Source organism: Amblyomma mixtum, chromosome 2 (assembly GCF_055824585.1).
Source record: "Amblyomma mixtum isolate Tamu chromosome 2, ASM5582458v1, whole genome shotgun sequence".
NCBI lineage: Eukaryota > Metazoa > Arthropoda > Arachnida > Ixodida > Ixodidae > Amblyomma > Amblyomma mixtum.
In genome coordinates this window covers 305,339,071-305,410,017 of record NC_143013.1, presented here as the reverse complement: position 1 = coordinate 305,410,017, position 70,947 = coordinate 305,339,071, and the positions used below count along the sequence as shown (strand labels likewise).

The following is a 70,947-nucleotide window of genomic DNA, read 5'->3' as shown; positions in this document are numbered from 1 at the left end:
CCGTGGGAATCGTAAATTAATGTGCCCCGCCGCGGTGGCTCAGTGGTTATGGTGCTCGGCTGCTGACCCGAAATACGCGGGTTCGATCCCGGCCGCGGCGGTTGAATTTCTTTGGAGGAGAAATTCTAGAGGCCCGTGTACTGTGCGATGTCAGTTCTCGTTAAAGAACCCCAGGTGGTTGAAATTTCTGGAGCCCTCCACTACGGCGTCGCTCATAGCCTTAGTCGCTTTGGGACGTTAAACTCCATAAACCAAACCAAACCGTAATTAATGTCTTCCTAAAGGAAAACCGCCTTACTGCGTAGCCTTTCCTTAGGAAGGTAGGCGTAACTCCGATGCACCAACAACTAACCATACTAAAAGTTGGTTAGGGTGGTTGGGCGATGGCATTTTGTGAGCATTTGTTGCAAGCAAAGCGTAATCACTGCGAGGCTGTTATTGCATGACGTAATCGACGAAGTGACGTCTGCGTTTAGTATTTTTCTACTTAGCGCTGGAGTAAGTAATTTGCTCCTGTTGATTACAGATTTGGGGAAGATTAAACGCCCATTTCGACACATGAGCAGTCTCAATATCTTCACATGATCCATGGCACTCGACCGCAACGGTGGCCTAGTGGTTTAGGGCATCCGTCTCGCAAGCGAATGTGCCCATTCATCGAATTGTCATGACACGAACTGTCATCCTATTCAAGTCGGTTTTACACAAATTTCACTTTGACGCCAGCTTTGACGTTCTCCTGCTAATTATGGGGGCCGATTTTTTTTGTTATTGTTGTAGCAACATCAAGTAAAAAAAAACAAGAAAAGAAAATGAGCTAAGAACTTCTTTGAATGTCAGTGTTCGTGCGACAAAAAAGCAAAACAGCCACTCTACTCAGGTGTGTCCGCCGAGATATGTAAGACAGATACTGCGCCATTTCCTTTCCTCAAAAATCAATTTACCAATTTACCAACTGTACTCATGTTTTTACAGACACGACGAGCCAATCAACACTGAAATTAGTTTCCCAAAGTAAAGACTACCCAGAAAGCTGCCAAACATGCGAATCACTTAAAACAGTCTATTTATAGAACAGCGACAACAAACTTCACCTCTTCAGATACATCGCCCTTAGTCCGCATATATACAATCTTAATTGCTGGTTGTAATTTAATAGTGTGTAAATTGGAGCACGTTCTAATGTTTGGGTACCGCTTGGGAGTGCGTCTGTGCGTGCGTCGGTGACCATAGGCACCCCGATAACTCTGGCTCCTTGTTGTGTGGCAAACTCGATGACATGCTAGCGTGAGGAAACTGCAGGATTTTCTCTTTTTTTTTTTCAATTCTTACTTACCGCGTCAGAGTTTACTTATCGCTGAAAAAAACATGAACCAAAACTCATCTCTTCGTTGACAGTTTGGTTTTGTTTTCGCCCCAATTGCCTTTTTTTTTCTCTCTCTCAGACACATTTGTCATAAGGTGCGTTCACACCATGCGCTTCTCAGTGGGAAGCCAGCCTCAGAGGCCGAGCGAAGCAGAGGCTTCAACTGTGATCCGCCCTGACTCGACGCTTACAGTACAAGAAGCACCCAACACCAGCTATATAGCTTCCGCCAGCCTTGGACATATAGCTGCAAAGTTGCCGACACGGCGATGCGTCATTGCACCCTCCAAAAGTTTCGAGCTTCCGTCTTCTCATATTTTTCATTCTTATTTTCTCTCACTATCGTGGAATCTGCCCCTTGGCGCCTTTGGCGGTGCGCAGTGTATACGTCTCCTCTTCCGGTCTCCCCTGCCGTCTTTCTTCCCTTCTTGTTTCTGCAACGCAAGCAGCGGGAGTCGGTTGCGAGAGAAGAGCTCCCCGACTGGAAATGCCTCCGCGTCGGGGCCCCAGGCGCCGACCAGGCGCCACACGCATGCCGACGCGCGATCGATGTTGTTGCTATAGGATCCTGCCCCCGACAGTTGCCTTCACGACCCCCCTTTTTTTGACACTTTTCTCTCCTTTTGTCGCAAGTTAGGCACGCCTCCACCGCGTTTTCTGAAAGAATGATTTAAATCGTCGGCTTCTTTCTCTCTAGGCCCCTCCATGTTGCATTAGAAGAAAAATAAAAAAAAACGAAATCCCAGCTACTAGTGTCTACCTTTGGTGTCAGGAAACACTACATTCGTATTTTCTTTCTTTCTTTCTTTCTTTCTTTCTTTCTTTCTTTCTTTCTTTCTTTCTTTCTTTCTTTCTTTCTTTCTTCCTTTCTTCCTTTCTTCCTTTCTTTCTTTCTTTCTTTCTTTCTTTCTTTCTTTCTTTACTTCTTTCTTTCTTTACTTCTTTCTCTCTCTCTTTCTTTATTTCTTTCTTTCTTTACTTCTTTCTCTCTCTCTTTCTTTATTTCTTTCCTTCTTTACTTCTTTCTTTACTTCTTTCCTTCTGTCTTTCTTTCTGTCTGTCTGTCTTTCTTTCTCTCTGTCTTTACTTCCTTCCTTCTTTCCTTCCTTCCGTCTTTCCTTCCTTCCTTTATTCTTTCTTTCTTTCTTTTTCTTTACTTCTTTCTTTCTCAGTCTTTCTTTATGTCTTTCTTTCTTTCTGTCTGTCTTTCTTTCTCTTTCTCTCTTTTTTTCTCTTTCTCTCTTCCTTTCTTTCTGTCTTTCTTTCTCTCCTTCCTTCCTTCCTTCCTTCCTTCCTTCCTTCCTTCCTTCCTTCCTTCCTTCCTTCCTTCCTTCTTTCTTTCTTTCTTTCTTTCTTTCTGCGCACTGTATGAGCACGAGTCCATATAGCAGCCAGTAAGCAGCAGCAAGTCGACGCAGTGGTTGAAAATGCGCGCACGCTAACCAAATGCGACAATTTTATGATTGGGTGAAGGGCAGCAAAAGGAGGCACGTGGAGGCGGAAAACATCAAAGGTGTGGCCGACTTGTCGCGCAAATGGTCTACCTTAACCTCATTTCATCCCCGTTTTCAGTCTTCTTTTCTCTCTTTCCAGCAGCTGTTTTCGTCCTTGCTGGCTTCAGCCTTTCACCTTTGCCTTTGCTCATTTTTATTGTTATTTTCAAAGCCCATACTTACGGTGTGGTTTTTTTTTTGTTTCCATTGAACACATAGAGTTTTTCATTTTTTTTTTACGTCCTGATGTCTTTCCCCATTCATTCGTCGTGCTCATGGATCTGTCCTCGTTTCACATTCGCCTGCGCACCTGTCATGTGCTCATTCCATTTTGTTCCTGATCAGCTTCTTATTGGTCCCGCATTCATTTACCATTTCATCAACAAGCAATCAGCAGCCTTTCTCTCTGACCGTGTGCTTTTGCCCTTCAGTTCTTGGTGTTATATTTCGTAGTCCGCCTTTTCTTGTTTCTTTAACCGCGCTTTGTTCTAGGGATTGTTGAGATTTGCCGCCTTAGCGGGTAACATGTCTCATACAGTTGCTGGCCTGCTGGCGTTCCAAGCCCTCTATAAAGCTTTCATTACCTCTAAGAACTAGCGGCAACCTCAGTTCCCGCTAGTGTATAAGCATGCCATTTGGTGTCGCGATAGGTTTTCGTTCCTTAATTATTTTGCTGCGCTACATCTATCCAACCCTCACCTACTGTCTGCAAAAAGAATCCCTCGAACTTTCATGCCCGAAAGAATGGGGACTAATGCAGATGTTCCAAAGAAAATTCTCGCTTCGGCAGTAGCAGAAATCCCCCCCCCCCCCCCCCCCCCCCGGATCGTCACAAAGCAGCCCTTTGTGAGTAATACAAATAGAACAAATACAAACATCGGTGATAAAGCCTGCGGTGACGGCACTAGCAAGCAATCGAACTTCATTAGAGATTATGCACTTCCAGCCTTCTCATGCTTAGCTCTACTTCTCGCTACGGGTTTCGGCTACGAAACTCAGCGCCTCGAGTGTCGATTAACCTAGGCGTATTCTCTGAGCGCAAGAGGTTGAAACCGTTCACTTCCTAGAACTCTTCGCACCGAGGTTAAAAAGCAAGAAAGAAGACAGAAATGACAGGAGGCACGTGCTGGTCATTCGTATCGGCCCGAAGCGCCGCCTCCCTCGCAGAGGACCTGTTTTGTTCCCTCAGTCACATCACGCCAAGAGAGATCTTGCCAACGTGACCGCGCTCGGCAGGAGAGATAAAGCCGTGCTGGGACTGAGTGCAGGAAAAACTGCGAGCGTGCTTGGGACATTTCTCTTTCGCAAAAAAAGAAAAAAAAACGGACGGAGCAAAAGATACGTCTTTTGAATGCAGCTGCAGTTAGCGAATTCGATCGGGTAAGTCGTTTTCCATACATCACACTGTCGGAGACCCTCTCTTTCGAGGAACTAAAATAAATAAATACGTGTCAGTTTAGTAATAAAAGAAAGGATGAACGCAAATGACAAGGGCGTTAAAAAAAAGAAGGCACAGGCGCAACACTGTTTGTTTTTATATTTTGTTTCGTTTTTCCTTCGCTGTGTTGTGACCATGTAGTATCAACTAGCTCATCAGGTCACTCTTGTAAATGTCGGTTCCGATTCTGCTGCGATAGATATCAGCATCGCCTTGCTTTAGTGTCTAAAGCACGGCGTTAAAAGTTATGGGACCGAGCGTGTATGCATGTATACGTGTGTACTCACGTACTACGTGCCTGCGTGCATGTTTGTACTGGGGGGTATGCGTTGTCGCTTCCGCCGAGTCAGTGCGAATGCGCTGCAACTATGCGGCTCTCCAGTTTGACGTAAGCGTAGCTGTCATCGACCGCGCTCCGAGCTTCGGTGGTGGAATGAGAGAAGCAACCCGCGGATATTTTGCGTCTTAGCGCCCGTTTCTCGACCGGGTCGAACAACAGCGAAGGGCTGCGGTGCCGATAAAGCAACGCACTTTCGTGCCGCCTTCACTCTTTGAGTAAGCCGTCTATTGTCTTATGTGTACCCTCTCGGCAGCCGTTTTTTTTTTTCTAAATAAAATACTTTGACTTAGACATATTTAAAAGTATCTGGTTTGAGATATGTGTATTTTACAGATAATAATATTGAACCGAACATTAGCATGTAACACCTTTGGATTACGGAGTTTTAGGCCTAAGGCGACGCCATGTGTATGTACACACAGCTCCAATATGAAACGGAGCACATTATCGGCATTTAATTAAGCCATGATTACTGCGTAAGTGTGAAATGCCTACTTTTTTTTTTGTCCTATATAGCTTTCCTAAAAACAACTAACACTCAAAAGAGAGATTCAACTTTGGTGCAAAAGCAACAATTCAGAATTACATATTGTTTGCATACTGACTGTTGCCTTTCATATTGCAGCTACGGAGGAAACGCATCGAATGAAGGGACGCACCGGATGTCTAGTATCTTCTCCCCTTCCTCCAGATCCGCTCCGGTTACATGTGTACTGCGTGTCTACGTCTTGCGCTAACTACTCCGTAAATTAGAATTTTGTGTGGTGCTTGTTCGTCATACGTAGAGGAGATGAGCAGCGCGAACAGGCGACGGTGAATAGAGATAGACGGGGTAGACGGACGCCGAAACAATGCCAACAATTGATGACTTCGAGGGAAACCCGGCATTTATATTTCGGCTTATAACCCCCATGAAAGGTGGAGATAACCACCAAAATCGTATAATCGTATTATTCCGTAGCGGAATAAGATATCCGTACTCGGGATTCGACTGGTAGTGGCTGTGACCCAGTTCACTGCAACTACCGATGATGAACAGAAGGGCCCTTTTGTCCATCATCGGTTGTGCGATCTGCCGGTGACTGAGAAATGCCCACATTGCAGTGATCCGCTGGACTTTATTGTCACTTCACTTTCAGCGGACTTTTTCAGCATGTGACACCTGTTGTGGACGTGCGCAAGACGGCTTCATTTCAAGCATGCGTCCCCAAGGGGGCTGGTCATCTCTGAAACTGCGCATCTCATTTTGGTAAACGGATACTGGAATTCTCTTCGGGCGTTTCGGCGAAGCCTAACCACACACTTTCCTAAAACTGTATGCCCTGCCCATCCTCCTTTTTCAATTCATACGCGATGGCATAACCTCCAGCGCATCCAGCGTTTCGCTCTAGTGGCCCAGGTATAATGAATAAAAAGAGCATCCAGTATTAAATGAATTTTTTCAAAGATCCCATTCCTTCATTTTTTTTTTTTATGGCTGGGGAAAGGGGTGGGGGGCGTACAAAAGTGATGTCCTTGCGGCGTCTTCAGCTGGCTTAAAAGTTGCGGGACGTGGAAACCTGACAATGCATTTCCTGCGCTTTCGTTCAGAAGTTTCGGACGACTGTTCGATAAATGCCTATATACAGCTGAAAACTCGGCTCCGCTCCTTCGCCGATCCTTATTAGCCATTCAGACGCCCGCTTGCGTGATGCACTAGTGACTGTGGAGATCACAACAAACAATTCTTCATCGCACTGGACATTAACGATCACCCGCAAACTTTTAGTTTAGTTCTTTTTTTCTTTTTCGGGCAGATCGTGCTTCCCAAAAAGCGCTCCATGCACACTTGGCGACCGGCTGCAGACCGTACCACGCGCACCGTCGCCTCCATTGATCGTCACAACACCAGCACGCCTGATTGTTATCGACTCGCTCGAACGCGGTACACCCTGCGCACGCGAGGCGTCCTGCAGGGACCGTGCTTTATTGATCCCAACGAAGCTAACAAGTCAGGAGAGCGGCTTTGGAGACGCATACCCTTCCCTCTACCTTCATCATTTACGTGCCAAGACCGGAAGCGCGCATTAACTGTGCTCGGGCGTTTCAACTCCATTTCACCAGGTCGATCGGCATGGGCATGCACTTGAGTAGAAAGGAAATGAATTTAAGAGAATGTCTTGTATAACTCGCTTGCTGTGTGTCATTCCGAGAGACGAAAGGTAACGCGTTATGTGGGATTGAAAACTAAGCGAAGATTTGTATGCCGTTACTTCTCTGAGAATACATTAACCGCCAGTTCCAGATGTTCGATATTCCAATACGTCGTAAACCGCAGCTCACATGTGCGCAAGTCTTTTCGTCTTTCAAATTATTTAGTAGTGCATCGCGCGCCGCAGTGCTCTCGCCGCACCCTCTAGAGCGACAAGAGGGGGGCGCTGTCATCGCCAGCTATAGACCACAACTGTGGCCTAAGCCCAGGTCGCAACTTTTCTCGTACCGGCCAACTCGGTACTCAAGTAGGGACGCTTCTCAACGCTCTCAAGTGGGAACTCTGAAATGCCACATAGACTCGTCATGCTTTTTGGACTTAAAAGAAGAAACAGAAAAGATCCAAAAAGCTATAACATCCAAAAACAATGCAGTTAAAAAGATTGAAAAAATCTATACAAGAAATAGAACAGATGGAACAGAATTTCAGGTTAAATAAGATTGAAATTCTTCGCACAAAATGTGAATACGATGTAGCCCTGATGAAGAAAATCGAAAATGAAATTTGTCACAGGTTCCAGGCTTTCCATAGCAACTTTCAACCTGCAGTCCCAGCTGCATAGCTCGATGCGTTGCTGCATGCCCTGCTCAAAGATCCTCTGTGGTTAAGCTGGCTTGACGTGCTTCGATCGAAAACTCACAGCTCTGCTCATCGCGAGGCACCCTGGCGGTCCAACTGACGAACACGGGTGAGCCTAACTGCCCAAAGCTGCCAGCAATCACTCCAAATGCTTTAAAGCGCTCGAGCCGACCGTAAAGAACGCGGCAATTACTGTAACGAACAAAAAAAAAATCACTGAAGCTTTTCTCTGATTAGCGGACCAGCCTTGCCACTGTCTGGCAGCTCGAATGAAGAAATGAACGAATTAGCTCATTCCAAGGCGTGCGCGGCTCGTGTAATTGGATTGGACGAGCTCCTCCGCGCTGACAGGCTTCATTAAATCAGGGAGGAAGGCGCGGGAATAATAAAGGGAAAGAAAAAAGAGGAGGCCGGCTGCGCGGAAACCGACTCATCTCCTTGGGACACAAGAAAGGCAGGCGGTAGAAACCGATAGGGGGCGTAAGATTCGCATCAAAGAGTACGGGCTTTAATTTCGACTCACCCCCAGCGACACGAGAAGACCGCGAGGAGGCGAGGCGGAGAAGATATATACGACAGACGCGCGACCAGAAATAAAGAGGAGAATAAAAGGTGGGGAGAGGGGGCAAGGGAGGAATCTTGCCTCAAGCCAGATGCTGTGCATTGATGCGGTCCTGAGAAGGCGGCGGAAGAGGGAAAAACAGTTAAATAATAATCGTGCCGTATGCAGCAAAGGCTGTGTAGGGTATTCACAAAGCCAATCCACTAAGGACGACACTGACGTCTCTGTGAAGACCACTGCGCCCTTTTTGTTTGTACTGTCGGTCAAAATGACGTTAGCTTCATCGCGAGGCTGTTTGTCTTGCCCCTTTTCCCCGCGTCGGTCAGGGACCGTCCTCTTAATGAAATCCCATTCCTTGTGTGGCAGCTGACGCCCTATTGTTTCCGTGGCCTCTTCGTGGTATTGCAGGCCCCGAGGCGAGATAGAAAGAAAATAATAGCTGCGTCAGATTTGTCTCCATTCCTTTCTATTTATTTTCTTTTGCCGCCGTGTCCTTAGCCATAAATAAACTGCCCGTATACCAAATGAAAACCAGCGTAGAGAAGTGGAGAGAGCAGAGTTTCAAATTTATTCTGACTACTCTCATCACGTTTAGTTCTGCGCTCGGTTTAATAAGCTGAAAAAAATAGTCGGACATGAATGCAACCAAGAAGTACTCAGTTTCATTATACCGGATCCAGACCATTAATGTTGTTTTGTTTAGACTTGACATCGTTATCGCAACGATATGTTCCAAACCTAATAAAGAGCGACCAGCATATTCATTCTCATGAGTACAGCCTTGAGAATTCGTTTTGAAACACGTTCAGAAAGATTAGCTGCCCGGCAGGCAGGGTATACCTATACTCAATAAGCCTAGTCAGTAAGCCAATTAATCATGTGAAGATTTCGTGCGTAGATATAGCAATATTTGTAAGACCCTTACGTGTGCTTACAAACATACACCATGCAAGCATCATTTACAGATGTTTCGTACTATAGGAATCCCATGCCATGGATAAGGAGGAATCGTCATTTGAGAACACAAAAAGCTTACATGCCATCATCTCGGCACAGGCAGTCTTTGTCAAAAGTATACAGCCCAAGGAGTCTGCTTCTGAGCCCTGCAGCGCGGCTCCTATTGCATACTCATGGACCCTAATCTCCCATAGGCGGGATGAACTTAAGTCCTCAAGCCTCCCAAGATTAGGACCATCAGATGTGCTGAAGAGCCCCGCTACGCGGGCTTGGAAGTAATCCCCTTGGGCTGTGTACTTTTAACAAAGGCTGTACGCTAGGCAGTGTGACGAACAGTAAGATTCGTACTTTTCCGTATTTATTTTCTTATACACAAGTCTGACCCAGGCACAATATCTATTTTGTGCTTGTGTGGCTTCTCTTCTGCCGTAGGGCGTCCCGTTGCACTGCATGCCTCACTTCAGAAGCATTTGTGCGGTCAAATACAAAAGAAACAGAAATGGCGCTATTAAAAATTGGCGGGGGCTTCGCTTTGGTTAAGCCTGGTAGGCTGCGAAAGCAAAAGCGCAGCGCCTCCAACAGAAGGAACGCAGTGCGCCGCGTCTACTGGTCACGCGTGGCTACCCGCCGCCGCTGAGCGACGACTCGACTTGGTAGCCCATCTCTCACCCTGGTATTACGTCACGCTATGACGTCACTAGGCATGGCATGACGTCGGAGGTCATTCTAAATGTCACGCGTGGCTACCGGCCGCCGGTGCGCGACGACAAGACTTGGTAGCCCATCTCTCACCCTGGTATGACGTCAGAGGTCATTCTAAAGGTCAAACGTGGCTACCGGCCACCGCTACGCGAAAGGCCGTTCATGAGCGTAGTATTGCTTTCGAAATAAAATGGTTGATGGTTTTATGGGGTTTAACGTCCCAAAGCAACTCGAGCTGTACGAGGGACGCTGTAGTGGAGGGCTTCGGATAATTCCGACCACCTGGGGTTCTTTAACGTGCACTGACATCGCACAGCACACAGGGCCTACAGCATATCGAAATTCTACCGCCGCGGCCGGGTTCGAACCCGCATCTTTCGGGTCAGCAGCCGACCACCATAACCACTGAGCCACCGCGGCGGGCCATTCTCTAAAATTGGCAACAACGTAAACAGAAAGAAGTTGATTGATAAGTTCAGTAATAACCTTGTGGCTTTTCATGCTTATGCATGCGACGACCACTCTTCGAAAGCGAGTAATAAGCGTGCCACGTTTTCAGCTTCGGCAGCATATATTTTATTTTCTTGGCGTTCTCTTTTGTTCTGTGCAGTGACTGCTGAACTGAAACACGTCACTTATTTTCTATATAAAAAAAAAATCTTCACACCACAGTATCCAGCCAAATAAGCTAGCATATTTAGGTACGACCAAAGGTATAAACCATTTGTTCGGATACCTGATTTTCTTTTTTTCTTTCCGCACTAAACAGTCTGACCTATGATACGACAGCCGAGCACTGAGTCTGCTCGCTACAGCTATCGGCCGTGACGCCACAGGCGACGGCCACCAGTGATAACGAAGAATAAGAGTTTAGAAAAAGGTGTTATTAAATGCGGCTTCTGTTTCCCATACAGATACGACCAGTCGCCAGCAAAAGTTACAGCATGCGTGTCGCGACCTCTGGCTCTTCATCATCATCATCATCAGCCTGACTACCCCCCCCCCCCCCCCCTGCAGGACATAGGCCTCTCTCATATCTCCCCAATTAACCCTGTCCTTCGCCAGTTGTGGCCACGGTATACCCGCAAATTTCTTAATCTCATCCGCCCACCTAACTTTCTGCCGCCCCTTGCTACGCTTGCCTTCTCTTGGAATCCACTCCGTTACCTTTAATGACCAGCGGTTATCTTGCCTTCACATTACATGCCCTGCCCAAGCCCATTTCTTCCTCTTGATTTCGACTAGGATGTCATTAACCCGCGTTTTTTCTCTCACCCACACCGCCCGCTTCCGATCTCTTAACGTTACACCTATCATTTTTCTTTCCATAGCTCGCTGCGTTGTACTTAACTGGAGCTGAACAGTCTTTTTAGCTTCCACGTTTCTGCCCCATAGGTGAGTACTGGTAAGATACACCTGTTGTATACTTTTCTCTTGAGGGATATTGGTAAACGGCCATTCATGATTTGAGGAACCTGCCATATTCGCTCCACCCCATTCTTATTCTTCTAGTTATTTCCCTCTCATGATCTGGATCAGCTGTCACTACCTGCCCTAAATATACATATTCTCTTACTACTTCCAGCACCGCGCCATCAATTGCGAACTGCTGTTCTGTTGCTAGAATGTTGAATATTACTTTGGTTTTCTGCATGTTAATTTTTAGCCCCACCGTTCTGCTCTGCCTGTCTAATTCATTGATCATGCTTTGCAGTTCATATCCTGAGTGACTTAGCAAGGCGATGTCATCAGCTAATCGCAGATTACTTAGGTATTCTCCAGTAACTCTTATCCCCAGCTGTTTCCATTTCAGGCCCCGCAATACCTCCTGTAAACAGGCAGTGAATAGCATAGGCGAGATCGTGTCTCCCTGCCGGACACCTTTCCTTATTGGAATTTTATTGCTGACTTTACGAAGAACTAACGGTAGCTGTGCAGTCGTTATAAATATCTTCCAAAATTTTCACATAACACTCTTCTACGTCCTGATTCCGCAATGCCTGGCTGGTATTGGTACCTGAATGAAGAATGTACGACCCTTAAAACTTGAGAGCATTTCTGATGACTCTGATTGGCTTGAGCGACTGTGGCGAGAAGATTACACAGAACCGCACACCTTAAAGGGCAACTGCATCATTTTTTTTTAGAATTCGGCGATATTCCAGGACTCAAATCTTTGTGTAGGCAGCAGGAAAAGCATGCCAACTGCTTTTCGCCAGCTTTTAATATAGTAATGCAATCGGCGGTTAAGTTTTAGGCGAAGTAAAATGCTGCGGTAGTCCGGCCGGGCAACAATCACCGCCTTGTTTTCAGTACGCCTCTGAGCGCAAGGACGCCATAACCAAATTCGCCTTATAGTTAACCCAGCTCTTTTCACGCACGGCTGGCTCGCTTTATCGATCAGAAAAGTTGCTCCCCTGGCAACCATCGGTGGGGTGCATACACGAATAGTTGCGTGCAGCGGATTGCGAGCCCCGCTTGTTTTGTTTATTTCTCTTTGTTTGTGTGACGGGCCTCAGCTGCTGCTCCGTCTCGCCCGACGGGGCGTCACGCGTCCGAGCATGTTCTGGCGCAGCGCTCGTGTCGGAGGCGCAGCGTTGCGAGGAATACACGCCGGTTATTATGTGACGGGCGGCCTCCTTCGGCGAAAATGCGCCGTGTCGCGCACGCTGGGACGGGTGCTGAATTTTACGCGGTCAAGCACAGATTGGGTAAAGGGTGACGCGCCCGGAAAGGGGTCCCCGTCACGTGACCTGCGCCTGAGACACGTGCATGTACACGCTACCCACGCGCTGCCCACATGCCGACGAGGAGCAACTGCTTGGACTTTCTGCCGCATCAGATGTCAAGGTTGCATGCGCTTTGGTTTTCTGTTTGCCCGGGCTATTTAATTCGCGGGGAAACGGCGTAAGCGGGTTTGGGCGAAGGACACAGGCAATGGCTCGCAGTAATCCCCCCCCCCCCCCCCCCCCAGTATCCGCCTTTTCCCTTAAGCGTATCGAGCCGCAAAATTTCCGGTGACAATGTACTGAGAACTAAAATGTTAATAAACTCAACTCAACTCAACTCAACTCATGCAGTTGATGTTCTTTGATCGAGTACCGAAAACAACTGCAGACCATTGAGCATCCAGTAGTCCATGTGAGTCGGTTCGGGAAAAGCCGCAATTTGTTTTTATTATTAGGGCACGCTAAGATTCCAGATAAAGTGAATTTTCTTCCCCCAAGTGTAGTTCAAAGTCCACCCTCGAAGCGTTTTGTGAACGCTTTGGCTCACTACCTAACGAGAAAAGAGCTCCATTTGGATCATTTGTATTTTCCCGCTCTTTATTGTCCTGGTGACGTCATCCGTGACGTCGTCGTGGAAACATTAATAGGCGACATTTGGGTGTCAACTGAGGTGGAGCTATTTTGCTCGGCTTAATGATGCTGATTCAGCTAGACGCCTCAACTGTTGGATAAGCCAACATACGCTAAGGCGGCGAAGATGGCATACGGTCTATTCTTACGTCAAGTGAATAGTTCACACGATCGCCGACGGCGTCATTTACGGTTGTTATACAAATGAAAGATCCAGAATAGGGCCAAGAAGTGACCCAATGTTGCCGTATATAGCCTATGCTAATATGTACTTACACCCACCATTCAAACCAATTTTGTTGTCCTTTTGAGTCCAATTTTGAGCCCACAACAGTCGAGGTTAAAAGACGCATTTAAGACGCAAACAGGCGTGTGTCCTCCGTATTTGTGGTCGGCTTTGGAAAGCTTTTTCGTTCTTCTGTTCCATTGTTCGTACAGTCGTGGACAGAAGTAAAGCGTTAACGCATTCTTTTACACCGTGGAAATTAGGGAGTGTTTTGTAGAACATGTATGTACGTGCCAGTGTTACGGTTGCGCTTCTGCGCATAGTGTTTGTTGATTTCTTCTGAGACAGACGTGAATTTAGCACAGAAAAGAGGGCTGCAATCGCTTCTGCCCACACCATTACGTTTCTTGACACAGCCATCAACTAACGACTGTGGACATAGCTAAGGGCTTCATTATTTAGCAAACAAAGGGACAAGAGTTCAGTGAAGCGAAGCAATACACAAGGCAATTTCAGTGTTTTAATCGTTTAAAAAAAAGAAAAGAAAGAAACAGCGTGGACGACTGAAGAGAGTGCAAAGTGTGAACTTGATACGCGGCATGTGTTCAACCTATTTAGTTTGGTGGCCGTCATAGCGGTTTTTATAGATACATTTACCAGCATACTCAAGCGTAAAGATGCTTATTCAAGCCTTAGGGATAGGGTGCCCCGATACTTGCGCCTCCTGGCCCATCGAAGCACCGTACTTGAGGATGTCAGGCGGTACCGCTCATAATCACTGCGGCATACGCGGACGATAAGTCTGCATTCAGGTGTAGCAAAGAACGCGGCCGAAGTTGGAATCCAGAGCTCATATTCCTCTGTGGTGTTCGTTAAGTCGATAAACCAGAGGCCAATTACTTTGAAGCGGCTGATATAGCCCATTCTGCTTAAACAATCACTTGTCACTCTTGAATTGTGAGAACGCGCAAGAGCTGACACGGAAAGATGAACTTACGCGATCGTTCCGAATCAGACCGACGCACAACTCACAGCTTAATTACCACCACAAGCAGCCGCTCACGCGCATGCGCAAGTGCATTGGTGGCTTATTCATCACACAAGCAAGCGTGCCTTAGCTCACCGAAACCACGGTCTGTTTACCCGATGGCGCTGGCGAAAGCAGTGCTGCGGCTGCATCGGTCAGCTCAGACGATTAGATAGACGCTGGGATTTTGTACGCTGTACGCATGTATGGTACTAGTCAATTCTGCGAAGCTGTCTGCCAGTTGCTCCGTTTTTTTCTCCGATGGATCCACATCCGCGAAATATGTGGTAAGTCACGGTCACGCTGCTTGCTAGCCGCGCGTTCTCGGCGCCTGCACGGGCGCGCGTGAGGAGCATGATGAAGTTTTGCTTCTGGGCAAGCTGAACGTACGTACGTACGTCGCCAGCGTGCTTTCGTTTTACGGCCCGCCGTGGGATACAGAAACTCTGGCCAGAGTAATGTGTAGGGGATGTCCCCAGATGATTTCGGGATTTGCCAGGGATACCCGCGTGTCCTGTCAAGATATCGCACAGATGTCCTTGGAACGTCAGTGTTGTCACTGGGACGTCACCAGCGTGCTTTCGCGGTGAGTTCTCTCTTTTCTGTATTTGAAGCCTATTGTGAAGTTAACGACAATTTTCAGCCCGTTGTCAACAAAGGCATGTACTGAGATTCATGCACGTACAGTCTTTGTCAAAAGTTTAGAGCCCAGGGGGTTTGCTTCTTAGCCTTGTAGTGGGACTCCTGAAGCATTCTCGGAAGTCCTACCCATTGCAGGAGGCAGAACCAGAATTCTTCTTACCCAGAGGGAATTTGGAGCGCTGGAGTTGCATCACGAACCACACAGTGAGGCTCAGAAGCAAACCCCCTGGGCTCCAAACTTTTGAGAAAGGCTGTACATTTGCAAGTCCGAGACCATGAGTTCAGGAAAATGGTGCTGTTCTTTGAGTCAAACGCGATGCATTTGCAAGCACTTATTTGTTTCACTCTCTTCTTATATATCGAGTGTCATCTTATGTTGCCATCCGACTGGTCACATGTGACGCTTACGTCACCTTTCACAGGTGTACTTATATCTCTCCCTTTCAACAATGAATTTCCCCACCTGACTGTTTCCCCACCTCTCTTGTTTTAACAATGCCCTCAAGAAATCGTGTTTCCATATGATTGGTCACAGGTTTTCAGTCCAGGCAGACAGACTCACCGCTTCTGGTTATCCCATCAATCTTCTCGACTCTGTAGCTGAGGGGATGTTAAAAAAGTTGAAATTGAGGCTTCAGAGATTGCGTAGCTATGTACGACATGCGTTAGCATTCCATCCATCGCCATTTAAAAAAAAAAAAAGAAGACGAGTTTCTTGTGTCATCGTAGATTTTATTGTCTTGTTTTCCCGTGTTTAATCGTTCGATCCCGGCCGCGGCGGCTAAAATTTCTTTGGAGGAGAAATTCTAGAGGCCCGTGTGCTGTGCGATGTCAGTGCACGTTAAAGAACCCCAGGTGGTCGAAATTTCCGGAGCCCTCCACTACGGCGTCTCTCATAGCCTTAGTCGCTTTGGGACGTTAAACCCCACAAAACCAAACCAACCAACCGTGTTTAATCAGATGTGGCTAATTGTAGCTAAACAGAGGCGCTCTGAATAAAACTGTCAGTTGTTAGTCAGCGCTGCGTCTCGTCCCTTATTCCCTCGTGTTTGTGCTAGTGCGCTGCTTTTTCCTAGTTTGATGCCATTCGTCACCGATGACCCTGCGGGGACCGTACTTCACAGAAGCTCCCTCCCCATCGACAACTACGCGTTTACCTCAACAGTGTACAGATGCGAACAGAGCCATTCGCTGACAGTTTTGATATGAGACTAGAACCAGAACTTAACTGGAACTTCCGCCATATTAGCACTGACGCTTGGTCCCGTCAACATCACGTGAAACTATCTTAACAAATCGGTCACCGTCGAGTTTAAAATACAGACCACTTTGAAGAGGTGGTCGTGACTGTTCAGCCTGCACGCACTATACTACTTTTTTAATTTAGAATGTCCAAACATGGTGATAGTAAACACTGCATTTAACCATGCAGTGAACAGAGAATAAATATACTTCACTTTTTTGTCCTACTGAGCCTGTTTGCCTGTCGAACTGTTTCTTTCTGCGTGGATAGTGCGATTACTGCAAGCCGTCTTTTCGGTTGTGAGATGCTGTGACAACAACAACGCCCAGAAAACCACAACTATAAGTCTGACGAAGTTGCTCGGACGGAATTTCGGTTTGTAACAACCGCGACAGCCAACCAGGAAAAGTCGTCGACTTTCCACAAACGTTTCTCAAATTCAATGAAAGCCCTATAGAAAGGACTATTCTGTGACCCTTCGATTAATGTTAGGAAATATTTATTTATTTATTTATTTATTTATTTATTCAAAATACCTTACAGGGCCCAGAAGGGCATTGAGTAAGGGGGGCAAAAACAATGGATTAAGCAAGTAGTAAGAATAAATTAAAAACAACGCGTGATACAATGCAAAAATTAAACACAATTATAAATATACAGGGCAAAACGTACTAAAAGACATACATCACCGCGAGCAACAAAAATTAAATTAGTAGCAAGAATGCATCGCATGTGCCCAATACACATCAAAAGAAAAAGCAGTAGCCATAAAAAAAAACATACAAATGGTTGAAATTGCACAAGAAACCAAAACTTTGTAAAATACCAACGAGAAGAAAAGGGAACCAAGGACACAGAACAACCTGAAACAAGACACTATGTCGTTAAAGAAAATGTTTGTGCAGTTGGTCTTGAAATGATTGGTGGTTGCCGATAGATGCGATACAGTTGGGAAGATCATTCCAAAGAATAATGGCACGTGGAAGTGCTGATGAATTGAATGCTAAGGTTCTTCCGTAAATGCGTTTAATGCTATACTGATTATGTAGGCGGCGTGAAATGCGTGAAGGCTATTCGAGGGGCAAGGGAGATGGCCTGGTGCTATGACGATATTTATGAAGTAAGCATAAAAGAGCGATGGAGCGACGAATATGTAATGGTTCGAGGGAGATATCAAGTTTAATCTTAGTGATACTGGACTGGGGGTGGTACTTTTGTGTGATGAAACGAGCGGCTCTATTTTGTACGGATTCAAGCATGTTGATCAGGTAATTTTGATAAGGGGACCACATAGGTGAGGCAAATTCTAGTTGAGGACGCACGATTGTTAAGTAAGCGACTTTTCTCACGTTATTAGGGGCGTTTCGCAAGTTCCGGCGCAGGTACCCGAGTGATCTTGAAGCTTTGGCACAGATGGATTGAATGTGTGTGGCCCATGAAAGATTATCCGTGAGGTGAATACCTAGATACTTATAAGATGATGCCCGAGACACTGCGGTACCTTCAATGGAGTACGAGAAATTAGAATTAGTACGCTTGCGGGTGAAAGAGATGACCTTGCATTTCGATGAGTTGAGCATCATTTGCCATTTACTACACCAATTTGAAATTAAGTTCAGGTCAGTTTGGAGGGCAAGGTGATCATGCATAGAATTAATGGGCCGGTAAATGATGCAGTCGTCAGCAAAGAGTCGTATAGAAGAAGATATGTCTGTTGGCAAGTCGTTAATGTATATTAGAAACAATAAGGGGCCAAGAACACTGCCTTGGGGAACGCCAGACTCGCAATAAATCGAATAAATCGACTCGCAAAGGATTTTGCATTAGCTCATCTTGCTTCATCTTTGTTTTCTAGATGTTTAACAAGACAGCTTACGCTGATCTCATTCACGATTTTTATTCCACGGGGCCTTTTCATATCGACCGCGCGGCTGCGGTTCATTTCACTCATTCCATTCAGTTGCGGCGCATTACACAATCCATCCCACTGATTTCTTTACACTTCGCGGCACTGCACATTACTAAGATACGTTTTGCTTCACGCTTCCATTCAGCTGCACGCAGCTGTGCTGCAGAGCATGGCAGTAGCATCGCCTGCACTTTGCCGTTTGCATAACTGTTCCTTTCAGACAGCCTTCGAGCTAGGATGTTCTCGAATACCCTATCCAGCGCCGAGAATGAACACGCCCGCACGTTGTAACGCGACGGACACGTCATCTCAATGTCCTTCTCTTCTACGCGACAGGCGCTGGGCTCCCCAGTAGCCCATGTCGGTCGCGAGTAGTCCGGGTAGCAAAGGCAGGTGCATCAGCGGAGAAATCAAAAGGGCGAATTTTAAGGCAGAGGGTGGAAAAGGGCGGCAACCCCTCCCCTATGCGAGAAAATGTTCTATAAAAAGGCTGCATTCAGCCCCGTTTTTATCGAAGACACAAGGTTAAAGGGATTGTGAAAAGGGCTTTCAATAAAGTGGCGGTATGCTGGAATGTTAAAGGGCGCCGATGAATATCCTCCAGCAAGAATTTTATTCATTAGAAGCTCAGTTATCTGCAGTCAAAATCTGCATTTCAGTGTTTTCACGCCTTCTGTCGTTACTTTTTGCAAATTAAAGGTCGGACTTCCTCCGCCGGCCCCACACACCACTCTACCCATGGAGGAAAAAAAAACTGAGGAGGGAGCGGCCGGCGACAACCTTGAAGCCTAGTCTTAACAAGTAAAGATATAGTAAAAAGAAGAGAGTGTGTGTCCCCCCGTGATCACACCACGTGATAGCGTGCGGTAAAATCTAGCCCCGCTGCGCGCGCGCATGCGCAGATTAGCGCGGCAGACTGACTGTAGATCAACCTCTTTGCTGTAGACGCCCGCGCCGCGGGTCGCACATACGCGCTCACTAAAACATACCAGAATCAAAACATAAAGGACAGACTCGGAGAGCGAAAAACTGAGGGAGAAAACGGCTTCGTAAACACACTGCTTGCGAACGCTGGCCCGTGACGTCACGCTCCCTCCTTAGTTTTTTTTCCTCCATGACTTTACCACACACAAGGAGGATATATCAAACTTGCTGGAGTGGAGGGGGCGCTTGTCAAGTGAAGCCGGCCGCCGCCATCTTGCCAGTGGCAGAAAGCGCGCTTGACGCCGGCTCGCGCTGCTGCTTTGGCGCGCTGTTTGAGTGCAAGCTGACGCGACGGGCATGCAAACACCAACGGTTTGATAATGGTTGCCTCTTGCGTTGCCTACGGATGTGCAAACAGGCTGAAGGGTGCAGACAGGTGCAAACAGGTGCAAACAGGCTGAACAAGTGCTCAAGCTGCCACAATTCAAGGGTGCCAGCGCAACATCAAAGTTATTAGAATTTTCGATCACTTGTTCGACATCATGAACTCCAGGAACCCATTAGCAAGGTCTTATAAGGCACCTCTTCGTAATCAGAATGAATCCTGCTGGAAGCGCCGCCGCGGTGGATCAGCGGTTATGGTGCTCGGCTGCTGACCCGAAAGACGCGGGTTCGATCCCGGCCGCGGCGGCTGGAATTTCTTTGGAGGAGAAATTCTAGAGGCCCGTGTACTGTGCGATGTCAGTGCACGTTAAAGAACCCCAGGTGGTCGAAATTTCCGGAGCCCTTCACTACGGCGTCTCTCATAGCCTCAGTCGCTTTGGGACGTTAAACCCCATAAACCAACCATCCTGCTGGAAGCAATTCTTTTTGGAGACCCGGGCGTACATAAACGGGCTGAGAGATCCGGCAGGACGTCCAGTTACAGAAGGACTAAAAAAACTGGATTTGTTGGCTTTTTGATATGCGTGGCAAGCACCGAAAGAATGTTCGACGAGCTTGTCGGCCAGGATCAGCTGAAATACTTGCTGACCCACAAACTCAGTCAAGATCACGCCGAGAACTTCTTCGGGTCCATACGTGGACGAGGGGGACATAACAACAATCCAACAGCTGCGCAGTTCATGGCTGCATACAAGCGTCTGTTGGTTCAGACGGAAGTGACGTCTTCCAATTCTGGAAACTGCTCCCAAGACATCGTGTCCATCTTGAATTCAACCACTACTGTAGCCATGGTGGATGCAAAAAGCACGGTCACTGACATGCGCAGGTCATCAGTCCTGCAGCCCGATAACCACGACTACACACATCGCATTGACTGGCCCGAAAGTCTTTCTGCTTTTGTCGGTGCCGTGGTGCCATATATAGCAGGCTTCATTGTGCGAAAAGTTAGTGCAACGACAACATGCGATCAGTGCATCACAGCCCTGCACTCTGATGCGCTTGCGCCTTTAATTAAGCAGAAGAGCCGGGGTGGACTTGTTTCGCCGTCGCAAGACGTCATTGGCCTGTGTGAAGCAGTTGAGAAGGGGCTGCGACGGCTGCAGGCTGAATGTGATGCCATTACAACGGTGCTGGCAAGGGCAAAACACCTTATCTTGGAAGTCCTGGGTGTGTCCTCAGAGAAAAAGTGGTTCCAGAAACTGGAGGAGCACATCCTTGACTTCGATCCGCTTTGACAATCATATCTACAATTTGTGCAAAAAAATCGCTGAAGAGTACGTGAAAGTGAGGATACACCACATGACAAAGGAACGAAATCGGGAATTGATCAAGAATAAAGTCAGACCAGTTCTGTCAAGGGTGATTATCTGCAATCACCAGTAGGTTGCCTCTCACCATTATTTTTACTGTGCGTCTGATTATTAAGCTTTTTTTCCTTAATATTTGTTCAGGTTAACTGCTTTCTACATGTCAGTTGGCTGCTGATGGATGAAAAATAAACGTTTACAACCCCAACCGCTTGCTTTCATTGTTTTGTAAACGCGAGCAATTTCATAGGCAGCGCGAAGAAGCACGAGCGCGGTTGCGCACTGCTGCTTTTTGCCACTGGCAAGATGGCCGCCAAGGCTTCACTCTCCCGCATAGGCGCGTATAGGCGGCTTCCACTCCAGCAAGTTTTATATATCCTCCTTGACCACACACTCGGAACTACCGCCGGGCCCCGGCTGCCGACACGCGCGGGAATTCCTCATGGGGCGGAGCTTCCTAACCCGCCGGAGCGAAGCGGCTGATTGGCCGCGGCCATGGTAGCCACGTGACGTCTGAAAGAATGTAACCAATAGCCATCTCTTAACCGACATACGCAGAAGCGTGAAACGGAGCAGGGAGCGAGTAAGGAAAGGTCGCCGTAAAGGGCTCGCCGAATTCTAAGCGTGATTGTGGGTTCCAGCTGTGTGTAGAAGTCTCTGGTATTCGTCACAACACAGTGTAGCGATTGAGTGAGTTTATGTGCTCTCCTAAGAGGGCGTTTCAGGGCCCCTTTAAGAAACGCATTGTGAAACTCAAAAAAAGATGTGGGGATGAGATGCATGCGTTCAAGGGGTTCAAGTTGTTCGCACATTACACTGCTGAATCTATTACCTTCCGTGAAATGGTCGTCGCTGAGACGATTCAGTTTCATCCGCACGAGAAACCTTTAATATTCGTACCAAGGGTAGCTAATTATAACTCTCGGTGTCTCCTCCTAGGTGATCACACGCGTAACTAGGCGGGGCAATCAGATGCGGCAAATATATTAGTTGCTCTGTACAAGTCATTTCCAATCTTCAACATGCACCGGGAAATGCACAGCAGCGCGCAAATTTTTTTCAAGTTATGTGCACAGGATGAGGATGAGCCGCTGGTGGCGCATTTGCCAAGCGCACTTCGGAGGGTAGCCGGAAGTGGCAAACTTTCGGGAATACAAATTCGCTCTGCAGTGAAGCTTCCATTCCAGGACCACCACACAGACGATCGAAAGTGTGGCCCATTGTTGAAGTTTTTCTTGATCCATAAAAAAGAAGGTAATCACGAGACGAAATTATAAGCCGAATAATTTTCATGTCGGTCGTTTGTTTTATATAGTAAATTTATTTTGTTCAATGTCTCTTCTGCTGCCCGGCTGCTCAGCAGTCGGGTTTCTATCCGTCCCCTTCCCTTCTATCACCACCTGGCTCGACTGTGGCTTGGCGCTGAAGGGGAATAAGAATAGAGAGTGTTAGTCCCACCGTACGGCAAACACAGTAACTGCGGCAACTGCTACCGTACAGTACTGCAAACATGGTTAGGCAAGCCTGGCAACGGTAGCCGCTAAGGTAAGGTAAGGGAAGGTAATGGCTGATAGAGTCAGAACAGCCCTAGTCTTCAATCAACCAAAGGATCAGGCAGGATTTTGTAAAGGATACTCGACAATAGACCATATTCACGCTATCAATCAGGTGATAGAGAAATGCGCAGAATATAACCAACCCCTGCATATAGCCTTCATTGATTACGAAAAAGCATTTGACACAGTGGAAACTTCAGCTGTCATGCAGGCATTGCGGAACCAGGGCGTAGAAGAGTGTTATGAGAAAATATTGGAAGATATTTATAACGACTGCACAGCTACCATAGTCCTCCATAAAGTCAGCGACAAAATTCCAATAAGGAAAGATGTCAGGCAGGGAGACGCGATCTCGCCAATGCTATTCACCGCCTGTTTACAGGAGATATTCCGGGGCCTGAAATAGGAACAGTTGGGGATGAGAGTTAATGGAGAATACCTGAGTAATTTGCGATTCGCTGATGACATTGCCTTGCTAAGTCATCAGGACATGAACTGCAAAGCATGGTCAATGAGTTATACATGCAGAGCAGAACGGTGGGGTTAAAAATTAACATGCAAAAAACCAAAGTAACGTTCAACAGTCTAGCAAGGGAACAGCAGCTCGCAAATGGTAGCCAGGTGCTGGAAGTAGTGAGAGAATATGTCTATTTAGGGCAAATAGTGACAGCTGATCCGTATCATGGGAGGGAAATAACTAGAAGAATAAGAATGGAGTGAACCGCATATGGCAGGTTCTCTCAGATCATGAATGGTAGCTTACCAACATCCCTGAAGAGAAAAGTATACAACAGCTGTATCTTAGGGGCAGAAACGTGGAGGCTAACAAAGAGGGTTCAGCTTAAGTTAAGGACAACGCTGCGAGCTATGGAAAGAACAATGATAGGTGTACCATTAAGAGATCGAAAGAGGGCGGAGTAGGTGAGAGAACAAACGCGGATTAATGACATCCTAGCCGAAATCAAGAGGAAGGAATGGGCTTGGGCAGGGCATATAGTGCGAAGGCAAGATAACCGGTGGTCCCTAAGGGTAACGGAGAGGATTCCAAGAGAAGGCATACGTAGCAGGGGGCGGCAGAAAGTGGCGCAACTGGCAAAGGACAGGGTTAATTGGAGAGACATGGGGGAGGCCTTTGCCCTGCAGTGGAAGCAGTCAGGCTGATGATGATGATGATAGCAACGGTAGCAACGGCATCGCGTTGCCATATTTGCCGTACGGCGGTCCGGTTACGTCTACTGTCTAATATTGTAGAATTATAGTCCAGGCGGTCGAAATGCTCGGCCCGTAAATTTTGGCCCAATAAATGTCTTGTACTACTGCTACAGTTTACTGTTATGATTGGTCAGCGGATTGTTACAGGAACTATAGTGCCTAGAATACTGTATATTCTAGGCACTATACAGGAACCTACAGGCCATCGCCCATTGTCGTTGCCAATTAGGCAAATTAAATGAAAAATTCGGTCAAATATTCGATTTATCAATTTATTTTTTCGTAATCCTCAGGTCTCCATCCTTCTCATAAAGAAGAATTATAGCGAAATATGCCGTGCAAATTTAAAAAAAAAATAACGTTTTTTTTTAAGGTGTGGTCGGAGAAGACTGAGCGAATCGCGCTTCTGATAGTCCCAGCGCGTCGCGAGTTCTGCTTGTTTCTATACAACGGAGCAGAAAAGCCTTTACAACGGTCTGCTCTTTGTCACGGAGGAATTCTGTTCGGCAGTCCTGAATGTGGACAGAATTTCACACGCTAATTTAAGTTCTGTCCGACATTTTTCTTTATAGTGCTGATCGGCATCGCCACGACCGTGTAATAACTTCTTTTGTTACGGCATCGCCGCATATGATGCGGACTTTTTAATTCTCATCGATTCAGACAGTCACCCGACCCCCCTGTAGGATAAAGCACAACTTATCGCTTAGTGAAACCTCTGTACAAAATTTGAGCGCGGTCCCCTTATTCTTCTCTCTGTCCTTTTATTCCGCTACGCAGCTCAGGTGCTTCGGAATTCGATGGCAAATGCCGTGGCTAGCAACATCTTTCCCTTTAATAAAGAATCGCTAATAGAAAATTTCCGATTTATACGCAACGCTGGGTACATCTCCAAAACATTGTGGTGAGCCACTTCTTGTATGAAATCATTTTCAGTGGGCAAGAAAGTGCGCAGTTAGAATAACTAAGAACAATCAAAATGTGAAAGGACATTGGAAGTATTCATTGCAACAGAATCTGCAAGTGATATCTGGCTTTGTTCGATGCGGAGTTGCAAAATCAGTCGAAATAAATAGCCATAAGATTAGACATGCGCGGTTCTTAGTCACTGGTAGTTGTTATGCAGCACGTGGCTAAATGAATTCGTTGGAATATCCATACGATACTTAGGTGTTTTGCACGTGTCAAGAATTCATTACAACGGATTACTGAGCGCAGAAAAGTAAGTTTCGGTTTCGATGACGTCATTGGTCAAACCTCAGCAACGCCGCATCTCGTGCGAGGCTATGCTCGTGCATTCTCGCTGCAAGTGCTTTGGTAATGGCGGGCATGGTATAGTGGAGTGGGTGACGATGGGAGAACTAAGTGATGGTTGCAAAGCTGTCGTTCCACCGGGCTCAACATGCTGTCATGATGCGTGGTCATCCAGTAGCGGACACCATTTACAAGTAGCAACCAGGTCGCCATGGCAGACGCTGAGGCCGAGAACAAAGTAAAAAGTGCCATTGAAGTCTGCGTCACAGCACAAGCTATGATTGATATTAATGCCGAGCATCTCAATGGTCTTCGAACGCTGTGTGCGCCCAGCGCAGAATTAACGCAGCATGAAATACGAGCTCTCGAAGTAAGTACAACTCTGTTGCTTTTTTTCTCTGTCTCAGGCGTTGTCCAGAAAGGTATCGCGAGCCGGCTATCTGAGGACACCCAAGTTTCCATTGACTCCCAGTCGGCCAGCAAAAAGCCGGAAAAATCGCTAGTTTAGTTTCTTTGCACCGAAGATCTCTGAAGTTGCTCGTGCCGGTTAATCTCCGCTTGAGAGCAGTTACTTTTTAACTTTCAGGAATCTAGGACGCATTGTTTTCTCGCTCTAGGATAAGTGTGTCACTCACTTTGTTGCTTTTTTGTTGTTGTGAGCAGTATGCCGGGCGTGTTTTCGCTCTGATTCTGTGTATTTTGTGTTCATGCTAATTCACCTCAATGGGAATCACGTTCAGTTCTAGCTGTCACGCCAGAACATGTTGCTGTTTGTACAGTTTCAGATTTAGCTCTCGGTACTTCGCGAAATCTTGCCATTCTGAGAAGTCATCTCTGGGAGAATCAGCACCAGCGGCATTTGTTTGTTCAGCCTAAGCAGCTTGTCAGCGCTGACGTACTGGAAGTTCCTTGCAGCTGTGATATTTCTGTGGGGCTAATGTTTTAAGTGCGTGCGTCGAGGAATGCATTATTGTGGAAACTGGCATGCCTTGTGATGCTCCTGTAACACCTTCCTGTGTGCGAGGCGAAGCTAATTGTAGCTAGCTGCCTGGTGTGCTGTTGCGTTTTTAATAGTAGTTTGAGAGATCAGTCACGGTTACATCTGTAGAGCTAATTCCCTTCGAGATGTGCATCAGTGCATTTTATTCAGATTTAAGGAGGGTGCGCCTTTGATTCGGTGAGATGTTACCCGAAGAACGGTAGTTTATCAGCCGGTACAGAAGCTCGAAATATGTTTGTACATAGTACCGCGCATGTATTAGACAGATATGGCAGTAGCACTGCTCAAGGGTTTCTGGTGATCTTATGGAAAGCATGCAGCCATTTACTGCTGTGTGTTATTTGGAAACAAGATTTCTTCTTTATTACTCTAGTGGCAGTGCATCTTGCGAGTTCTTTATACTTGTTCCCACCCAAGATTTATGTATTAGTTTTTCTTGTGATAAAGTGAAGTAATGAATTTTAGTTAAGACTATGAGCTACTACAAGCATCGTTGTAAACCATTGGTGCAATAAGTAACCTTCACGCCCCTCTGCCATTGGTGTAATGAGACTCTGCCATTGGTGTAATGAGACGTTACTGTCTGTTTGTCTGGGAAGTTTATAGCTAGGCTTGGTTGAGTCAGTGCTAGCTGTGTGTTCGGGAGGAAAATATGCTTTCAACACATATTTCATCATGCGAAAGTTTTTGCTGTGTGGTAGTTTAAGTGAATTACAAGTGCCTGCATGCAGGTCTTGGCATATGTTTAGCCAATATGGGGAGCTAACAGCTCGGCATTTCATTTGCAGAGTAAAAGATGTGCACTGCTCTGCTGACTTTAGTCTTCACTGTGTGCTGTTTTTCCACATCTGATTCCCGTTACTCCTCTTTGCCCAGACAAAACTTATCAAGCTATTCAGCCGTCAAGTGCTGGCAAAAAGGAAGTGTGGCGAATGTGAAAATGCATCCGAACTCAAGAACTACCCGAAACTGGTCCTGTGGCTCAAAGTTGTTGGACTTACACCGAACTCCATTGACGTATGTGTGTTTTGAATGCTCACGTCGTTAAATCATTTGATACTGTGCTCTTGGATATATTTGAATGTAGTTAATTATCAGTTTAGTGCATGTAACTGCTCTGATTGTATCTGTAATCGAAATAGTCTGCACACAAGGCAGTTCTGGCAGTTTTTCCCAGCCAACTTGCGCCTAATTTGTGTCGAAATAAGGTGCTTCACATGCATTGGTGTTTTTCCATTTGATGATTGCTGACATCTGCTCATGAACACACTTCGTCACATTAAACAACATTTTTTCGCAGCTTTCAAAGCAAGTTTTTGGTTCAGTCATTTGCATCAAAACTAGACTATTGGGTGATTTCTGGAATAGGCATCTATCCCATGACTCAACTTGGCTAATGGTAATGCTTATAATCATTAACTAGTAATGCTTGGAGGTGAAAACGCTTTTGCGTGCAGGGTTCTACTTTTCACATATGTTGTCTTTAACCCCCTAGCAGACTTGGACGAACCAGGCTCGTCATATGCTGACTGTCATTTCTGGCTCATGATGAGTCGAGCTTGTCGCGTGTTTTACATGACAGTGCAAGGCTCAGATTGTGCAGAAAATTCGCCGTCATCAGTGGCGGCATGAGCAGAAACTCCAGATTGGTCGAAAAGGTGGCTACATCATTTGTGGAGTGGTGGATTTGAAAAGTGATTAAAACGCTAGAAAAATGCTCATTAAAAGGTCGCAGCATGACTCAAACATCATTAAGACACGTAAGGATATAAAGTAATTGCTCTGAAAAGAAAATTGGTGTAATTAGCCAAGAATCGAGCCCCTGACCCTTAGGTTGCAAGTCAAACACGTTACTGCTAGGACACACAGGCACGTTATACAACCTTGTTAAAACAAGGTTTTATGTGCATGTGACAGTGTGTCGGGTGGTCTTCCCCGTTTGCACTGTTTTTTAGCCTGAGATCATGCACCAACCAGCCCAAATTTCCACCCTTTTGGAGGAAACAGTGTCTGTGACTGCTGGAGCAAGAGGAACTGCTTACAGGACCTATCAACGCTGTCGTGTCTTAACCTTAAAGGTGGAGCTTAAGTGTTCCCCAAACTTTTCTGGCACTCTTTTGTAATTTAAGGCCAGTAGGGCTTGTGTAAAGTATTTTTTGGTTTGCTGACAGATGGCAGCATGGGTACTAAATCACCATTTTTGTACCATTCTCGAAAAAAATGTCCATTAGGAAGTTAAAAATAAATCGGAGCAAGTACTTTCATTTCATCTTTCCAAATGGCAACCAACTGTGTTGAAGTTTATACATGAAAACACAGAGTTCAGCATTCTAACTTTACTCATTGTCTTAGAGGTTTTGCTTTTAAGCCTTCAATATATTACAGCGCCTGGCGGTGAGAAAGGAGGGGAAGAAAACTGGTGCTGTGTAGCAAAGCATCATGTCTGTTTTTCCTTGTCTCACTTTAAGAGGAGCAAACTTTTTAAAGTTCGATTCCTGGCCTACAGGACAAACAGCTTTGCTTTACCGATATGTCACCCGCAGACTGTTATGTAACCATAGCAAGTGTGCTACTTCATGCCACATGCTGCATTTGTAATTGATTCTTGTTTTGAAAGATGCCACTCTACACTGTAATAACTTTTCCTGAAAATAAAGTGAAAGCTAGAAGGGTGGAGGATGTTCAACAGTGTCACTCCGCCATATTGTTTGGCTGTAGGGCGGTGCTGCTGGCTATCTGGCGTGTTGCTCGCTGCCCGGTTGCTTCGCTCCATTGCAGGTGTAGCTGGCATCATGTACGAAAACTTCTTGTAACAGGGCTTGAATGAGAAAGTGTGTTGTAATCAAAGGAACTGTTTATTCTGTGATTATCTGGCTTTGAAAATTGGCAGTTGTATTAAAAATATACTTAAGTAGCTAGTATTACCAACATACTATGTTTAAGAGAAAAATTAACTGCAACAGGGGACTGTCATTGCTATGTAGGAAGAGATGGCGTTCTGGCTCTGTAGTTTTTGCTCCATTGCTAAGAAAAGTTGTTGTGAAGTGTAGGCTGTCTTTCATGACTGTGTTAGAGTGTACCTTCAGGGTATCTTCCTTCTTATCTCACTTTGCGTAGGGGCTGTCCAACAAGTTCACTACATTTGATGACATGCTTGAGAAGCCTGAGCAAGAGATCAAAGCCTACCTTAGTGCTGTCAATGCCCGGGAAGAAGAGAAGAGGCGCTTCCTTATTGCCATGCGCAATCTCAAGACCTACACTGGTGAGCAGCACCTCCTTTGTCCACATTGATACGAGGTTACCACTCGCGACACGTCAGGAGACAGGCACAGCTAGATATGGGGTCATTGAAAAAAGTGGTGCTACGGTAAGTTCTGTAGGCATGGGAGAACAGATGTTAGTGGTTCTTGCTGCAGGACTAGAAACTGCTTCTCCTAAGGGGCTGTCAAATCTGCGATAAGGGTACAGAAAGAGGACATGTTTAACTTGGCGAAAGGCTGAGAGGCCAGACTTAGGGACATGCTGAACCAGCAGCATGTGGAATAGAAACCTGATGCACTGAACAAGTGGCTCTTGAATGGGTATCTTGGACCCTTTTGGGGCCCTTGAGAAATTTTCCAAATATTGAAATGGAAAGCCCTCTATGTTCATTGATGGGGCGACTTATCTTAAGCCTAGATGGTGCATTTTAGTGCACTAGTTGTCTGAGGCTGGTTTTGTGGCAGGCTGCTCACCTGTCCACCGTGTTAGGTGGCAGCCCATTTAAAAGACCTTAAAAGACCGTGCAGATACATCACCCCTCTGAAAATTCTCAGATTTAATTACTAATGTATGGCTGTATAGTGTAACAATCTGCGATAAGGGAGCTGTAGAACTGTCAGTCCCAAAATAAAGTGGACAAAGGAAAGGTGGAGGTGAGGCATGCATGAATTTCAGTGCTCAGGGAACACAAAAATGCACTTCAAAAACCGACAAGTTCCCTCGAAAACAGTTTGAGAACCCTTGCTGCAGCGCTGTCGCTTATATCGAATTGTGTGTATTCTTGCATGGTGATTGACTTTCTGCTGTCATACAGAGCGGCAGCTTCAGGGTGTGGTGCCCAACGCCGATGCCGACCTGCACTGGGACTCGTGGGACCGGGGTGGCGCATCTCAGCTGCCTCGGCGCCCGCACACGTCGGTGCCCTCCGAGGAGCTCTGCTCTTCCCTTGGCGGCACACATCTGGCTCCCTCTGGGGGTGCCCTGCGACCTCCGACGACGCCCCCCGCGTCCCGGAAAAGGGCGGGGGGCAGCCCCAGTGGGAGCTTGGCAGCTCTGCCGGATGCCTTGCCGCCCCTGACCAAGAGCCGCTCGCATGAGGCGCACCTGGAGAACAGGCTCGACCTGGGAACAGATAACAACAGTGCAGCGTTGCAGCAGCCCCCAACGTTACCGTAAGTGTCCCCATTTTACGTTCGGTAACCTGCATATTGTAGGGTGCAAATGCTAGTCAATAATGTCCTAGCTGGAATCAAGAGGAAGAAATGAACATAGGCAGGGCACGTATAGAACACATAACTGGTTATTCTTTAGGGCAAGGGTTTTTAAAGGGACACTAAAGGGGAGTAGTGAGTCAGGCTAGATCGATAGGTTAGTGTCACATGACAGCAGATTGTCATTTTATCAAAAACAAAGCTTTAGTAAGCTAGAAAATTTTGTAACAGCATAGGAGACGTGGCTGCATCACTTGCGGGTTCATACATCCGCAGAAGGTAACATATTTATAAGGTTTCTTGACAAACGCTATTTCAGCATCAATGAGCAGTTACCGTCGAAACGTGAGGAAAACAGTGTGGCAGGCGTAGCCAAGAATGCGAAGAGTCTCTCAATTAAAACAGCGCAAAACAGACAACGTAGAGTGAGGCTAGACGCAAACGCAAGTGCTGAATCTTACGCCTCACATTTTGTATGCTCAGGCTGTGTTTAGCCACACAAGTTCAGAACCCCTTGGTTTCAGCTGCATTAACGCTCTGTTGTGCTTTCTAGGCAGCTGGTGAAGCTGTTTTGTTCTCACTTCGGCCTTCGAATTGGCTACTTTGGGTAGGCTATGGTTGTTAATGAAATTGCCAAATTACACGTCTTTGTTAAGCTGCACATGTATCGCACATGTATTCGATGTATTGTAGTGGGTTGTAAGGAAACAAAGTTTTTTTTCTTTCCTTGTTATGCCAGTGTCTGTGCTCAGCCACGAAAGGTGTAAATTTGAGATATTTTACTATATTCATAGTGATGGACTGGCATGCACCATTTAATTTTGGTTTACTTGAATTGCATTTCTTTTTTGCCTTGGAACGAGCCGTTTCGTTTTATGTAGTTGCACATATGTGAAAGAAATAAAGTCAGCTGCATTCTTTTACTTTCGGTCACATGCTGTCCATGGATGAATGGTATGTGCATAGCAGTCAAAACTTACCACCAGTGTTGGTTGCTTGGTGCTGGTTACTTAGTGTAGTTTTTGTTTTGTTGCTAAACTTGTCATTAAAAGGGTTGAGCTGTGAACAAAGTTACTTGTGGTTAGCTGTGCTATTTTAAATCAGTACTACTTCATGGGATGCAGGTATGCTACAGTAAGATCTGGACTCAGCACTGGCAGGGGTGGAAAGTGGAAAATGTGTTCAAGCATTTAAAACATTTCTTGGGGCAGACTATGCAAAGCATGATTGCATATTTCAGACTAGATGTTAAATCAACAATGTTCATGAAAAAAATTTGCAAAAACTAGTAATACATCATCCAGCATAGGTATCCAGGTTTTAGTGCTATTGCTAGAATTTACAAATGCTTGCTGACAGCAATGCAGCTGTAAGAGTAATCATCAGCTTTTTTGGCTGGGCTGTAGCTCTGCTACAATAAAGCAGAGTTTTGTTAATTTGAATTCACTTAATTGGAACATCTGGTTTATTTGAACTAATGATCTGGTCATATTTATTCAAAATTATGGGCTCCCGTTAATTTGACCTCCGCCTAATTCAAACAAATTTTCAATCCACTTTTAGTTCTAATTACTGAGAGTTAACAATGTCGGAATAAAGCTGAAGCATCTATCAGGTAGAACAGACCAGGTTACGTCTTGTGTACTGCGAGTGAGGGGCTGGCTCACCACACACTGTGGTATGAAATGTCTTCGGCTGCAGAAATGATGGCGGGTTGCGGAGGCGTCTTGCCACGGAGCCTGGCCTGGAGCTGGCCAACTGTTCGCCACTTTCGCCAAGCCGGTCGCCGCCAGTTGTTTCTCCTGACCAGCAGGGGGATGGCTGCTTTGTGGACGAACCGGCCACCCAGCGTGAGTCCCTGCTTTCCTGTTCCGTCCTGCCAGCACATTAAAGTTTTGCAGGGAACTTGAAAGGATGCTCAGGACAACTCTGTCCACTTATCCACTTTTTTGCTTTAGCTAAAAATCGTCGATGGTATAGCTGTTTGTGGCCATGTTGTTTGCTCAGCTGCAAAAGACTCATTTATTGCCGAGAAAGGTGGATTTAAAAATGGAATGTTATTTTCCCGCCACTCAGTACAAGATCGTTGTGATGTTATACCCGTGCCACACGGACAGATTTAATGCCATTAAGTGCTTACTGCCTTAAGTTTTAATGGCATTCGTGCGGTGCCACACGCATAAATTTAATGGCATTAGCCTTACTGCCATTCGCGACCTACTGAGTTCGCCACAACTCATTCGCCCGTGCAATGTGTACTCTCGTTCCCATTCCACACGCAGAAAAGCATGCAGCTTTGTCAGTTACAACTGCCTAGCCCACTATAAAATGGTTAATTCTTAACTTTCAGCCAGGTGAGGCACCTAAACCTCATTTTCAATGCGAAGAGCGCCATTTTAACCAGCCTTATTGACTGGTACTCTCGACTTATGTGCTGACATGCGAGTTTATGGCTACTTTTTCGACTTGTAAAGCAGGAACAGCCGTATTTTCTGGAAAATCGTTTTTACATTACATTTGAACATCATTCCTGATATATTCTGCTCATTAGGAATGTTTATATTAAGATGAAACTTTTGACTACCTTGCAAGCGTTATTGTCATTGTCACTTTGGATAATGGCATTAGATGTGGACGTGTAGCACCAACTCCGAAAATAATGGCATTAACAAACTTAAGGCCTTAAGCATTTACTGCCATTTCTTGTGCGCGTGTGGCACGGGTATTAGTCACAAAAAGGACTCCTTGTTGATGGTTTGGAAGTGAATGGCAGTACGGCCTTGCCTCAGAAGTCCGTAACTAAAAAAGTATTGATGCCATTGAAATTGGCTAGTGAAAATGGCCAGTAGCGATGATACCTGTATTTCAGTTTTTGATCTTTTGTAGTTTGTAGCAGCTTAATTTTCAGCGAAATTAGCCTCTTGGTGATTCGAATACTGTAATCTGTTGATACAAACTCTAATTTGTCTTCGATGTCCATTGTTCACTAAGGGCATTAGTGTGGACAGTCCCTATTTTTTGTGCCTGTGCAGAAGGGGTGTTAGAGCTTGTGTGGCTTTCCTTGTTTCGGCTTTAGGATGCACTAACAACCCACACATGTATCTGACATTGTTCTATGTTTGTGTGATTTGCAGTCTTTTGGCACATCCCTATTAAACCAAAAGCTACAGTGGCAAAATGGTGTAGAGATGTGAAAGATGAGCTGGTTTGGTTGGTAGTTTGCGAGCACTGCGTCAAGTCTGCCCTCATCTGCTGTCCTTTTATTTTTTAAATTTTTTGCCCTGTTTGCTGTCTATTCTGTGGGCGTTATTGATAGCGTATAGCTGTTCATTTTGAGACCTTTCGGCCAACTGTTAAGACTTGGGACTACATTGTTGGCCTAAACATGTATTGGTCATTAATTTGACACTGTGTCCGTGGCCAACTAGCCACATATCAAAGTCATTTGAGAGCACCAGATAGTCTACTGGTCAGTGAAATGTGGCTTAAATCTGCATACATGCAACAAGTACCATATTTCAGTGATTAAGTTTCAGTCGGTTATAGGTCATGTTGATTGCACTTAACTTCAGTTATTTACTCAGGTAATTTAGTCAGTTCAATTATTCAGTCGATCAGGTATTTCAGTCAGTTATTTGATAATGTTGATTCAGTTAATGATGCAAGGGGGGAATTTTCGCCTCTGTTATCACATGTTACATTTGAACTCATGTCACACTTAAGTAAATATAATCAGTAGTTGTCACTGAGAGCACTTCCTGTGAGTCTCTAGTGCACCTTTGAGAGCGCATGTTGTTCCTTTTTGGATGTGTAGCATTTGGCAGTTGATATCCGTGTCTCTGTTTTCAGCTGTTGTTCCCAGGTCTCCGAGAATGCATGGAATGGCCCACGCTATTCATCACAGGTGCGTACCATCAGCGTTTGATCCCCTGTCATTGCATTTGCGGCGTTGTGCCTGTACGCAACAAAGTACTGAAATATAGTAGAGCTTGAAGGCAACGCTCACTTCCGACCCAAGAGCATTTGCCCCCCTAGAAATGCCTTTTCTTTTTTCCTTTCCTAACTTCAGTTGTTGACTGATTTTTTGGTGCTGGAAGGGATGGGGGGGGGGGGGGGGGGGGGAAGTGTGGCGTTTTATGTGGTTCCTGGATATCCTGGGTTTTAGCAGTTTAAAAATTGGTCATACCCCGGACCAGGACGAATTTTTCTTTAACTACGAAGTTTCTGAGAAAGCTGTATAGCTTTCCTTTGTAGCCGTATGGCTGCGCTCGGGTGGATGTCAATGAGTAATTACTCCCTTATTACAAATCTACTCCACCTTTTGGGATTCCCCTAAACATTTGACCAACCCAATATAAAGGAATCGATTTTAGGGCTGTACTGCTCAAAATATAATTGCCAACTCTTCCAGTCTTTCGTGCCCTGTGCCTACCCTGATCTGTGCTGCAGTGCATGGCATAGAAACGGTGGTTGCCTTACAACCTGCTCTGTATTGCCCGTGCAGGTTTACATCTAGTGTCAAAGTCACCACCTGCCAGCAGTGCTACAAGGCCATGTTTATTGGCTACAAGTGCAAGGAGTGCAAGTAAGTGAATTGAGAGGTGTTGTAATGCTTGGGATGGGAGTAGGCGATGCCCGTCAACCTGCAGGCAGGTCGAGAGAGGATTTTCCTCTCACAAAGTGCGTGGTCACCAGAATATGGGAGCTGCACCAGTTGATTTTACAGCAGCACCCACATTTTTGCACTCATGTTGAGTGGATTGTGATGTACAGGTGGAAACGGAAGTAAACGGAGCACATTATGGTCTTCTAAGTCATTTCGCTAGTTGCCTGTTGGCTATCAGGAAATGCGGTACATGGATGCTGGTAGTGATGACTGGTATGACTTCTCATGGATGCATGAAATCTCTTGATTTGTGCTAGGAGAGACATGATTGCTCATAGACTGGACTAGTCTGCTCCTTTTACTCATGTCTGCACGTGTATGTCCCGTCATAAGAATGTACTAGATTAAAACGTCTATAATTCAAAATTCATGTAGTATTTTTAATTCCCCTTGTTTCATAGTTTTTCTCTTGTTTTGAAAGTTATAATGAAAAGTTGTTCTGGATGATTGGCCATCCAAAGAGTGTATGTTGGCCAAACGGGGCATTGCCTGAGCGTTCGGCTCATGGAGCATGATAACCTTTCTTCAGACACCATTCATTCAAGCATCGTAGAACACTGTGCAGAGTGCACTAAGAAGAATAAAAAACGTGCAAAGCTTTTTTCAAAGCTACCACTGTTTTGTACCAGCGTCGTGATCAGCGCATTCGAGAGATTATGGAGGCCTGTTTTATCGAAGGAAAAAAGATGTCTGTGTTAGCACTCCTTCCATCACGTATGAAAAAGAGATAGGATTTTTAGACGCCTCATGATGTGTCACCTGTTGATCTGTGGCACAAGTGTACTTCGGTTTTTATTGCACATTGGAGTTGATAGTTCCCTCCATGCTATGTATGCACTGCGTGCCTTTCGCACCCACGCTGTTTATTTGTGTGTATATATTGCGTTCCTGCACAATAAAATTTAGTTGCGAGACAGCGCTTGTTTTGTCCCCCTTCCAGTGTCCTTCATCCCTCTGCGCTGAATTTTCTGCCCAAATGAACTACATCCAACTCGCCCAGCTCGCCATTCTTCGGCTTACAGACTCCCAGAAAAATGGCCAAATTCATAATAATGGCTGCCTATAGAGTGAGACAATTTCCAATAAGCAATTACTGTCTTATTAGTCCCAAAATATGGTGGGTGAAATGAGTGGCTAAAAGGAAAGGTAGGAGTTGAGGCATGCATGTATCTAGATGCACACGAGACCCAAAAGCACTCCAATGAGCCGAAGAATTCCACAGAACCAAGTTTGAGAACCCTTGGATCATGAGCAATTGTAGTGTTATGTAATATTTAGCTGTGAGTATATGCCTGCCTCTGCTCTCACATTCGTGCAGTGTTTTATGCTAGACCGTGTTTATACATTGACCTCTGGTAACCCCAGTCTGGCTCTGTGTGATTAAACGCAGTGAGAAAGTTTTGTGCTCATCAACCTTTGTGGTACAGGGGGATTGCTTACCGTGATGGGCCCTTTTTGGTGTGCAGATTCCGATGCCATCGTGACTGCATGGAGAAAGTGCCTCCCTCGTGCGGATTGCCAAACGAACTGGTGGACGTCTTTGCAGAGCACATTCAGAAAGGAGGTAAGCTAAAGGGGCCCAGAAACACAATCTTAGTTGACTGTTTTGCCTGTTGATCGCATAAAGTGAGTTATAATGGTGCTATTAGCGTCGGGAATACCGCATATATTTCATTTTTTAATATCTTAATGTCCTCCCAAAAATAAATTCATGGCTCTGATGGTGTCCCTACACAGTGGCGGGTTTTAGCAGCGGATATGACATCACCTGGCGCGAGCTGATGATTGGACAAACAGTAAATATACTGCAAATTGTGTGAATACATAGACACATTTTGTCACCTGTCGGTGTTTTATATTAGATTAACAAAAACAACTTGTTTGTCTTAGATAAAAGCCATGCAAAGCAAGTAACATAAAAATACACCACCAGGGGCTCTGGCATGAAAACGACGCTGCCAGTCTCGGCAAGAACGAGTTACAGAGAGCAGGCAACCATGGAGTGCAAACTTCCGCGACGTGCTCTGGCAGGCTGTTTTGATTGGTTGCGCCAGGTGCTGTCATTGGGAGAGCGAAATAGGAGTGGGAAGCCCCGCCAAAATCGAGTTGAGGGCAGCGTTTTGTTTGCTTGTATTTTGAAATTTCTTCATTGAATAACTCCCGTTCCTGTGCGTCGATTCCTGTAATTCTTTTTAAGTCAGCATCTGTGTGACATAAAGAACCCACCTGAAGTATTGCTTATCCCCCCAAGCAGTGTTTCACAGCCCCTTTAAACTCCTCTTTATTAATTGTCTTTTTGGCTTTGGCTGGTGCATTGGTTATTGCTTTGGTCGTCGCTTAGGTGTCACTTTGGTTGTTGCTTTGGCTGTTGCTTTGGCTGTGGCTTTGGCTTCGTGTGATTTTTTAGTATGAGGAACTTTTGCCTATGTGACAGCTATATGATTCTAAATAGCTTACTAGTTTTGGCTGATCTAACCATCACAGTATTGTGTCAGCAATGTGCGCCTGTGTGAGTGGCTTGCTTGGCTACATTCTCTTTGCTTCTTGTTTTTCGCCAAGCTTAGCATTGATCAGATGGAAGTCACTTGTAGTGAAAGGGTCTATTGTGACACATTTATGCCTCAAGAAAGCAGAAAGCAGGCCTCTGTTTAACCTTCCACTATGTTGCCGCATTGCACGTGGAATCTTGCAAGTCGAGAGATGTTTAGGCTTTGTCTGTTTGGTAGCTGTTAGTGGCACTCCTTGGGCACATGTGGTACTGGCCCACGTCTACATTCTTAACGAAACAATTACCCCCAGCTGTCGCTGCCACACACACTTAACAGCATAATTACCGTATTTACTCAATTTTAATGCACACCTTTTTTCCAAAAAAAATCATAAAAAAAAAATTGACGGACGGTTACTATAGTCAGTCGTGCAAAATTTGAGCACGGCCCTTCATGTATTTTAGTTTTGCGGTATGCTGAGGAAAAGAATTTCAGACAGACATGTTTCTATGCATGTTGTCAGCTTCGGGGATCTTCCCGTGGCAGCCACCTTCTGGCTGTCCATTCCTCCGCTCTCGCTGTGGCAGGTGGCATTTCGCTCTGCTACTACATGCCACGGTTGTCAGGTGGTTTGCTACGCCAACAACACCGATGACTGTGACATAGAATGCAGGAACGGGCAGCTAAGAGCTGCGCTCTAAAATGACATGCATGTTGGAATCGAGTATGCAACTGGAACTATGCCTGCAGCACCCTGTTATCATCAGCATCACAAAATGGTAGCATGGTATTTCTTACACGTTGATGCACCATGGTTGACGTCGCCTACCGCAGTCGTGGATACCTATAAGCCTTGAGTGCATCTGAAGCGTTCCGTCAGCAAGGCTCCGGCTTGGCCTTGAGCGAACGTGGAAACATTGCTTGCGAAGATGCACCGAGGTCACTGTGGCACCGCTGTGCAGAGAGAAGTGGCAGTCAGGCCGCCTCCTGTGCGTTTGGTGTTCCTGAAACGTGTGTGACTGGTGGAAGCAAAGAGACCAGGTGTCTCCAGCAAGTCTACTCTGAAGGGTTTTAACGGGCTGAAGAATAGCATGTTTCCAGAAACACCAAGCATCATGATGATGCGTGCCTCGCTGCAGGACATTGCAGGATGGGTGAAAGAGGCATCGTGCACGATCCCATCTGCCAGGGTCAACAAGGCCTTCAAGGAGTGCAGAATTTCAAATGCTATGGGCGGCACTAATAATTAATGTTTTGGACCGTTCAAAGTGACAAGGAAACTTGGCAGCAACAATGAGCAAGGATGATTTTGCCAGCCAGATGGGGAAAGGCAAGTGAGATGGTAGCGCCGTTTACTGCATCGTGACATTAAAGTGGTTGCAATAAAGGTTGGCTGTTCCAAGTGGGAAGTTACCGGCCAGATCCACATCTGTGGCTTGTTCAAGGGAATAGCCAATTCGCCATTGCCAGAATATGATTGCAGACGAAGTTTAACCAGTTCTCTGCATCGATTACCACCAGAGATTACCACGGAGGTTAGCGGACTCGCCATAGCACCACCCCCTTTCATGCTTCAGCAGCTGAGCTGACTGAGAGAACAGGGGTGTCAGATCGCCATTGACTGCAGCAGCTCATTTCTTCCTAATAACTGGGGGAATCAAAATGGCTCCTTGGAGACAAGGTCACCACTTTCAACCAGGCCTTTCTCCGCAAACTCTTCCTTCAGAGCTTGCCTTCTTCAGGTTTTTTGATGCCTCTTGCCCACCTTTTTCTCTTGGGTGAATATGAGCACCATCCCTCATGGCCCCGGATCTAGCTGTCAACAATTACTTCAGTTCCAGCAGCATGCAGAGAGGATGCTCTCACACTCAATCTGGGTCTGTGGTGTGATTTTCAGAAGGTTCTCCTCGTCATACACATTGCCTAACTTACTCTCTGAAGGGCCGCTTTTCTGCACCACTATAACCATCTGGTTGTTAGCACTGCAATTATCTCGTCGTCACTGCAGTGTGACTTGCTGTGCAGGGACTTTTGCTTCTAGAAACACTTCATGCCCATCCCACCAAACCGCCGCCGCGGTGGCTCAGTGGCTGTGGTGCTCGGCTGCTGACCCGAAAGACGCGGGTTCGATCCCGGCCACGGTGGTTGAATTTCTTTGGAGGAGAAATTCCAGAGGCCCGTGTACTGTGCGATGTCAGTGCACGTTAAAGAACCCCAGGTGGTCGAAATGACCGGAGCTCTCCACTACGGCGTCTCTCATAGCCTTAGTCGCTTTGGGACGTTAAACCCCATAAACCAAACCAAACCAAACCATCCCACCAAACCCTCTGCCAGTTTTATCGCATTGGTCCGACAGTGAAACGCTCAGAGCAGACTACAGTGAGTGTTCTCGGTAGAACGGGGTCCAGACAAACCCACAAATTGCTTCTTCCATCTTTGTCAGCATTATTTCTACTGATGCTGCAGTCTTCATTTCAAACAGAGGAAACCAACCTGTATTGTTGCTTCATTTTCTGTGACACATGGAGGACCGTCCTGATGCTACAGGAGAACAGCAAGCTGTGAGAAGAAATGCACAAGATGGATGACAGAAGAGTTGCAGGGCCTCTGAAGATTGGGTTGTTTAGCGGTATTGTGTGCACATGCCACGCCACGTCTATACTGCTGTGCACCATATGTGTGCATAATAGAGACGATGATGATTGTTAAAAAGGCTCGAGGCTGAAAGAGAACGAAGCTGCTGCCTCCGGACCAGGGCATGAGTTCACCTATTCTTAATAAGCCTGTGAGGTTTATCACGCAGTGAGGTTATCGTGACAGCTCCCCTTGCCCCCCTTTCCTTGGTCACAGGCATGCAGTCCCCCAACCACGCCGCTGCTCACCTGGGCAGCAGTCCGCTGCATGGGAGCATTGGTCGCTTGGAAGGGGGCCGCGGGGGCCGACCCGCCATCTGCCTGCCCCCGTTCCAGGGCGGGGGCTGCCCCGATTCGTCGTCTTCCTCGTGCAACTCGTCGACACCCTCATCACCGGCCTTCCTGATGGCAGCTTCACGGCAGAATACGCCTTCCTCGGCCTCGCGCCTGCAGCAGTTCCACTTCCCTGGTAAGAGGAGACCCCCCTCCTGGTGAACACGACTGACTCTCAGCACTCACTCGTCGTATTGAAATAAATGAATGGAGCATGAGTCTCACTTCGGTGATATGCTTAGAGTATTTTGTGCAGGAGTCTTGCAGTGTCAGTTTTGCTGGCCAACAGTTTTGCTGATGCTTGACTTGCTCTTGAATTATTGCCCATTTTTCTTTCTTAGTAGTTTCTGAGCAAGCACACTCATGACACGTACTGCTTCCATGTGCTGCGGTGACAAGTTTGATGGGCAGAGTATGCTTGCTCTGGTATGTGATGGCTTTAGTTAAGCCCACTGAAGTCATATCCTGGCAAAATCTAGGCTGATTAAAGACTTGGCTAGTTTTGAAAGTGAAATTGTCTCTCTGAGTGCAATCTCTGTGCATTGTGTGCATTATTTCTGTTCGCACTGCTCCTGAGCCATGTTGCCTGCCATCTGCCTCTCTTGTTCTGAGCCTTGTCTGATGTCTTTGGCTTCTTCGAGAATTTTGTTCGCAGACCTTGCTCTTTCTGTGTTGCTTCAGATAACTAGTATCTTTAGTAGATTAGCGGACAGAGATAGGGAATTGAGGGGCTTACGACAACACATGTGAAGGAAGCCAACAGTAACTGAAAGCGAGGAATGCATAGGGAAATGTTTTTATATTATTTTTTTCCCTCAAATTTCGGTGTTGATAGCGTAGAGAATGTACCTATTTTACTTCATTTCATTTTTCAATTAATAGTGTTGATTGATGGGTAGCTGGCCTTGGCTAATTACCCACTGACCATTGACTGTTGGCTTTGTTCATGTGTGTCCATAGAGACAGGTGCTCTTTGTTACTATTGTGTCACTGGTGGCCATAGAAGATGTGGGTGAATGCAGTTGAATTTTTTCATTGCGCTTCTTAGGTGGAGCCCGAACTTATGAAAAGTGAACACTGTCACGAAGTGTCGCAGCACTGTTCTTGTTTGGCCGACAACACCTTTATGTCATTGCAGAGATCTTGTCTTCGGAAAAGGAAATACCAGCTCCGGTGTCGTCGCTCGCTCAATCCGAGGTGGTGGAAACAGTCAAGTCCACTGACAGCGACCGAACAGTGTCTGGCACCTCTGGGTCTGGGAGCATAAGTGTGAGTCCCTGTGCTGTGTCTTTTCACAGTGGTAGCCATCTGTGGCCATAGCCATCTCTAACTGTACTCATATATGGCTGTACCCGTCTGTGGTACTAGTATCTATAATGCATCCCACATGTAATGCTGCCATGGCAGCAGGGCTAATGACACCAGTACCTAAATGAAAGGTGGTGTTAAACAGACTTCAGTGGAGCCTTAACTGTGCCGCTTCCAATGAGTGCTGCTTGTCATTGCAAAGCAGTACAGTGTAGACTGCTTATAACGTATGCCGCGGGGGGCTGCAAAAATCGGTGCTATAAGTGGTACTGCACTACAACAAAAACATTGCTTTATTTTCCGGATCAAAATACACGCCAGATGTGCGTAGCTTCCCTTTCAAAAACGTTTTATTATCACTGAACAAAAAGCAATCTACTAAGTCTGCTGCATACTAAGATTAGTTTTAGCATAACTTGTGCAGCGTGACCGCAGTGGAGTGCTATACAAGTGATTTCATCGCGGAATGGGGGTGAAGGGTAGATGGACCCGTAGTGTCGACAATGTGGTGACTGCCGTTCCTTCAAAAAGCGGCAGCATAAGCAGTTGGGTGATTACGGAAGACAACATGCTTGAAGCAGTGCCTTCGAGCGGTGAAATCAGACTGCGTCCGTGAACTGCAAAGGGAAATTGAAAAAGCGTATCTTAAGCTGTGCACCTTCAGTGATCATGGAAATTATTTGTGCTCTCGCATTTCTGTCGGATTGACCATCGATAGCCGCGTAATTTTTTGTTGCGTTTGTTTTGCTGAGTTAGCTACAGCAGACTTCAGAAGCCCCCTGCGCCGCTCAGGGAAGCATACTTGGTATTCAACGTGGTCACCGAGCAGATTTCAATACTGCATATAACCGGTATTTCGCTTCACGCGACCGCATATTAAGCCCTATGGGAGGCAGACCGGTGGCCGGCAACAACCGCATTATATCGAGTCCCACAGTATAAGTGGTTACGTTACAAGTGGTCTCCATTGTATTGTGAAGTCAAAGTGCTTAGCTGACACGAGATTTGAAATGTAGCCTCTGAAAAGAATTCTGCATTACAGCCTTTGGTTTGTACTTTGTTTAAGGGAGAGGTGCTGCTTTCTAGGATGTCAAATTTAGAAGGGATGCAACAAAAATAGTAATAACCGCTTATGACAAAACGAAAGGCACAGTAGCTGCCTCACTCTCAGTGGGCATCCCGTAAAGGCCCGTTCACACTTGTCCAAAATTCAGTGAGTGAAGCGGAATCGGTCACCAGAAGAAAACTAGGACCTGCTCTCATCTGTTGATGCCCGGGCGAGGCGGAACTGTCATGCAGCTGCTGTTTCTAGCTTATCAACACACTTTCCAGCCACCACGTCGCCGCTTGTAGCATACACAAATATGGTAAGAAAAGGGCATAAATCGACGCTGTCTACATATTGTAAGCGTCTGCACGCAGTTACATAGTACGCTAAATGCAGGTATTTTGCGGGTTGTTAGGACATTTCTCACATTAGTTCAGCATATGCAAACAGAGACGATGATAAGTTCAGCCTAGTGACGCCATCTGGTTGTGAGGACGGGAACCATTGTCAACAAACCGACGCTCCTCTTATCCTAGAAGCAGCAGTATTGTCACTATAAATAAAAATAAAGCAAATTTATCACTTAGACGTTTTCTTATAGGTGTGGTGAGACGAATCGAAAGACTGGTGCCCATTTATTGCCAGTGAACACACTGAAAGAGGCAGCAACTATGACGAATTCAGTCGCTTCGAAAGGCACCTCCATGTTTGTTGCCGGGGGAATCAGCGGAATTTTTTTGGCGGCAGAAATTGGTCCTGAACTGATTGGACATGCGCCTTAACGCTGCCACCACCCGGAGCTAATTCAAATTAGCTTTGCATTTTATTGTTGGAAAGGCTGCACTGTCGCTTCAACATATGGTGGCATAACTTCCTTTCTGGGTTTATACCGGGTGTTTCAGCTAAGAATTCCTGCAGTTTTTAAAAATAGGTTTTTTGAGTTAGGAGAGGGCAATTTCACGCATCGCACCGCCAGCGGTGTGGCACATCAGATTACAGCTATGATGTGCTAACTAGCAAGCTGTTTAACTAATATTGAATAGTTAACTTTTTTATTACTGTTAGGCTCCTTAATTATTGAGAAGAGTGCAGCCCACCGTAAGTAGTATTCATATCAGCTTTTAGAATTTCGAAAACGCTGTTACCCTCAGCGCTGTGGCCCAACAAGTTTTGGGTATTGCGACGAGTTACGTGCACTGGAGATGTTGCTTTACCTGGAACGTACTCGAAAGCGCATTTATGGCAGAATTATTTATCGAGCCTGATAATTAGCACATCTTAACTGTGCTCTGATGCATTACACTGTTGATAATGTCAATGCCATGCCGAAAAAAGCGTTCAAACTCAAAAGGCCTACTTTCAAAAACTGCAGAAAGTCTTAGGTGAAACACCCTGTATAAACGTTATCTTTTATGTTGATACGTTGTTTGCCATAGTTAGTTATATACGTATAGATTTGTTTCGACCTCAGTACTTGACTTTTACTGACCCTCTTGTTAATCTTTCTGTGCCGGCATTTATTTATCTATTTATTTATTTTTTTGTATGTATGACCACTTTTCAGTCCTGTCTCCCCCCTTTATATAATGTCCCTACTGGGACGTTTTAAAGGAACAATGAATGGTGATGATGATTATGATTTTGTTTTCATTCAAGTTTTATTTGTGATCAGGTTCCAGTGATTTTTTTAGCATCTGAGTTGTCTTGGCTTAATCTAATGTTATCTTTATGAGAAATTGTCTGCATTCTTTGTTGTTTTTATTACCTTCTGCGCTGCTGCTCCTTCAGACGGATTCTGAGAAGACGCTAGCCTCGACAAGGGTGGACTCGCAGGACAGCCAAGTCTCGGATCTGGATCCGACTGACAGGCTCTGGCCGCGGCAGAACAGTGTGGGTGTTGTATCTTCTTCACCTTTTTTACCTCTGCGTCGCACTCTGAAGTAATTCTAAAAAATTCCACGCTTCAGTTGCCTCCAACTCCAGCTGTGCATAGGCTTCAGTGTCCTCTGCGACAGTTGCTCTTCTGTCACAAGGGGACATCTTCCTGCTTGCTAAACAATACTCACAGCCCTTGTTGTTTGAAAATAAACTGCTCTTATGTTCTGTTATATTTGAACAGCAGAATGCACCTAGACATATGTCACATGGAAAGCCACCCTCAACTCATAATCTGGTCATGTTGTAAGGATCTGCAAACCCAAACCAGTGCTATTACATGCTCTTGGCTTTTAGTGTGGTTTTTCTATTCATTGCATTTTCTCCCCTTTTACAACACAGCCCAGCCACACAAATAATTTGGTTGGTGTGGTAAAACAACAGTTTGTGTTAGCCCCTATGTAGTCACATTTGCACTGTGTCAATGGGAAACTAAACAAAGCTCCTTGTACTAGTCAGCCTATCAGAAAATTAGGCTGAACACAGTTAGCCATAAATGGAGTGCAGAAAAACATTGTTATAGCAAATGGATAAAAAATTGTAAAATGGTTCAACATAGCCGAAATTCACGACAAAATTTCGCTTGAACTTATGCGGGAGAAGCGCAATTTAGTCAGGGGAAGGATGGCAACTGGGAGAGACCCCTTCCGGAGTTTTAGCGCCATTTCGAAGCCACTTGCAACGATTGCAAAGGCGGCAAGAAACTGATAGAGCGCCAAATGCCAGTTAGGTTGGCTTTCCCTCATACCACCGCCAATACACGGTGGTGGCAGGTCAAACGCCAGCAGGGTTTGCTTCCCCGCATAACAGCGGCGTCGCGGGAAAAATGGGACGCCGGAACAATTGCTGACACCACTTTCACCACCTTTGTCACAGTCGATGTGAGTGCAGGATGACTACTGGAAGGCTACAGCTGAGCATACCGTTCGTTCCGGGGTCACTATTGATGCCTAGGTACCCAATGTTCAGGCTGATGTATCTTCTGTGATGGTGTTGGCAAGTACAAGATAAGAGCATGGACCATAGCGGGAACACTTGCCGCACCACCACCGGTCATTCATGTAGCGAGGTGTAGCCTGCCCCCTGCCATCCAGGCTGGCACAGCTTGACACTCAGCAGTTCGATATGATTCATTTTTTTTTTTTTTTCAAACCATATTCGATATATAGAGTAAGAATTACATGTGTTTTTCAAAAATATTTCGTAACAGTTTGATATAGTCAGTAGTTCATGATATTCATGTTCGTTATATTGAGGTTCTACTGTAGTACTACTACTTATAGAATCTCTTGAAAGTAGTTCGGACGGCGCGAAAACAACAAAGACAAAGGAGACACGAACACAACAGGACGGGCGCCAACTTGCAACTGAAGTTTATTGCACCAGACCCCTACATTTTATGCATCACCCGAGCCATATCTCGCAAGCCTATCACACAACAAAACGAAATTGTCATCAGAAATCCTAACACCGGAAGTAGGCGCAACTATTACAGACAGATATGCGTTCTGCACTATACACATGATAACATTTTCCTTATTTTATAAGTCTCAAGATTAGAAGAGCGCGCAACCCACATGAAAGCAATTCATTCTCAAAAGAAATACACACGCTTGAACAAGGCAACCAGAGCGCAACTCAACAATCCTGATTTAACGCAAATTGTAATAATGAAAGAAAGACCAACAACAAACGCGGAATTTTTTTTTTTTTTTTTGGTGGACATGAAAACTTAAACCTTCGGGGAAACCTCCCAGCGTCAATGAACTATTTCTAGCGTCAAAATCATTGAGAAAACCTCCCAGCGTCAAAGAGAAACGTTAAAATCTAAAGACAGCCTTCGAGAAAAGCCACCTCAGCGTCACTAATGGAAATTGAAGGCTTACTCACGCATGCGCTTCCCGCTTTCTTAATAAAAAATGCCTCCACTACTTCCCGCTCAAATCTGTCTTTACCGCTCTTCAAAAACTGTTTTGCTCAATTCTGGACTACACCCTTTGCAAGTCTTGCAGTGGTCAGCAAGGAAACTTCCATGTTGTTGACGCACATTCCGCATGTGTTCGCTGGCACGTTCATTAAAACATCGGTTCATTAAACATTGATGTTCATTAAAACATCAGTTGCAAGTTGGCGCTCATCCTGTTGTGTTCGTGTCTCCTTTGTCTTTGTTGTTTTCGCGCCGTCCGAACTACTTTCAAGATATGAACCAACTAGCCCAAATCAAAGTACTTATAGAATTTCTATGTGTGCACTCATGCATGGTCAAGGAATTTTCTTGATTAAATGCGCAGTGGCCAAAGAAGCCTTCTTGATTTATTTTTAAGTTTTTATGACTGATAATTATTTGAATAAGCAGTCTTTTTGTTTCCTGTTTGCACCAACTTCTCCAAAAGTCTTCAGGGGATCAAATATTCTGCCTAACGTTTGGCCTAATGCTCTGCTCTTGCAGCTTTCTCTGAGAGAATGGGACATCCCATTTGACGATGTCCAGATCAAGGAAAAGATTGGTGAAGGCCGGTTTGGGAGCGTCTACAAGTAAGTAAGGCTGACCAGCACAACGTCTTGTTTGCGTGGCTTGGAGTTGTTCGTCTCTTCGAGTGTATGGAACGCCATGATGACCAGACCGGTGTTTTCAGTCGCTCACCTTCTTTGAATTTCTTTCTCTCGCTCACCAGGGGAAGTTGGCACGGAAGTGTTGCTGTGAAAATGCTCAATATGGATCACATAGATGACAGAAAGACCCTGGAGACATTCAAGCAGGAGGTGGGGGTCGCTTTTTATTTAATTACCTTCTCAATAAAGAACGTGAAGAAAAACTTTTATGACTTCTTAAAATTCTTGCACTGCACACTAGGTCGCAACCTTCCGGAAGACGAGGCACGAAAACTTAGTCCTCTTTATGGGTGCCTGCATGAAGCCACCAAAGCTTGCTATCATCACGAGGTGAGTGTGTTCTCTTTCTCTTTCTTTCTTTTTTTTGTGCTTCATTTCACACTTTGTTTGCCAGTCCACTTGAGCACCTAGAACGGCAGACCGCTTTTAATTCAGATGTGTTTAAAAGATATTTTATAGCTTCAGTAGCTTCCAGCCCTGTGTTGCGGGGTGAAACATTTGTTGTGCACATGTGACAGATGTGCTGAGGAACTTTAGTAACTAGTCTAGTTATTAGTTTTACAAGACCTTTGGGTGCACCTTCTTTGCCTATTCTTCTATCAAGCTTATATTTATGAACAGCATGGGATGGCCTACTTGATATGTGTGTATATGACGGTTGATTCCATTGTTATAGTGGCGTTTCTGACATTTTTAAAAATTCATTTTTCAGTTTATGTAAAGGCATGACATTGTACAGACATATTCATTTGCGAAAGGATAAATTGAACAGAATGGGATGGCCTACTTGATATGTGTGTATATGACGGTTGATTCCATTGTTATAGTGGCGTTTCTGACATATTTTTAAAAATTCATTTTTCAGTTTATGTAAAGGCATGACATTGTACAGACATATTCATTTGCGAAAGGATAAATTCAACCTCAACAGGATTAGTGGCATAGCTCTGCAGATATGCCAAGTAAGTATGTTTTTCCTTTAAATCCTCATGAACCAGTTCAAAGCTGTTGGCTTCGAGTTTTCTGATGCCAGCTTCCTGTAATAGTTATGCTGTTATGAAGGCTACGGCCAGTGGTTATAGTTAGTGATTATTCAGGTTGTCCTATTACTGGATATTTCTCAGTTGCTGATGATTTGAAATGCTTGTGTTTGTGTTTTAGGTAATGTTAACAAAAGAAGGTTGTAACATAAGTAACATTGTAGGAGGCTGCTATGTTTAGCAAGGATCCTGTTTTCTTCACAGAAAGTCACTATAGTAAGGTGTGCATATTACTACAAACAGGCCAATATTTGGCTGAGGAAATTTTACATGGTCACAGGCTGCTAGTGACAGCATCCATGTTATGTGTTACTACCTTCATGGATCAGAGTGCAGTTATGGGTCACGGAAGTCTTCTGAAACAGACTTTTTTTGCGACGTGCTCCGTGAAGTAGCTAGTAGTTTTGGAGATCACAGCTTTGTATCTAAACCAGACATTTCAGCGCTGCCTTAAAGATTGGCTTTCGTACCTCTTTTCCAGCTTTCTCTGAGCCTAACACTGAAAACTTTGATGTGTTATCATGTTGTAACGCCAGAGCAATGGGATGAGGCCCTTTGGCCCAGTTCTCTCAATACCTTGGTCACTTTTTCGCATTCTTTTGCGTGACAGTGTGGAGGAAAACTTGGTTTGCCAAAAGATTTGACAACAAGTGGTGTGCAGCAGCGCCACTCTTGCTTGAAGCAATCATCAAATTGCCTCAGTTTGAATTTTAAGGCTTGAATAAAAGCGAGATTCATTTCTCTACTGCTGAAGTTTTGTGGCTACTCTGGTCATAAATATTCTCTGAAGAAAGGGCTATACACAAGTATGTAAAGTTGCTAAAGGAGAAGTGGCAATGCCTAGGCTTTGGCTGTCAGTTTTTTTTTACATTTTTGTTCTGCAGCAAGCCCCCTCAACCTAAAGGGCAGCTAAGGTGGTACTAAAATTCGACAAGCTTAGAGGGGTTGAATTTGTGAAACCTGCAGGTTGGGCCTACGAAACCCCTTTGCACTAACATTTGAAATGACAATGTAATGGCCGAATAAAGCAGTCCGCGATGGCATTCAGGCTTCTATGCAGTGCACACCGCCAAGTAGCAAGCGTGACAATGATGTCATCTACAGATGCGGTACATTGTCAAAGCAGAGGCACTTCCTTGAAGAAAGAAAACGAACGCCGTCAAAGGCGAAGTTCATTGAGTGCTGTTTGGCAGCATCCGACGACACATAAAGGAATGTGGGCGAAGGCAGCAGAAACTTTAAATCTCACCATAGACGACGTTATCGCTGAGCTTTTCTGCACTTCTCTGATGTTCTTGAGGAGAAGCCTGTGCATCTTTTTTGGCTTTAATCGGCAATTACATCAGCATTTTAAGTGCAACTGCAAAAAAAAAATTGTCATACAGTACTTACAAACTTCATACATTCAAATCCCCGAATTGGGTCGAATTCTTAAAAACCTTGTCTACTTCCCTTTGAGACGCTTCAGACATGTTGATGTTCTTGCAATTGCATGTTGTTTTACTAGGGTATGGGCTACCTACACGCTCGCGGCATTGTTCACAAGGACCTCAAGACGAAAAACATCTTCTATGAAAATGGAAAAGTGGTGATTACCGACTTTGGTCTCTTCTCAGTGACCAAGCTTTGCCATGGGAATCGGTAAGCTGTCCATGATTAAGGGATAGCCGTTCCATTGTGTCACTAGTAAGCTAATAGCAGCTCATTAGGTCCAGAGACATCGTCAAGGGACGCAGTGGTGTGTAATGCGCCGTGATTGACTCCTCATGCCTCTATCATCGGAATACACAATATGAGAAGTTCGGCAGGGAGTAGCTTGTGCGTCCGCCGCTTTGACTCAGTGGTTATGGTGCACGGCTGCTGGCCAGAAAGACGCGGGTTCGATCTCGGCCGTGGCGGTCGAATTTCGATGGAGGCAAAATTCTAGAGGCTCGTGTTCTGTGCGATGTCAGTGCACGTTAAAGAACCCCAGGTCGTCGAAATTTCCGGAGCCCTTCACTGCAGCATTTCTCATAACCTGATGTGCTTTGGAACATTAAACCCCATAAACATAAACCTAAACCTAGTTGCTTGTGCAGTGGGTCATCAGTCTTGTGTTGGTACAGGCATGTAAATGTGGTCTGTCTTTGGTGCACCTTTAGTGCAACTTCGTGAAGTTGGTCCTGAAGTAGTGCATTCTTGGTGGGTGACGGACAGGGCTGTGGAAAGGGTTTCTAGTTAAGACAAGCTCTTCAGCATGGAACACATACAGCCTAGCTTTATCTTGTCGTCCTACTTTTAGGCCTGACCACATGTGCGACTGCTATTCCCTACTAGGCAGAACCAAGTTGTTAGAAGGTACCTGTTTGGAATGGCTTTGGAAACAGCACCCATTCATGCAAGTGCACAGGACTTCTTTTGTGACAATGCTCAATTAGGTGATTACGCACTTGAAAAAAGTACAAAACATGGTGCCTAAGAGCCGAGGCACTCATTTGAAGTCTTGTGTCATTTGTTCCTTTGTTGGTGGCCTGTGCGGTCGTCTGTTTTGAACAGTGATAAGTACTGTTTGCTCACTTTGTTGCGATATGCGTGATATACATATGGGGTGGAAACTGGTAGTAGTAATAGGCGAGACCCTGATTCTGGTGTAGAGAGGTTGTCGCAGTGCCTCTTTAGCAGACTTCTCACCATGCGAACATGCGTCACATTAGTTGTGGTAGTAAGGTTTTGTTCCTTTTTTTTGTGTGTAGTGTTTTTCGTATGCATGAGCTGTGATGGCCTTTCAGGAAGGGGGACTGGCTGACGATCCCTCAGGGCTGGCTCTGCTACCTGGCACCGGAAGTGGTGCGCTGCCTGAGGGCTGGCAACCAGCACGACGCGGACGACCTTCCTTTTGCCACTGCTTCGGACATCTATGCGTTTGGGTAAGTGTCCACCACCTAGCTGGGCAAATTTAATGGAAGGGTGAGCGAGTGCAGTAAAGTAAAACCTCATTAATTCGGGCCCAAACAGTGCCAGCAATTGTTTACTTGAAAGTAAAATTTATTTGATGAAAGCTTGGGCAACGGTCGTCTTTGCTTGCAACGAAAACTTCACAACAGTGACAATTTTTCGCAGTTCTGTCAAGTGCTTTAATTCAAGCCACCATCAGGAGTGTTGGAAGCAGGACTGCTCAGTAACGGCAAAGGTTTCCACGGCGTGCAGTGTGGTAGTTCCAGCATAGCACATGAGGAGGCTTCACCACACAAACCACACGTGACAAGCACAGAGCTTCGACATGCAGGAAGAATGGAAATGCCACACAGACAGAAGTGAGGGAGGCGCGTTGCCATTGGAGCAGCCGCCGTCGCTGTGGGCTGGCAACAAAGCTCCAAAAATGAAACTATGCGGCCGCCACACATCGCTGGGGGTCGATAACAAGCCAACACGCCTCTCGTTGCACGCACATCACAGGGTTGCGGGAAACTATAATATGTAATTCAAGCCTGAGGACGAATATCTGAACGATCGCTTGCCGAGCAGGTCAAATCTCAATGGCAGCACCTTGGGGGCCCGGCCAAATTAACTGATGCCAGCCCCACAGTGTCCGAGTAAACAGGTGTCCGACGTCATATACTTATTTGGGAATTTCGTGGTAGTCTGGCAACAGTCCGATTTTTCCAAATTTCCAAGTTAATGGGGGCCGAAATAACGAGGTTTTACTGTAATATCCTTCTGACCAAAGTCGCTATGAAGAGAAGTGTTTATGGGATTGTAGTGAATGCACACAACACTTCTTTTATAACACGACATTAGCAATAGCTAGACATCTAAAGTGCATCCACGTAAGGGAAAAAATATGCAGTAAAAAAGCAGGGTGTGCAAATATCAAATTTTTTATTGATAAGTGAATAGGGACAAGTTCAAGTTGACTTATGAATAGGGACAAGTTCAAGTTTGCCGCCGCGGTGGCTCAGTGGTTATGGTGCTCGGCTGCTGACCCGAAAGATGCGGGTTCGATCCCGGCCGCGGCGGCTGGAATTTCTTTGGAGGAGATATTCTAGAGGCCCGTGTACTGTGCGATGTCAGCGCACGTTGAAGAACCCCAGGTGGTCGAAATTTCCGGAGCCCTCCACTACGGCGTCTCTCATAGCCTTAGTCGCTTTGGGACGTTAAACCCCATAAACCAAACCAAACCAAACCAAACAAGTTCAAGTTGAGATTTGGGGCTGAAAGATTCGTTACACAACTTAGCAGTAGGGTTTTGTTTTATGATTCTAACTTTGTGGAGAGGGTCAGTAATCACGAAGGCGTATTCAGGGCTGAGAGTTCTGCATGTAATGGGAGAGCGTTATGGTAGGGTTCTTTTTTAATGTGAGCATAGGCATTTGTGCTGAAAGCATGTCACGTGTAATTTAAATAACGTAGTGCGACCATGGGCAGATGCCATCGCTGAAGAGCTCGCTGCTCTGCGATCACCCTTTCCTGGATGTGCCTGATGTTTTGACTCCTGTGGCCGCAGGACTGTGTGGTACGAGCTTCTCTGTGGGGAGTGGCCCTTTCGAGGTCAGCCCTCGGAGTCCATCATCTGGCAGGTGGCTAAGGGCATCAAGCAGTCACTGGCCAACATCCAAGCCTCGCAGGATATTAAGGTGATTTGCTTGCTGAAGGCAGATTACAAGTTGTTTAGTATCTAATAAGAGCGTCGAAAAACATGGCATTCGTTTCTGTTTCTTCTTAAGGACACCACTGTAATTACAGTGGTATTTTTGTACAGCTGATTTCTGTGTATTTTTGTGGTACACCCTTTGTCAGAAGTAAAGGCTCCAAGGGGTTTGCTTCCTAAGTAGGGCCCTTGTAGCATACTTGGAAATCAAAGTTTTGGACGGGTAAAAATGAGAGTTTTTCTCACCTTTGAGGGATTTGGAAATGCTAGCAATGGCCTAGAAGCAAACTCATTGAGTCGTAAATTTTTTTGACAAAGTCTGTACGTTGAGCTTCCTAACAACAGTCGAAGTAGAACTGATGTCTTGCCAGTTTTGGGAAGGACCCAAGAACACTATGAACGCGAAGGGTACCATGGGCAAACTGCAGTTCATTTTACTTTGTGAATTCATGAATTTATTGATACGGAAGAACCCTGCTGTTATGTTTTTCACTGGACTGCGGTAAAGAAAAAATAGTACCATCCAGAAAATAGTAGCTGGGAAGCACGCATTAAAAAAGAAAAGAAAAGTACATTGTTGCCTGCGAGTCTTTTTGTTGTTGTTTTACGTCTACTAAAAACAACATGTCACTTTGTGTCGTAAACTTCGTGAGCCCCATGCGATTTCTCTCCATCGAAGTTCATGTGTGCGCGTTTTGTGCAGTTATTGCTGGGGCCGCTTTAATCCAACACAATACTCATGTATTGGAACCTAGAAGTTATGTTCTTAAGCGGCAAGCAATGGGAAACGCGGATGACAAAGACATGCCGTGAGAGAAGAGTAGGGGGGAATGGGGGATGGTATGCGTCGATTTATTTATATTTGGAGTCAACTTTCTCTTGGCCAGTGAGGGGTACAAGTTGCGGGGCCGACTTATACGTGGCAGTATATATGACCTTTGTGCAGTTTTTTTAGGATGTACAGTAGAACCCCGCTGTTACGTTCCTCACTGCTGCGTTTTCCCGGCTGTTACGTCGTTTTCTTCGGGTCCCGGCATAGCTTCCATAGGATCCAATGTATTGGGAACCCCGCTGTTACGTCGTAGCCGAGGGAACGATCCCGCATGATACGTCGCAACTGGGCTCCCCGAACCCGCCCGGGCAATGCGCGCCAACCGCCATTTTGATTTTTGACTAGTCTTGGCCAGGCTTGGCTACGGAACTGGCTACAAGAAGCCGCATTCGAGTTGGAGAGGCCGCCACTAGATGGCTATCTGCCTCGCGAACGCCGAATGCCGCGATCTTTATCTTGGGAGGTGGTGACGAGGAGGCGCGGCTGCGGTCGCTTATCTGTTTTTCTCAGCCAGCGTCCGCTTCGGCGGATGCAGTTGTTGCGACGCGCGTCTTTTCTTTTTTTTTTTTCTTTCCTCTTATCTTTCACCTCTCCTCTATCTGCAAGTGACAGCGGTGGTGGCTCGGCTGGAGCCAGTAGGCAGGCCCGTGCAATTTCCTTTTCATCCTTCTCTCAGTCGCGGAAGGCGCTTCCCCTTGAGGAAAAGCTGGACGTACTAAACGCAGTCTACAGGCAGCCAGGGCGGCCTACGCGGAGCAGCGCGACGAGCAGCCTACGAACATTTCAGTGCTTGACGCTGTGCACAACGTCGCTTCAGCGTGGACTGCAGTGAGCGCGTGAACTGCACAGCACTGCTGCGTGCGGTGTGGCCGCACCGCAAAGCGACGCTGACAGCAATGTGGCCTTTGCTATTGAGAAACGCGTTGTTCTTTCCAGCGAGCGAAAAAAACTGCAATCCACCGTTCTCGATTTTTTAAAGTCCAATTTGCGGAAATAAATTGTTTCAAGACAAAGCTGCACTGTTTTCATTAATTTTCGGTGCTTTCCTCACTGTTGCGTTTTCCCGGCTGTTACGTTTTTTTTTCCCGGTCCGGTGAAAAACGTATGAACGGGGTTCTACTTCGTGAAATCTCCGTGTAGTTTGCATACCCTTATTTTGAAGCCTTAATTTTAGGAGGAAAAGTACACATATTTATTTATTTATTTATTTATTTATTTCAAATACCCTCATGGCCCTGCAGGCATTATTGAGGGGAGTGGAACAAGCACAGGTAACGAAAAATGAATACAATCACGGGCTACAGGACTACATATTGTTCACTGCACTGAGTTATTACAAATTTCAACAATTCATGGAAGCCTAGATGAAGAAGAAGAAAAAAAAAACGAGGAAAGAGAACAAAAACCAACAAAAACAAAACTACAAATCAAGAACACAGAGTTCATGTCGCACTACTAACCGAAGGGCACACATGTCATGAGCAAGAAAAGCAGGCACTCAACTTTTTCTTAAAATGCTCGAGATCGTCGGTGAGTGCCACATCTGCTGGCAAGTGATTCCACTCGGATGATGTAGTGGGAATGAAAGAATTTTGGCGAGCAGTAGTGTGACAAGGTGGAACGCCCACTTTGCGTGGATGGTCAATGCGCGATGAAACATACGTGGGTGGAATGAGCAAAGCGTTTTTCAAAACATGATTGAAATTGTAAATCTTAAAAAAAAAGACAGAGTCGTGAAATTTTTCGGCGCAGTGAAAGTAATGGTAGTGACAATGTGCTTTTCATTTGTGTGACACTTGATGTATGGCCATAGTCGTGAAGGATAAAACGAGCGGCACGGTTCTGAACAGCTTCCAAAACAGATATAAGTGACTTAGCACGAGGATCCCATATCGACGCGGCGTATTCAAGCTTCGAACGAACCAGTGTTTTATACAGAAGGAGTTTGACTGAAGTGGGTGCATTAGAAAAGTTTCTTTTTATGTAGCCGAGCATGCGGTTAGTGTTTCCAGTAATGTAGGTGATATGCCGGTTCCAGGATGAGTTTGATGTGAGATGTACACCGAGGTATTTATACGAGGTAACCGGGGCTAACGAAGCACTGTTGATGCTGTAAGAGGCTGGTGGTGAGACGCCTTGACGTGAAAAGTGCATGGCTTTGCAGTATTTACGCGAGTAAATACAGTAGTTTTATTTTGGCGTCTTCATTAGTTTGCATTTGCACTGCGGCAGCAATGGAACTGCACGAACACCTGCAACACGATTCATGCCGTCTGTAAGTGTGCTCAGCATCAGCATAAGTGCAACTCGCCGGAAGTTGCTAAACACGGTGGTGGCCAAGTGCCAACGCAGTTTAGAGTTCTGCTTTGGTCTGAGTGCCGTCGCAGTTCTGTGCGCGTGAAATGTAGGCGGTCAAAGTGCTCAGAATGCTAGCGCATGTTAAACCACTGTATATCGTGAAGTGACATTCACGACGTAGCATGCAGGAAGCCGTCATATTTGCAACGTAAGAGCTGAGTTCGTATTGCTCGGGTTTCTATGAGAGCTTGGACAGGACTGGCTAATGAAAGTGTAGAAGCCGGGAAAGCGCAGCACCAGGGAATGTAACAGTGGGGTTCTGCTGTACTGTCGGTTTTGCAGCAGCGTGCTGCATCTGCCTTGTGTGCTGCATTCTTTGTTCTCTCTTTGCGGCCTAGGACTTCCTGATGGTGTGCTGGTCGTACAAGCCACAGGACCGGCCAGCGTTTGCCAAGCTCCAGCTGCAGCTGCAGAGGCTGCCCAAGAAACGGCTCGCTCGCAGCCCATCACACCCAACCCACCTTTCCCGCTCGGCCGAGTCAGCCTTCTAGGCGCTCCTTCCTCCGGCTGCTCTTCACCTCTTATCTTGTCAATTGTCGGCCACTTTACTATCATGTCTGTGCAGCCCGTTTCATGGCTTTTCCATGCTTCTGGTTCTTTGCTTTCGTTCTGGCTCTCCACACTTCCGCCTGTTTCTTTGTGCTGCTTAAAAGTGGGGGAGTAATTCAGTCTGCAGCAGGTGACCACAAAAGTTTCCACAGCATGAGTGTAGCGTAAAGATGAATGCCTTGCAGAGAATGTGAACATCCAGGAATGTAAAGGTGCACCTGCCGTTGTGTGCATAGCTGTTTTGGTGCTCCCTCCATTCCTGGCTGCGCTCTCAGGATACATCATGTTCCATAGGCTGCTGTGGCAAGATGAGCCTGCTCCTGTATGCTTGCTAGTTTAAAGAAGCACAGATGCAGATTTCAGCGAATATTGCTTGCTAGAGAAGTATATTGAGTACAGATACTTTAATGTGCTGCTGTTTTTGAACAGATTTGTCTTTCAGTTTGTCTCCTCTGCAGATTGAAGCAGTAGTAAGCGCCATGCAGCAGTGTATGTATTTCTTAACTCGTGGTCGGGGGAGAGGGGGTTGGTGTTTTGCCTCCTTTTGTGTGTGTGTAATTTCAGGCCTTCAGGTTTTGACTTTAGGTGGATAACCTCCCTGTTGTGGAGCAGCAGAGCTGCGAGAATAGACGAATGCAACTTCTGTCCTTTGCGTCTAAGGAGCATAGCTGTATTCTGGTGTTCAGACAGTGAGGGCTTTGCTAGCCATGGGATTTTAGTTTGGCTGAGGGCTGGTTACTGTAGGACTAGAGCAAAATGCAGACACTTAATGTGAGTTGCAGCACATGCTGTTCCGTGAGTCTACATTCTTCTGCCTGAGTGTCTAGCATGGCTCTTAGTCCAGTATCGCTTGATTAGCTATCTGGTGCTGCATGGAGTTATGGCTGTTTCACCGTAATGATGTCCCCAGACCCAGATCCCACTCTTATTACTTCACAGTTTAATAGAATTCAGAGATACACACGCCAACGACAAAAAGACAGATGGTACACGTGCTCAGCAAAGAGGCAGTTGGGACTTGGCACTTGTCTTCTCTTCCTTCTGCTTGTCCTGTGTGTCTCTGTGTTGGTTGCAGACACAGATCATTACCAGCTCGCCCAAATCATGGCCTTAATGCAGTCTTCTCAGTTTCCATGGAACTGTACGTTGCATTTTTTCATCAAGCTGCTTTTTTTTTTTTTTCTGCGAATGAAAAATGAGTGGGTACCGAAGCATAGGCCAGTGGTTGAAATGAGTGGAGGTCGTGGGAAATTATCGTACCACTGAGACATCCATGAGATTGCAGCCTTTCATGCAAGTCGAGTGTTAGATGCTGCTGTCACCTTGCCTGTTGTTCTCTCTCCTGTATGAGCTTTAGTGTATGCAGCTGATAGGGAGCATGGTGATCCTACTCTTTAAAAAAAAAACAGATGAGGCAGCCTGTGCATCGCTAACTCAGCAATTTTGATTTTTTTGTTCAAATGGGAACCACTGCTGTCGAGGCTGAATGAGCTTGAAATCCCTGGACCTGTGAAAGCTGAGCCGTGAAATATGAGCCCTCTGGTGGTGGAGAAATGCACTGATGCAGACTCTTGGCTGCACTTAATCTTCATATAACATGTTCTACTGCTGCAGTGCGTTGTGTGTCAGGTTTTGGGATCAACACACCTTTGCGTCAAAGTATACGCTGAGCTTCCGTGTTCAGAGCTTTACGAAGCTGTTTGGCCCCCTTGGCATGAGGCTAATTTGATTCCGAGCACCCTTGTCAGCTCGGTGATTTGCCAAGCTCCAGGACCACATTATGGCCGTCTGTGACTTGCTAAAGGCACGACAACCTTGCATCATGGGCTCACTGTAACGTTGCATTTTCTGGTGTCATTGCTACCCTAGTAGAAATGAGGGTTTGACAGTGCCAACTTTGCGTTTGCATGAGAACAAACTGCCTCACTCCTCCAAGTAGGATGTCTTGATCTCTTTGGGGTGACGGTAGTAAGTTGGTAGCTTCTCAGATTGGCCTCGTGCAAGTTCCTGTCATTAACTGGCAGTAGTGTTTCAAGAAGGGGACCGAGCTTCACTAAGGAAGTGGCAGTTGACCATTACATGGTTTACACAAACTCTACATCTCAGTAGGGAGGAACTCTGGAGCATTTGCTTCCCTTATAGTGCAGACCCCATGTCAGCCATGCCAAGGAAAACTTTTTGGTGACTCTTGGTGAAACGGGGGCCCCAGATTGGGGCACAGTACAGCCATTCCTAAAGAGTTCATGCTTGTCTCCTCTTGCCTCCTTCTGGATTTGTTTTTGTTAGTTTGCTAATGTAGCCGGGATGACCGCTGACGTGACTTTAATTCCTGGATCAAGTTTCATGACTAGGAGGCCCACCTTTTGCTGCCAGAGAGCTTGCCGCTACTGCTTCTTGCACTTGTGTTGCTTGCCTGCTGTAAACCGGTCGCTTAGTTAATAGTGTGCAGCTGTTAAATTCTAATTATTGCATGGAGGAGGTGAAATTTGGAGGTCAGAAGTTGAAAGTGGCCACTGTTCACTTGATAATTTGCAAGGCTTTTTGAAAAAGCTTGTCGTAAACTCGATATCAAGTTTCGCTCAGTGTATCACACTCGTGAAACACTTATGCGGGTGTTTTGTGTGTGTAAATAGGACAGCAGACTCGTTAAGACTTAAGAACTTGAATTCAATGCCATTTCAACTACTAGTACTTGCCAAGAGATGGCATCTGCTGACATCAGCAGTTGTAATAAATTGTGGTGTGATGGGGACGTTTGGGAAGGACACCTCGGTCTTTTTATGACGAGTACTTCAGTGCTCGATCGCGGCCGGCTCATAGATACATAGTAGCCTCGCGACTTCCTTCAGTTATCGACCTGAACATGTCAGTCTGTTTTGCTGTGTTCTTTAGGAAAGCCCACCACAGATTTGAAGTGCGGCCAAAAGCAGCCTACCTTTTATGCTCGGGCTTGTAATTGATAAAAACATTCTTCCCACTTCTACTATCCAAGGAAAGGCCAGAATGTTAGGCTGGATGGAAATTCCATTTGTTCCAACTAGAACCGACCTGCCTAGAGAAGGGTCAGTGCAAGAAAAGGTGAAAAAAAGCTTGGGAAATACCAGATGTTTTCTTGTAGTACGTTGCTTGTTGCAACCTCTTTTGCTTCATGCTATTAGTTCTTTTGTTTAATCACTGTTTAGATGTCAGTGCTCAGCAGCATGAAGAGACCGGGAAAACTTGAAAAAAACCTGCTCTTGTCTTGTGGTGCGTTTCTAGTTACCGTCTGTCTTGTTTAGTGCTGTTAGTTACTTTGTTTAATGGCTCTTTTGCATGTCAGTGTCGAAACCACTCTGCTAGTCTTATTTGCTTCAGCTCACTACATGAAAAAAAAAAATCTTGGAATTCATCCAAGATAAATGCAAGATGTGACATGAGCACAGGGTCTTCATGCAAGCCTTGTTGGCTGTATTTTGTCAAGCTTTGTTCACACTGAGTTTTAGTGTCTTCACTGGTGTAGTGATTTAGGTTATAAGTGCGTTTTCTTCGCTGCTCTCTCCCTTGCTGCTGTGGTGGTGTTGTATATGAGCAGGATGATAGTGTAGATGTTTTTAAACTTTACACCTTTCTGTTGCCACTCATACCTGCACCACAATATGGAACGACCTTCTAATTAGGCTTGCACAATTACTCCTAAAGTCTGCCATAATGGGGAATCAAGAATTGGCTAAGGGTGCGATGATTCAACTCATTATGTGCACTTCGATGGCTTTGTAGTTTTGCCCATGTGACGTGAAGCTGCTAAGCAGAGCTGTAAGGTATATGGTAACAAGACTGCATCAGTGTATGATGCATTCAACTAATTATGTTTGCTACAGTTGTTACATGGCTGATCATTTTAGTGTCACAAAATGCTATGAGTAACGATGTAACAAACTACAAAGCTTTTTAACGAGATGCTGTGTGGCTACAGTTGTTCTGGCGTGTTCTACAGCTCCTGGCTGGAAACCGTAATGTTGATTTTTTTATATTCAAACCATGAAAAGAAAAGTGTGTGGCCATAGTATAATGTGCAACCACTCTTGTACTGGTGGTCACAAGAATATTGTGTGCATGCTGCAGGCAGTTTAATTGGATTAGTAACTACTAACAAGCATTTTGTTTGGTGGAATCTCATCAGTATAATGTGATGGGAACATGTGCATTCCATCAGCATGTTTGTCAGCATCACTGAAGCTTAATGATTATTTTAGTGTAACTATTTTTATGGCTCTGTTTTGTGGTATGTCATTTTTCAAGAGCTTACTGCTAGCATTAATGTGTGTCGGAACATAAGCACCCTAAATAGGGTGTCTTGTCTTTGCTGGTGCGTTACACGCTTGGTGCTCAGTCCATTGGTTAGACTCATGCTAGAAGCACTCCGTGAAAATCCTTCCTTTTTCTCTGGTAGTGTTCCTGTTGTCTAGAATTTCTCTCCTACTGAAGTAAACTTCCATAAGAGGCAGAAGAGCCAGGATCTATTGAAACAAGTGACTGTGAGCACAACTTCTTCAAAAGGAGTGCTTTGAAGATAGGTCCTTTTGATGCTCCAGCATCTTGGAGGTCACGTGTTGTAATACAGTGGTGAACTGGATTGCTGTACATAAGTACTAGAGCTCTACTATGTTGTACCAAATGTGAGATAAGAAAGCACTTTATTGTAAATATTGATAGACTACAATGTGTCACATGGAAAACGTATGTGTTTCTAGTTGTTGACAGAAAACTTTTTTTGTGCTCAACTTCTTGCCTATGTAAACAACTTTGCCTACTTTTTTCTATAGAGACACATTTTGTAATCTTGTTTGTAATATTTTGATGGTGCTCTTTGTGTTATTCAGTCTTGCGTGTTGCCTCACTTGCCAGAGAATTGTTTATCAGCATGTGGCTTGTACTGCTGTTAGGTGAGTTAGGTTGACAAGGTACGATTGTGCCCACCTTTGTCATGGTTTATTTGCTAGAGAGTTACACTGCTGTCACCTTTGAAACATAGTTTCTTCATAGAGTCCTCTGTGGTAGAGACAGTGACATAGAGCTGCTTACTGAAACGTGGATGTTGCATCATTTATGGCTGTAAGGAATGCTTCACTGTGATGTACTTGGCTTTTCTTCTGATGAACACGATTGGAAGGGGCATGAGGAAAAGGTGTGTGTGCATAGACAGCGCAGGAGCACCAGCACAGCTGATGGCAGCTCTGATGACGTTGGGTATGTTTGTCGGCTGTGTAAATTGCAGGCCCACCAATCATGATCATACTGTGGTGCCTGACTGTTAAGCTCCTAAAAGTTGGATGTAAAAAGATGCTCAAAATATGTGCTACATTCACTAATATGCATTGTGTCAGAATGTTTCTTCTTTTGTTGGCAGTGGGTGGTCAGGGGGCCGACAAAAGTGTTCACACTGTGTAATGAATGGCCTGGGGAGGGATACTTCGTGGCTTATTACTGCTAGAACCATACACGGATGGTTCTTGCCTTGGGCCGCGAAATGGCTGCATGAAAGCCCTGGTATTCCCAAAGCAAATACCTTACCTGTGCTTGAATTTCCTTATGTCAAGGTCTCATTTTGTAAGAGGCAGAAGCTGTGCCATCGTAAACGGCACTGATTGGTCTGGTGGCCTTCAGCATAGAAGTAGTGCCACCTGCCGTGTGTAGCCCGCAGATTTGGTCAGTATTTTAACCAGAAAGTGCACCTGCACCGGCAGTGACAGTAACAAGGCCAGAAAGGCAAAGGCGCAGTTTTTCGGAGCATAAGGTCTTACGAGCTGCCCGCATTCGTAAAAGTCCAGTGGAAGGCTGACTTCTCGTGATCAGCAGTGCACACTGGGAAGCGAGGGAGTGTTTTGCATCAGGTGTTTTTTTTTTGTTTGTTTGTTTCTTACAAGTGATATTTTGAGGACTTAGACTCCGCTGAAAGCAGGCTTGCTTTGTCCTTCATACCTCGGGCAGTCCTCGGCACCTTTTTCCGATTGCTTGTGCTTCGCAGATGCCTTTTTTTTAGTGCAAAAAGCACTACTTCCTGAGGTATGTGGGAAGTCTCAACCTAGTTTTACTCTATAGTACATAGAGTTACGTGTGGTTCGCCATGTTACTCTCCCAAACATCCAAAAGATTTGTGAAAGGCGCAACTCTTTCATGCAGGAGGCAGACCTTATACAGCGGTTAAGCGAGTGCAGGCTTAATCCACTTGATTCTGGCTGCCGGACTTTCTTTATTCTGGGCAGGTTACTAGCTGTTGCATTGAACGAGACAGCTTGCTAGTAATGCGTTGGCTTATCTCAATGAGTTCCATCTGTTGTTTATGCCAGGAATCGTAAATGTTTTCTTTTTAACAATCGGCGAAAGCTTGTGATAAAATTGCATGTTATTGGCAAGAAAACACCGTTTTCAGTGAACATGTGCACTCTGGTAAAATAAAATGCCACAAAGCACGAGAACAATAGATGTACAAATAGACTGTCAGCCAGTTTGTTATAGTAACGTTGCCGTCAGCAACAGTCTATAGTCTAGTGCTAAACGATGCAGAAGAGTTGGCTTCTCAGCAACGCATGGATGCTTTCAACCTTGTGATTGCGTTTAGCCACTAGAGGTGCTAGCAGTGCACGGAAAACAAACGCGTACAACTCTCGGTACTTATACAGTAACTTAACCTTTGGCAGAGCGCCAGTGAGGGAGGACTTAGCATAGCGTATAAACTCTTCGATTATCGCGGCCGTCAACGCGCATCAGCAGCAGCTGGCACGTACGGGCCGTGACATTGATTACAGTCGAACTGTGGCTGTACTCTTGGTAACAGATGGGTGACAGGTGACGTGCGCATTGGCGGCAGAGTGTAGACTTTATCCGCTATGCTAAAACTATGTTGCAGCGAAACGCCGAGCAGAAAGGGTGCAGCGAAGGGACGTCGCGTGAACAATGTCAAAAGCATCTTGTGCATGGATGAATAAACATATTCAGTCAGAGGAAGGCCTGTAGCCATGGTTGCAGGATGGGGAAAAAAAAAAAAAAACCATTAGATGTATAGTTCAATTCCAGGTCATCAGGCTACAAGTTGAAAAGAGGTTATGAATCATCCTCGAAGTGGGTGAGAAGGGACGTATAAGGACACTTCGTCTACCATAGGCAGCAAGGTCCTCCTCAATGCTGCGGAGGCCGAAAGAAAGCAGTAGACTATAACCACTGGCGTCTGTGGGTGGGGTATGTTTGGCTACCAAGGCGTCCCTGCCTTGATCAAAGAAGGAGCAGTGCCATCTATTTCATCTATTAGATGAAATAGATCAGGCTTGCAATTAACGGAAGAGTACGGGCATTTCAGTAATCTGTGGTCATGTGGGATTGACGATGGTGGTCGTGGGCCATGGGATGCGATCTATTTGTGTATGTCTGGGGTGTCAGCATCCCATGAAAGCATCTTTCAAAGCCATGTATGAAGCAGCATGGCCGCTTCTGTGATTTGCAGCACACACCTATGGGTGATCTGTAAATTTTGAGTACTTTCTGGGCTTCTCTGCCCATACAAGAAACTAAATAACCTGATTTTCGCTGTGTTCGGTGTTTGAAGAGCAGTCGTTGGAAATTTATGACAGACTGCACACGCAGACGACAGGAAACACTCGCTTGGTGCTCGCTGGCATACAATGTAATGTGGCCCGATTGGTCACCTCCAAGTAGGCGTAGTGGGTGGTTCACTTGCCTGCAAGGCTATCAGTCTGGCGAGTTGCGGCACTAACAACATTCGCTGCACAAAAAAAGTGGGGTGACAGAAAATAGTAAAATTGCCCTATTTTACAGTATATACATTCTGCAACCGATGTATCTCCGCGGGGCTGAGTTTTGGTGGTGACAGAATAGTGCCCTCGTGCAGTGGCCAGCAAAGCTGGTCTGTTCACGCCGCATCTGGTTCAAAACCCAGTTGCGGCTATATTTAATTTCTGCATGAGCTGTTGCTATGCTAGGTTTCGCCAAGGTCACCTTCAAGGTCAAGCTTCACACAAACGCGGTGAGCCGCTTAAACCTTGGGAATTAATGCTTTTGCACTAATAAGAGGGCAACTCCTGGGGGTCCACAGCTATGTACGGCATGTGCAGGAGCGTTCCCGCAGCACTGCTGACACTTCGGATTCAGGGTTGGATGGATTGCTGAGTACAGACCTGCACAATCCAGTTCATCATTATCATCAGCCTGGCTACGCCCACTGCAGGGCAAAGGCCTCTCCCATGTCTCTCCAATTAACCCTGTCCTTTGCCAGCAGTGGCCACCGTATTCCCGCAAACTTTTTGATCTCATCCGCACACTTAACTTTCTGCCGCCCCCTGTTGCGCTTCCCTTCTCTTGGAATCCACTCCGTTACCCTCAAGGACCAGTGGTTATCTCGCCTTCGCATTACATGGCCTGCCCAAGCCCCTTTCTTCCTCTTGATTTCAACTAGGATGTTATTAACCCATATTTATTCCCTCACCCACTCTGCCCACTGGCGGTCTCTTAACGTTACACCTATCATTTTTCTTTCCATAGCTCGTTGCGTTGTCCTTAAGCTGAACCCTTTTCGTTAGCCTCCACGGTTTTGCCCCATAGGCGAGCACCGGTAATATACAGCTATTGCACACTTTTCCCTTGACGGATATTGGTAAACTGCCATTGAAAACCTGCCATATGCGCTCAGCCCCATTCTTATTCGTTACTTCCCTCTCATGATCCGGATCAGCGGCCACTTCTTCCTTAAGTATACGCATTCCCGTACCACTTCCAGCGTCTTGCTACCAGTTCTGAATGGCTGTTCTCTTGCAAGGCTGTTGAGCATTATACAAAAATAAATTGAAACACAAAGGAGTACTATGAGGTGCAGTGCGACGCTCACTTTCAAGATGCCGCTGAATAGAATTCCTACCTAAAATGAGCGTTGCACTGGCATGTAGTACAACGCTACAATTACAGGCCTCCATGCCAGTATGTATGCCACACTGGCCTCGCAGTCAACAATACATGTGTCTAGTGTGAAGCGATTTCTCAGCGTTGCACAATGGCAAAAGAAGGTTAAGAGCAGTGTTTACCGATGAACGAATGATAGACCTTTTTTGAATATCAATACAGTTCACAGAGTTCGTTAAGAAAGCAAAACCGCGCGCAGAGAAATTTGCCGAAGTTCTTAATTCAGTCATTGGCTTCTGCAATGTGCCAGTTATTCGTATGTTCGTCATTGCTCCCCTTCATTTACGTGCACTGAGCTGGGCGTTGTGGGGGTGCCTTCAGTCAAAAGCTCTCGCCGGTCGTCCGAACGCAGTAGCAGAAGTTTTGAAGCCACTGCTTTTCCGCGCAGTAGGACATTCGCGAGTAAGCGTCCAAGCGGCCGATCCCGCTGAGCACAGTAACAGTGTCGCTGCTAACACGCAATGTGGCTTCGAACTGCGCCTGGCCCGGCGATAACTCGACCGCAAGTAAGTAGTGACTGATATTGGATGCGCGCTCTGTCGGCGACGCCTGCAATGGTATTACGTGCATGATTCGTACAAGACGGTACGTGGCACACTTTCGTGCTGCCAGCGCCACCCAGCTGTTGATTACTGACACAAAGTGACTGCCGAGTGACCAGGCCAGTGCGCTCAATACATGGGTGTTTACATGGGCGTTGCACGTGCAGAAGTGGCGGCTGATGGACGCGTCAGCGCAGGTCCTTGTGTCCGGTACTTCATGCAGCAAGCTAAGGCCGTACGTAGTGTTTGGTTGCTCGAGGTTAGGGTAGTCGAGCAGCTCGACAAGCGTAGCGTGCACGTCAAAAGGCGTTGTGAGGCGGCGCTGATTGATGCGTAAGCTGTGTGCCGCTTCTGGGTTCTCCTTCAAGAACCAAGGCGGGAAGGCCAGGAAGGCGAACGGCTCTCGGTCCTCAAACGTGCCTATATACGTGGCACGGTGGTCCCCGAACCGCATGCCGTGATCGCTGAGGAAGACAAGAACCGTGTGGTTGAGCATGCCGGAAGCTTGAAGCGTTTCCAGAAGTCGCCGAAAGGGCTCGTCCGCGTAGCCCGCATTGTTAAGCTCGTCGTGTGTAATCTCGATGATAGACACGTAGGCGAAGAAAGGAGTCTCGGCCATCACTTCCGCGAAGCGGGCAAAATAGTCGAGCAGTTCCTCGTAACCCATCGTGGGACCCAAACAGCGGTAAAATTTCCAGCCCAACTTTTTTGGCGAATCGTCCATGGCCATAATGACGGGCCGAAGGTAATAGTCAGCGGGCGCTCGTCGAAAGCCATGGGCGAAGTAATTGAAAAGGCCATAGAACGGGCACTCCTCGAGGAACATGCTCCGGTAGCCTCGTTCGCCGTACATATTCCAGATGATTTGGGCAGTCAGGTTGTCATAAATTCCGTCTGGTGCCGCCCGATCTGCCTCGAAGGCCTTCATGCCTAAGACAAGAGGAATCTCGTTTGGGTAGGAATTCAGGCCCACTTTGTTGTACCCGCGCAGCTCGAACGCACCGAGCTTCTCACGTACGAAGTGAGCTGTCTTCGGAAGGTGCCTTTGAAAATTCAGGTATGAGACCGAGTCTAGAAGGAGAATGAGGATACTCAGATTGTGAGGAGTGCCGTCGGGGACACCGTGAAGGCGCTCCTCAACGCTTTCCTTGACAATTGGATTGAGGACAAACTGGTCGTGAAAGAGGCGCCCCGGAGACTGCCTAGTGGCGCATTCGACGAAGAGGAACTCCTTGGTCAGCAACTTGCCGAAGATCAATGGCTCTCTTGGGCCATACATGTATTTTTCATCGGGAATATCCAAGGATTCATTTCGGTAGATCTCCTTGTAAAAGCACACGAGATCCTCGGGAAGGACACCATGCTGCTTGAGTCTCTCGGGAAGTAAGGCTGGAAAGCCATTCCTGAAAAAGTGCGACATCTTCAGTTCGATGCAGGTCAGTTTTCGCTTTTAATGCGTTATCATTAGAACGGTCTCTGCAAGTTGGAATGGCGAGAGCCGTCAGGCGGGACGCGTGGAATAACATCCTTTGTATATGCCACCTCGAGTATATACAGAATTTTTGGTATGTTAGCCTCGGAAATGACGAACGTAAGTATGCCACTAGGATTTAACGAAATTTCATCTGTTACCTTGGATATAACAAAATGGAATATGCAGTTTCAAATATAACGAACTTTCTTGTGTTGACATCGAATATAATGAACCTTAGTATGACAACCTTGGATATGCTAACACATTCAAGCGATCCACCGAGGATCGCTAAGAGCTCTATGTTCTAGCGCTCGCAGCAACCTGCTGAATTCCGTTAATTCCAAGGCGTTTCAGAGGAGTTGACAGCGTTGACAATGGTGCGCTCTCCCCTGACATTTGATCAGAACTCTTGGGACAAACACCACGAGCACTGTAAAGCGCATCCGGTTCACTTGACCTCAGAGGGCGCATTCTAGCCGTCTCTCATAAAGCCCCTGAAAAAACTTTAGTCTCACAAACCAACGCGCGTTCGCGTCCGCTCACTCTTGCCAGGATATATAGACACTTAGCTCCTTACTAACTAGTGAGGCGGTCTTTGTGTTTCCTCTGAAAATGCAAAAAAGAGACGGAGGTGCGCAGGAAACTTAACCGAATTGAGTAACAGGCGATATCTTAGACGAACAGGTGTCCTCGCTCTTCATGCAAGACCGTCCCCGAAATACAAGTGGTCCCGGCGTGATCACGGAAATAGTCACGAATTTTATCGAGCGCCGATTTTTGGATTGTAAAACGTTTATTGCCAACAGTCTGAAGGGCATATAGGCCCCCCGCCTAAACGACGGCCAGAAGGTCTTGGCTCCTGGCGGCGTCTTCGGCCAGCTGGACGACTTTTGTTTGAGTCTCCGGATCGGAGCTGAGTAGGAGAGCCTCCCATTGTTCAAGTGACTATTTTTTGTCCCTCCAGGGGGGCAAAAGGGCATTTCCAGAGAATATGGTTGAGATCCGCTTTGGCCTTACATTGCTTACACTCGTTTGAATATTGTCCCGGATAATAACGACTACACATAACCGGGTTCGGAAACGTATAAGTTTGGAGACGGCGCCAAGAGGTGGCCTGACTCTTTGTCAATGATTTATCAGCAGCGGGGTACTTTGTTCGATTGAGCCTATAATGTTGTGTGATTTCTCTGTAACCTACAAGACGATCCCTGTCTGCGAAGCCCTCGGTATGGCCACTGGCTCGGAAAGCGACGAACAAAAATTCAGGGGGCACTTTGACTGTCTAAAGTGCGTAGAGGCGAAAGCGTTTTCCGCACCACTGTGACTGCCTCTGTAGCACTGGTGACGTCACGCATAAGTAATGGATAATTGCTAAGTAATGACGCATTGCTAATTAATGGCTAATTACTGATTGATGACTAGATACTAATTAACTGCTAATTAATGACGCTCAAGCTTCGCCTTTAGGAATGGAACGCGACAGCTGTTGTAGCGCTGCCAGGGAGTGCACGGAACGCCACCACCCGTTCGGCGCAATGCCTTGCCCTTTGAACGCAACGCTTTTTGAGAGAAGGAAATGGCGTTCTCTGTCATCTCGGTAAACACCTGAAAAGCACCGTACAGGAAGGGAGGAAGTCGGAATGAAAGAGGAAAGAGAAAAAGGGGCCGTAATGATGAAATTTGAGGAAAGGAAATTATGCAGTAACTGTCGCGCATATCTCGGTGGACACCCATCAAAAGCGTGACACATCTGCTGACAACCTTCTGGTTTGGTTTATGGTTGGTTTACGGGGCTTTAACGTCCCAAAGCCACTAAGGCTATGAGAGACGCCGTAGTGGAGGGCTCCGGAAATTTCGACCACCTGGGGTTCTTTAACGTGCACTGACATCGCACAGTACACGGGCCTCGATGTCAGTGCACGTTAAAGAACCCTAGGTGGTCGAAATTTCCGGAGCCCTCCACTACGGCGTCTCTCATAGCCTTAGTCGCTTTGGGACGTTAAACCCCATAAACCAACCATAAACCAAACCAGAAGGTTGTCAGCAGAAGGTTGTCTGTCGACAAAGGCTTTCGCCGAACAAAATCGACCACCATTCGACGATGTTCCAGCGCTATTTCGTGAAACGTGGTTGCGCTGTGCTAGTAAGCCGGCGGCGCATCTTTTGTACGCATTCAGAGATCTTTAGTTGCACTTCTGATAGACAATGTGCATGAAGAGTGTAACGGGGCTTTACATAAATGCTCACCTGACGGTAATGAAGTTCGGCTTGCCTTGGCACTTGGGACCATTGATTCGTCGGAAGTGTGGTATGGCTGTCGGGTCGAACGGGTCGAACTGGGGGATTGTGCAGCCGGTGGTCCGAATGCGATGGCCAATCGGCCTGACTGTATGCCAGTCGGCGATAGCCGAGCCATCTTCGGTGAATAGTCGGCCTTTGGTCCACCCTGTCCAAAGGTAGTAGAACCACAGGAACAACGTGCCTAGCGCGATAACCGCGAAGAATGAACGGCGCCGCAAATAGGCGGTCCCCATTGATGGCAGCTGTCTTGGTGAGATATCCACCCTGCGTTAACGTAGTAAGGTGGAAGGAGTGGCGGTTACGAGGAAGGGAAATGCGAATTAACTCTCACTCATGGTGGACACAAGGAGTCAGGGAAAGAAAAATGGCGTTTCGCTATTCCGTGATTTGCTACGCTGGTATCAGCTGCGCTTGCACAGTGGAAAGTGTGCGCCACTCTAAGCGATTTGCGCATGCGCAGTTGGATCCCTGCGGGCGCGCATCATGGTAGCGAACAAGGGCGTCCGCAGAATTTTTTGCAGGGGGGGGGGGGGGCCCCGTTGGTGCCCCGGGGGGGGGTATGTTCGTAGCAGAAAGGCGCTATTTGCGGAGTAAATTTATTTATTTATATATAAATAAAAATTAAACAAAATGCACACATGAAAGAAAAATTACAAACAGCAAATTAAAGCGCGGCTAGGAGAGGTACATTGGAGTTTATCAACGAAGAAACAACTAAAATTAATAAAAATGCAAAAAGATGCTATATCACTTCGTGGAGAAGAGTGCTCAGTCTTGCTGCATACGGGTTCTCGACTCACCCGGATTGATGACCAGCACACAGCACAATATGTTCACAAACACGCAACTACAGTCACTCAGTCAGTCTTCCTTGAACAGCAACTGTAGGCGCCTCGGATTTTTCTGGGCGAATTGCGTAATTACACGTGTGATAAATTCACTTCTGTGCTTCATTACACGCTCTCGGTGCACACTCATCATACACATTGA

At 46.0% G+C, this 70,947-nt stretch overlaps 2 protein-coding genes and 1 long non-coding RNA gene across 4 annotated transcripts; 1 reads left to right on the top strand and 2 right to left on the bottom strand.

The window, feature by feature from the left end:
* The first annotated feature begins 24,852 nt into the window (after positions 1 to 24,852).
* On the top strand, positions 24,853 to 58,155 carry ksr (kinase suppressor of ras). 2 transcript variants are annotated; one of them, XM_089574713.1, is made up of 19 exons: positions 24,853 to 25,161; positions 26,668 to 26,808; positions 28,909 to 29,053; positions 29,867 to 30,224; positions 31,965 to 32,113; positions 34,113 to 34,167; positions 34,768 to 34,848; positions 36,396 to 36,493; positions 40,269 to 40,520; positions 41,523 to 41,653; positions 44,529 to 44,630; positions 47,125 to 47,210; positions 47,351 to 47,438; positions 47,530 to 47,618; positions 48,154 to 48,250; positions 49,836 to 49,969; positions 51,097 to 51,234; positions 52,812 to 52,941; positions 56,484 to 58,155. In XM_089574713.1, the coding sequence occupies exons 1-19, from the start codon at positions 25,003 to 25,005 to the stop codon at positions 56,634 to 56,636; spliced, it is 2,586 nt and encodes an 861-aa protein (XP_089430839.1). In that variant the 5' UTR covers positions 24,853 to 25,002; the 3' UTR covers positions 56,637 to 58,155. The 2 variants fall into 2 exon arrangements, with proteins under 2 accessions (XP_089430839.1, XP_089430840.1); XM_089574714.1 differs by lacking the exon at positions 40,269 to 40,520.
* LOC149364789 (uncharacterized) lies at positions 42,025 to 46,877 on the bottom strand. Its single transcript, XR_016289220.1, has 2 exons — positions 44,506 to 46,877; positions 42,025 to 42,309 (listed from the first exon to the last, which is right to left on the bottom strand). It is a non-coding gene; the product is annotated as an uncharacterized LOC149364789 (long non-coding RNA).
* A 4,832-nt stretch (positions 58,156 to 62,987) lies between the features above and the next one.
* On the bottom strand, positions 62,988 to 70,399 carry LOC149364787 (uncharacterized). The gene is made up of 2 exons (XM_089574715.1): positions 69,904 to 70,399; positions 62,988 to 67,585 (listed from the first exon to the last, which is right to left on the bottom strand). Exons 1-2 carry the CDS (start codon positions 70,188 to 70,190, stop codon positions 65,962 to 65,964), a joined length of 1,911 nt encoding a protein of 636 aa, XP_089430841.1. The 5' UTR covers positions 70,191 to 70,399; the 3' UTR covers positions 62,988 to 65,961.
* Positions 70,400 to 70,947: the final 548 nt, after the last annotated feature.

Excerpts from the sequence above, each read along its gene's own strand:
- LOC149364787 (XM_089574715.1), bottom strand. The coding sequence starts at position 70,190 with ATGGGGACCGCCTATTTGCGGCGCCGTTCATTCTTCGCGGTTATCGCG. Across the intron at positions 67,586-69,903 it reads CCGAACTTCATTACCGTCAG|GAATGGCTTTCCAGCCTTAC; the intron begins GTGAGCATTTAT and ends GCACTTTTTCAG.
- ksr (XM_089574713.1), top strand. The coding sequence starts at position 25,003 with ATGGCAGACGCTGAGGCCGAGAACAAAGTAAAAAGTGCCATTGAAGTC. Across the intron at positions 32,114-34,112 it reads GGACGAACCGGCCACCCAGC|CTGTTGTTCCCAGGTCTCCG; the intron begins GTGAGTCCCTGC and ends CTCTGTTTTCAG. Across the intron at positions 49,970-51,096 it reads AAGCTTTGCCATGGGAATCG|GAAGGGGGACTGGCTGACGA; the intron begins GTAAGCTGTCCA and ends ATGGCCTTTCAG.